Raw genomic sequence first — 69,907 nt, 5'->3', positions numbered from 1 at the left:
ATATTGTGTATATTCTTGGTAAATTTTGGTTCTGGGAATATTGCATTAATACAGCATTTTATTCTTCTAGTGGAAAAGAAATAATGTACAGATAAATGAACAATCATACAACAAGATAACATTTAACAATGTTAGCAGAGGACCCTGCACCAGGCACTATGCTGAGGGGGTTTATATATGTCATTTGATTTACTGTTTCTAATGATGCCATGATACAGTGTTATTCCTGTTTTATAGTTAGATGTACTAATGCACATAGCTCCTAAATACTTCAAGGTAATATAGCTAGAAAGTGGAGAAGATGACTTGAATTCAGTTTGACATGATAGTGTATCGTCTTACCTTCCTGCTCTACTGCTTCTCATGTAAGGAAACCAGTGGATAAAGGTTATGGGAAAAATAATCAAGGCTACTCTGAACATAACTGGGACACTAGGTGCTGATTTAAAGGAGATTGTCTAGAATGGCCTTCCTGAGCCAGGTACAGTGGCACAGGCCTGTAATCTTAACATTGGGAGGGCTGTGAGTTCAAAGCCAACCTGGGTTTTAAGTAACTGAGATTACATGCCTGTACCACCACACCCAGATCGATCTATCCATCCGTCTGTCTGTCTGTCTGTCTATCTATCTATCTATCTATCTATCTATCTATCTATCTATCTATCTATCTATCTATCTATCTATCTATCTATCTAAACAGGGTCTCTCTATGTAGCCCTGGCTATCCTGAAACTCACTATGTAGACCAGGTTAGTCTACAGAGATCTGCCTGCTTCTATCTCCCTAGTGCCGGGATTAAATGCTTTTGCCACCACGCCACACTCCACATCTAGATTTTTTTTTCTGTAGAAGGAGACTGCATGTTCGTTTGCCAGCTGCCCAGACCCAAATAATCACACAGAAACTATATTACTTACAACACCGTTTGGCCAGTGGCTCAGGCATATTTCTAACTAGCTCTTATATCTTAAATTAAATCATTTCTATTAATCAGGTTTCCTGGCTGGCTTCGCTCTGCTAAGCCATTGGCTGAACAACTTTATTCATCAACCAATAAAAGTAACACATATACAGAAGGATATCCAACATCATCTTTCTCTAAAAAATGGTAATATTCTAATTTGTTGGAATACTTTTTTTTTGTTGTTTTTCAAGACAGGGTTTCTCTGTAGCTTTGGAGCCTGTCCTGGAACCAGCTCTTGTAGACCAGGCTGGCCTCGAATTCACAGAGATCCGCCTGTCTCTACCTCCTGAGTGCTGGGATTAAAGGTGGGCACCATTACCACCCTGCTTTGTTGGAAAACTTTTATTAAAAAAAAAAGACACAACTAATATTCTAGTTCCTCTGAGAACAGGTTAATGGTGCAATTTTTCCTTTTATTGGCCAGTTTTTCAACTTAATTAACCAATTATCAATTAATAGTTATTAATCCTTATCATGATAGGTAATTTGAAATCTGGAAGAAAATTATTCTCGGCAGAAGAAGCAGATAGCACAGAGACACTATAGACTGAATTGTGTGCTATGTTCAAGAACAGAGAAGAGGGCTGCAGTGATGGCTCGGCCATTAAGAGCGCCTGCTGATTTTGCAGTGTATCTGAGTTTGATTCCCAGCTCCCATATCTGGTGTCTGGAACTCTAGCTCCAGGGGGATCCAACACTTCTCACATCCAAAGGCACCTAAACTCATGTGTGGCATGCACACACACACAATGAACAATAAATCTTACATAGCAAAGAACAGAGAAGAGCACATTCCTTCCTCATTCCCAGCTATGGTACTTTCTCTCCAGGCCATCCACATACCTTCTGTTCTCCCCACCAGAGCTGCTTCGTATGGCTGGACTATGTTCTGTCCTAATCTGGACATGATGCTACACACAGGGAGTCCCAGGGGAGGGTGCTTCAGGATAGGTTCAACGCAAATCTTAAGGCCATCCTGGGCATCGTAAACCCCATCTCCAAAAAAAAAAAAAATCAATCCATTGCTGCTGGAGAGATGGTTCAGTGGTTATGTGCACAGGCTGCTTTTACAGAGAACCAGAAGTTAAGTCTCAGCACCTACATGGCAGCTCACAACTGTCTGGAACTCAAGTTCCAGAGGATCCCATACTCTCTTCTGATCTCTAGGGCACTAGGTACACATGTGATGCAGACATACAACATACATGAAGACAAGACAGTCATACTTTTTGTTTTGTTTTGGTTTTTTTTTTTTGAGACAGGGTTTCTCTGTAGCTTTGGATCCTGTCCTGGCACTAGCTCTTGTAGACCAGGCTGGCCTTGAACTCACAGAGATCCACCTGTCTCTGCCTCCATGTCTACTTGGTTATTTTGTAAAGAAATTTATTATGGGGCTGGAAGATAGTGGTGCATAGACATATCTGCAGGCAAAACACCCCTACACATCAAATGAAAAAAGGTTAAATAAATCATCAAATCTTTTAAGCCTCCCTAATTATTGATGAAAATGTATGGGTAAGCAAGGCATGGTGGTCCACACCTTTAATCTCAGTATACAGGATGCAGAGTTTCTGTGTGAGTTTCAGGACGGCCAGGGCTGTGTAGAGAGACCTCGTCTGACCCCCCCCCCCAAAAAAAAATCCAGAAAAAGAGGAAAGAAATCATATGGATAATTTTATAATAGTGCTGTTATCAAAATAAGATTCATTTAATGAGGCAAGAGTGGTGGTATGTGCAGGATTCTAGTACTATCATTTGGGGTGTGGGAGTTCAAGGTCATTCTACATAGGGAAGGCAATACTAGCTTGGGCTACTGGGAATTGTGTTCCAATAAGCAAACAAACCTACCTATCTAACAGGTGTGGTGACTCAAAACATAATCCCTGTCTTCTGGAGGCAGAGGCAGGCTGGTTGCTGCAAGTTCCAGACAAGGCTACATAGCAAGAACTCCTCACCAAAATAAAATAAAATAAAAGATACTGTATCTAAGAGTGGTCACATGAACCCATAATCTTTTCTAAAATTTCTTTATTATAGGTATGACTGTTACAGGACAGTGGTGGCACACACCTTTAATCCCAGCAGAGATAGGCAGATCTCTGAGTTGAGTCAGGGTGGTCAACCCGCCTACCAGATCAGCCAGAGCTACATAGTCGGGAGAACCCTGGCTGAAAAACAAACAAAGCCTCTAATAATAGGTCAGCAAGACAAATGAATGAGTTAAGGTGATGGCCCAGGAATGACTGACCGCTCACCAGGCCCTGCCTGGCGGAAGGAGAACTGACTCCCTCAAGTTGTTCTCTGATCCATGCAAATGGTGAGCAGCGCATCTCTCCCAACACAAACAGCAAATAAATGTAACTCTTTAACTAAGCAAACCAAAAACCTCAGTCCCTGCTAAGAGCTGTCTTAGTGCCATCCGAAAACATGCAAAGTCTATGACCCTGACAGGGATCTTAGAAGAAAAGAGCATCTCCCCAGCCTCCCAGTCTGTCCCTTTGACCAGCCTAACTGCGGACTGGGATCCTCTTGCTCAGTGATGTCATGCACTGATGTGAGACTTTTCTAAGCTACTCAGACCCCCCCCCCCCCATGGCCTGATCTCTGACCTCAGTGGGACTACAGTCACCGCACCCCCTACTTCTCCAAATTAAGACATTCTCCCAGGTATACTTGCCTTCACACTCCCCTGCAGCAGCCACTTCAGTGGCACTGCCTCTGGGAGTCCCTCATCTACTGTCCTCTCTTTCTCTTCCTGCTCCTAAAGTCCCAGGTCACTGCTAGAGGGATGAACCAGGCAGGCGAATATGAATTCATGCTGTCCAGTTCCAAGTTGGCCCTCGCAGCTGCTCAGCAACCCTTTATTTGTCTCATCCATTCCCTGGCACTCTCCCGCAGGCCTCTTCAGACCGTCTGTCTTCTTCTGAAACTACAAATTCCTGTCTCACTCCTACTTCAAAAGATTCCCTGCTGGATACTCTGATCAGATTAACTGTTCCATCCACAACAAATTAGTACTATCTGTCTGCCTTCCAGCCCTTCTTTCTCTTACCTATCCAGTTCCCTCCTGGAAAAGCAATCACCATTTCTCTCATATATTCTTCCTTACATAGGACCCTATCAGTAAAAAGACGGAAACAAAGAATGCGTGCTGGTTGTTACACATGATGAGAGAAAGAAATTCCAACAGAGGACTTGTCCTGGGCAAAGGCACAGAGGGAGAGAAGATATATTTAGAAAACAGGAGTTGAGTAGAGTAATCCCCTGAGCAATAATCCCAGCTGCTGCCTCGACTGCAGCTTCTCCTTTTCCAGCTCTGACTTCAACCTCAATGTTCCTTGCCTGGCCTGCTACGCATACCAGCTGTGTGGAAATTGGACACTGCAAGGCCCCTCGCACATTCTACCTTTCCTGGACCTCTGTTACTATTTATTGAGCTTTGACTCCAACCATCTGTTTTAGTCCTGGTAAAGACGTCCCAGTTCCGTCCTGAGTCACTCTTCAAGCCAGTGAGCAGTCTCCCATTTCCTTTGTCACATGGACAGTTTCTCCACACCACTAAAACCAGGATAATGAATATAAAAGATGCTTTTAGCCAGATAATGGTGGTGTATGCATTTAATCACAGCACTTGGGAGATGGATCTCTGTGAGTTCGAGGCTAGCCTGGTCTACAGCATGAGTTCCAGGACAGTCAGGACTGTCAGAGAAACCCTGTCTCAAAAAATTTTTTAAAAAGATGCTTTTATAAAGATGTTAATACAAAGAGGTAAAAAGAACAGGTTAAACTACATAATAGGCATGCAGTCAGTAAAATCCAGGCTTCAAGACTACAAAGAAACAGTCCAAGTTTTTCAGTACAAAACTTAAAAAGAAGATATATGCGATGATACACACCTCTAACCCCAGCACTCAGGAGATGGAGGCAGAGGAGAACAAGTTCAAAGCAACCCTGGGCTAATAGTGAGTTCCACATTAGCCCGAGATACATAGTAAGATTCGTTTTTAATATTTATTTTATGTGTGTGAGCTACCACATGTATGCATATCTGTGTGTCACATACACACAGTCCGCAAGCAGGCTAGCAGAAGACAGATACCCTGGATCTGAAGATATATATATGGTTGTCTACCACTGTGAGTGTGTGCTGAGAATTGAACCTGGGTTCTCTGCAAGAGCAACCTCTGCTCTTAACTGCCGAGCCATCTCTCCAGCCCCAGTAAGATTCTTTTTTTTTAAATACTTATTTATTTATTATATATACAATATTCTGTCTGTGTATATGCCTGAAGGCCAGAAGAGGGCGCCAGACCTCTTTACAGATGGTTGTGAGCCACCATGTGGTTGCTGGGAATTGAACTCAGGACCTTTGGAAGAGCAGGCAATGCTCTTAACCACTGAGCCATCTCTCCAGCTCCCCCCCCCCCCCCCAGTAAGATTCTTAAAACAATTGCAAGAAAGGAAAAAAGGAAGAATGTGAACCTTTACTTTAAGAATGGCATACATGGTCCTGTAAACCTAGTCAAAAGTCTGTGGCTGGGGAGATCTTGGGGCCAGGCCCTAGTAGGGAAGGTAGTTACTACTGTTCTTTTGCAAACTGGGCAAATGCCTTCTAAATAAGTGCGTTTCTGCTCACACAATAATAATGCTGTTGGTTCTGATCAGAGAACTTTTTTGCATTGGTTAGCAGTGACCTCAGAGACTCATAACTAGTCAAAGTGTTAAGAAAAAGTGATTGAGGAGCAATCGCCATAAATGGGACATCTGTATCCCACACTCCAATGCTCAGGGAATTACTGGGGAAGACTGTGGAAAGAGTCAAGAGACGGAGGGAGGACAGACGAATGCTCACCTCCAGACATGGCATGGCTGCTGCACTCCTGGAACTCACAGCAGCCATGATGACTGCACGAGGTTGGGCCTGCTATCATTCTGTCATGGAAGGGAGTGACTTATGGACCTACTCTTCCATGGGGACTTGTTTCCTTGAGACAGGGTCTCATTTTGTAGCTCTGGCTGGCTTGGAACTTACCAGGCTAGCTTCTAACTCATCTGCCTCTTCCTCCCAAGTGCTGGGATACAAGGTGTGCACCACCATGCCTGGCTCCTGAGGATTTGTATACATTTAACAGTTGAAGGGAGAAGGAGAAACATGCTGTTTAGTGATGTAACCTTTGGTAAGGTGCCATCCATGCTCCAGTAAAACAATCCTAATGTAACTTACTACATCACAAAAAAACAAAAACATGAACATAGAAAGGGGGCTGACGGCGAAGAAGGGGATTAGCAGAAGTGGAAGGGGATAAGAAAGTAATAGGTGTGATATGCGAATATGGGCAAGCACATCATATATACATATGGAAATGCCACAATGAATCCCATTACTATGTATAATTCGTATATGATAATACAACATTTAAAAAGAAAAGAGAAAAAGGTGACATATAATACCTGGCCACCAATCAATACTAGAGTCTAACTTTATGTGGATAGTGACTCAAACAAACAAGTTATATTTTTTACATTTGTGAAACTTGTAAATACATATACCAATTTGTATTGGGTGTCATTTATTTTATGTGCTAAATTCTAATGCATTAGAATTGGGATTTTTTACAATTAGGATTTTTATTTTTCGAGATACACACTGAAATTCCTAAGTATGGAATGATACACTGTCTGGGAGTTTCTTCAAAATAATATAGGAAGAAGGAAATGAATGAAAGATACTTGGAACAAGATTACCCTAAAATTTATATTCCTTCTGAGTGCTTGGTAAATGATTAAGCTATTCTGCCTACTTTTATCTTTGCTGTAAATTCTCCACACAAAAAAAGTTTTATAGCGACGTTGTGGAATTCTAAGCATCTGATGAAAGTCTATATATTAGATTGAAAGAGTAGAACAGGAGGAGTGGAATTTAAGATGAGGACGGTCTGAAGAGGCCTGCGGGAGAGTGCCAGGGAATGGATGAGACAAATAAAGGGTTGCTGAGCAGCTGCGAGGGCCAACTTGGAACTGGACAGCATGAATTCATATTCGCCTGCCTGGTTCATCCCTCTAGCAGTGACCTGGGACTTTAGGAGCAGGAAGAGAAAGAGAGGACAGTAGATGAGGGACTCCCAGAGGCAGTGCCACTGAAGTGGCTGCTGCAGGGGAGTGTGAAGGCAAGTATACCTGGGAGAATGTCTTAATTTGGAGAAGTAGGGGGTGCGGTGACTGTAGTCCCACTGAGGTCAGAGATCAGGCCATGGGGGGGGGGGGGGTCTGAGTAGCTTAGAAAAGTCTCACATCAGTGCATGACATCACTGAGCAAGAGGATCCCAGTCCGCAGTTAGGCTGGTCAAAGGGACAGACTGGGAGGCTGGGGAGATGCTCTTTTCTTCTAAGATCCCTGTCAGGGTCATAGACTTTGCATGTTTTCGGATGGCACTAAGACAGCTCTTAGCAGTGACTGAGGTTTCAATTAGTAGCCACGTGTCCTCAAGCAACCCAAACAATCCATTTCTTTCTTGTATCTCTTTTTGTTTGTGTGCTTGTGATTGAATGCATGACCTTGAGCACACTTTAGCACTAAGTTATATTCTCAGCCTACCATTTTTCTTTTTTCTTTCTCCCTCTCTTTTTTGAGAAAGTCTCATAGAGCTCAGATAAGACAATCTTCTTTGTATCCATTCCTGAGTGTTGGCATTATATAGGTTCATGCCAACATGCCAGGTTTATGTGGTGCTTGGGATCGAACCTATGATCTCACATGCTAGACAAGTATTTTACCAATTGAGCCACATCTCCCACCCCATTTCCTTGGTTTCTTCATCTCTAAGAAGTTGAGAAATAGTGTGGTGATAAACACGTGTAATTCTAGTGCTCAGGCTGGATAGGAGGGTCACAAGTTCAAGGTCAGCCTACAGTGCATGGGGAGTTGTTAGCCAGAATGGGCTATTATATAGTGAGATCAAAAAAATTAAACAATAAAAAAACAGGTGACTAATCCCTCCATCAGAACAGTTGTAAGAACTCCGTAAAGGAACGTTGGTGGAAGTGTGTAGCATTGTGGACGGGCAGATGACAGCCCTCCCTCATCTTCAAACTGATGCAAATCTTTAGTGAAAATGTCATCACCTCAAAGAACAGCAAAACCCCACTGTCAAGAAATCGAACCTTTTTTTCCCTTAGCTTTTTTTCCCCTTCGGTGTTTTGAGACAGAGTCTCAGTATGTAGCCGTGGCTAACTTGGAACTTGCTATGTAGACCAGGCTGACCCCAAACTCAAAAGAGGTTCACCTACCTCTGTCTTCCTAGTTCTGGTAATTAAGGAGATGTCCCATCATGCCTGGCTCCCTGGACTTTTTAAAAAGGATCTCATCTCATATAGGCCAGGCTAGTCTCAAACTGGCTCTGTCAATGAAAATGATCTTGACTTTCTAATCCTCCTGCCTCCACTTTGTACACATTGGGTGTCGTATGGAGCAGCGGGCTATGTTCCCACCCGGATCACACACGGCTAGCTTAGCCCCGGAAATAACAACACACAAATTGTATTATTATTATTTTTTTTTTTTTGGATTTTTCAAGACAGAGTTTCTCCGTAGCTTTTGGTTCCTGTCCTGGAGCTAGCTCTTGTAGATCAGGCTGGCCTCAAACTCACAGAGATCCGCCTGCCTCTGCCTCCCGAGTGCTGGGATTAAAGGCGTGCGCCACCACTGCTTGGCTCACAAATTGCATTCTTTTAAACACTGCCTGGCCCATTATTTCCAGCCTCTTATTGGCTAATTTTTACATCTCGATTAACCCATTTTTAATAATCTGTGTAGTACCATGAGATGGTGTCTTACCAGGAAGGATTCTAGCCTACATCTGTCTGGGGTCGGAGAATCATGGCGACTGCCTAACTCGGCTTCTTTCTCCCAGCATTCTGTTCTGTCTACTCCGCCTATCTAAGCTGCTGTCCTATCAAAAGGGCCAAGGCAGTTTCTTTATTAACCAATAGACATATGACCCTCCTCCATCAACTGGGATTACATTATTATGCCTAACCAAAAATCTTTTTTTGGGGGTGGGGGAGTTCAAGACAGGGTTTCTTTGTGGCTTTGGTGCCTGTCCTGGAACTAGCTCTTATGGACCAGGCCTTGAACTCACAGAGATCCGCCCGCCTCTGCCTCCCCTGCCAAGTGCTGGGATTAAAGGCGTGCGCCACCATCGCCTGGCTCCCTCCAATTTCTTAACAGGCTGAAATAAAGAATATAATAAAAGGCTGGGATGGTGGTGCGTATCTGTAATCCCAGCACTTGGAAGGAGGTTTCAAATCTGAAGCCAGCTTAGATAGTATAATAAGACCATGTCTCACTAAATATCAGAAAAAAATCTTAGTGAATACAATGGATAGATTAGGACAGGCAGTGGTGGCGCACACCTTTAATTCCCACAGAGGCAGAGGCAGGTGGATCTCTGTGAGTTCAAGGCCAGCCTGGTCTATAAGAGCTAGTTCCAGGACAGGCTCCAAAGCTACAGAGAAACCCTGTCTCTGAAGAAAAAAAAAAAACCCAAAGGACAGATTAGTAAGAATAATAGTAAATATTTACATGACAATTATTAAATCTGGACCAAAAAAGAAGACCCAGAGATAAAAAGGTGAGCAAATGCCCTACATGAAGTGTTTGAAGTCATGGGTAAACTGGGTGTCTGGAAGAGGAGTCACATAAGAGAAAGGCTAGGATTGAACAGCCAAGTAGAAAAAGAGAAACTGTGAACAGGAGTGGCTGGAGTGGTAGGAAGACACAGGCCTGGGAAGCCTGTGTATAAAAGGGGTTTAAGGAAGAAACAAGCTTGAGTGTCACATATTGCTTCACAGGTCAAGGAGGATGAGAACTAAACGTATCCATTAGATTTATTGATTTGGTGGCCAATTATGACCTTAATATAAAACTGAGGTTTGGAGGTCAGATTAGAATGTACAGAACAAGCAGTCAGGCACTTGGTAGGTTGATGGAGGAAGGTCATTGGCTAATAAAGGCACTGCCCTGGCCCATTTTATTGGTTAGAGGATAGGTGGGAGGAGTAAACAGAACAAAATGCTGGGAGGAAGAGGAAGTGAGCTCAGAGACTCGACCGCTTTCCTCTCGGGGGCAGACGCCTGAGAGAGACGCCATGCTCCTGGCTCCTGGGCAGACGCACGCTAAGAAGCTCGGACCCAGGATGGACATAGGCTAGAATCTTCCCGGTAAGCGCACCTAGGGGCGCAACACAGATGATTAGAAATGGGCTAAATTAATATGTGAGAATTAGCCTAGAAGAGGTTAGATAGAAATGGGCCAAGCGGTGTTTAAAAGAATACAGTGTCCGTGTAATTATTTCAGGGCATAAGCTAGCCGGGCAGGCGGCTGGGGTGTTGGGGACGCAGCCCCGCCGCTGCCCTTATTACTTCAGTAGGTGGACGCAGGAGGACCTGAGGTTCAAGGTCTACTTTGCCTCAGCTACATCTATGGGAATTTTAAGGCCAACCTGAGCTACATGAGACCCTTTCTCAAAGAAAAAGTACAAAAACCAAAGAAAGACAAGAAAGAAGAGGGAAGGAGAGGGCTGAGAATATAGCTCCTTGGTAGCCACACATAGCCCTAGCATGATCCCCAGCACAACAAAAGAAAGGGAAATAAAAAGAGAATACAGTTACTTCCAGAAGAAAGGGAAGGGAGATAAGTAGTAGCTAGAGAGGCTATGATGCCAAGAGACACTGTTTTGAAGACTGGAGAGACTTGATCATGTTTACACATCCCAACAAGATGGGAAGGCTGACTAAACAGGAGGAGAAAAAGATAGTACCATAAGGCTTCTAGAAAGGTGTAAGGGGATTAGATCAGATACAAAGTATAATGGATAGAAAGAAATGTAAGGCCTAGGCATGTAACTTGGCAGTAAAGTACTTACTTAGCATATGCAAGGCCCAGGGTTCAGTTTACACACTGCCCAAAATAAAAAACTATAGCAAAGACTTTATTCATATAAAGAAGTGTAAAAGGAGGTAGGGAGAGGATTTGTGTTACTATAAGCAAATATAGACCTCAGAGTAGGAGATAAGGGATTGAGATGATGCACTTAGCATGAAGCCTGGCATGTTACCTTGTATGTATCAGAAATTTTACCTATGGATGTCATACTGTCAGGAGATGCAAAGCAGTAGATGGGCCTATTTGGAGCAAGGAGACCGGCTCATATCCCTTATTTATCTCTGCCTCTGGGCTGCCAGGAGGTGAGCCTCTTTTCTGTCGTAGCCTCCCTTTTCTTGATGCTCTCCTTCCACACATGGAGAAGCAATAGAGTAACTATTGGAAGGAACTAGGAGCAAAAAACATTTTCTTTTTAAAAAATAAAGAAATAAGGCTGAGACATGGCTAGGTTGGTGAAGTGTCTGTTGTACAAGTATGAGGACCTAAGTTTTGATCCTCAGTACTCACATAAAAGCTGGGCATAGTGGTGCATGTGTTTAACCCCAATGCTTGGGAGGCTGAGGCAGGGGGATCTCTGTGAGTTCAAGGCCAGCCTGGTCTACTTTGCAAATTCTGGACATTCAGACTTTGTCTCAAAAGAATAATCAAAAGCCATCCCAGCACTAGAAAGGCAGAAAGAAGGGGATCTCCGAAGTTCACTGGCCAGTCAGACTAGCCAAATGAATAATGAACTATAGGTTCAGTGAGAGAATGTCTTTAAAAATTAAGGTGGAAAACAACTGAGGAAGGTATTGACCCCTGGCTCCACACACACGCTCACACAACATGCATATGCACGTGTACACACACACACACACAGTAGTTATTTGACTATTGCCACTATACAGATCGCATATTGGATATACAGATCATATTGGAAATTTCTTTCTTTTTTTTTTCTTTTTTTGGTTTTTCGAGACAGGGTTTTTCTGTGGCTTTGCAGCCTGTCCTGGAACTAGCTCTTGTAGACCAGGCTGGTCTCGAACTCACAGAGATCCGCCTGCCTCTGCCTCCCGAGTGCTGGGATTAAAGGCGTGCGCCACCATCGCCCAGCTGGAAATTTCTTATATTTTAGACTGTGGCTTTATAAAATGAACTAGTACCATACTTTGTTAACACTAAACATTTGGCATTATATATATAAACCTTATATATAAGAATTATCTGAATTTTTTGAACCCTTACCTTCTTTCTCTTCAGGATTTCGGGACAGTTGCTGTTATCCTGATTTTGATAGAAAAAGTTACAGTTAAGATTAATGCATATTATGTATCTTTCTCTAGTCATTTTACCTCAAACTTTGAAAGACTCCCTATGAAACCAACACTAGCCTTGAACTTTTTACATACCCCAGGGTGGCCTCAAAGTTGCCATGTACTTCAGTTTGGCCATGAACTCATGATCCCTGCCACAACACCCAAGTACTGAGATTACAGATAGGTATGCACTACCACACCTGGCTTAGGGGGAATCATTTTTCTTCTGATTTTTGAGGTAGGGTCCTGGCTGTCCTGAAACTCTCTATGTAGACCAGGCTGGCCTTGTACTCAGAGATCTGTCTGCTTCTGCCTCTAGAAATTAAAGGCATAAGATACCACATCTAGCTCATACCTGACTGTTTTACCTCTAACTTTGTTTTTGATTTTGAGATAGGTTCTTGCCTATACTAATATTGAATTCATATTGATCCTCCTGCCTCAGCCTCCTGTGTTGCCATGCCTGGCTGACAGTGCTAACTTCTCAGAGGGTAAAGGCACTAGCTCCCAAGCCTGACAATGGACTTCAATGCCTGCAATCTACATGGTAGAAGAAGAGAACTGATTGGCACAAGTTTTCCTCCAACCTCCACACCATATATACCACTCCACCCTGTGCATGTCTATAAAAATAAATTAAAATGTAATAAATTTTTTTAGTTTTGTTTTTTTTTTGAGATAGGGTCTTACTATGTAGCTCTCATTGGCTTAGAACTTGCTCTGTAGACCAGGCTGGCCTCCAACTCAAGAGATTCCCCTGCCTCTGCCTCCTAATTCTAGGATTAAAGGTGTGTGGTGCCATATACATCTAAAGAAACAAATGGAATAAAGAGTAAAGAGTAAACTGCTTCCAAGTTTGGAGAGCATTCTTGGCTGAAGATAGTGGCACAAACCTTTTGAATCCCAGCATTCAGGAGGCAGTCAGTGGACCTCTGATTTAGGTCAGCCTGGTTCACATTTTCAATTTCAGTGTCAGTTCGGTGGAGCTGAAAACCTGTCCCAGAAAAAGAAGGAAAGAAGGGGGAGGGAGGGAGGGAGGGAGGGAGGGAGGGAGGGAGGGAGTAAGAGGAGACGAAAGGAAGACAGGACTCTTGAGGCTTTAGTTCAAAGGAGAAAATTTATTTGCCCCACGAATCCAGAATGAGAGCAGTGAGATATTATGTATCCTATATAGCCAGGAAGTCTCTTTACCTCTGATGAAACTCCCCTGTGGGTGGAACTCACATCCTCGGAGATATTCCCTGCCATTGCCTAATGTTCCCTCAGCCTCCAAATCCTCATGTACACTACTGTCCACATTTGTTCCAGTTCATTTCACTCCTGGATCCCAATCACATACTAGTTATCTTCAATCTGATCCAAAAAGACACCAAATGAAGAGCTTGATGTGGGTGTGCTGGCAGGAGTAGCTCTACAAGTTCAAGGCTCACCTGGTCCACATATTGGGTTCCAGGTCAGCCAGGGCTACATGATACCCTAAAGAAACGAGGAAGAGAGGGAGGTGGAGACAGATGGAGGAAAGAGAGAGGATGGGCAGTGGACTTAAGAGAAATAAAGAACTTGAGATTGCCTGAGGTTTGAAGAGCTTCCTTGCTGGGTATTTCTTGGAAATTTATTATTATTGTGTGTCACACCATGTATGTATGGTGGCCTATTCCTGTTGCCCCAATATTCAGAAAGCTAGGTAGGAGGATTGTTCCAAGTTTGAGGCCAACCTGAGCTATATCTAATGAGTTCCAAAGCATCCTGTGGGCACCCACATGTGTGGCAATCAGAGAACAACTTTCATGAATTGGTTCTCTATCATGGATTCCAGGGACTGAAAGCCACAAGCCGTGTGTAGCAACTGTCTTTACCCCCTGAGCCATCTTTCTAGTACTGTTTCTTAGAATTTGATTTTCTCAGATTATTGATGATTCTGCTGAGGGAGACTAAAAATAAACAAGTCTACATTTCAGCTGGGTATGGTGGCCTATTCCTGTTGCCCCAATATTCAGAAAGCTAGGTAGGAGGATTGTTCCAAGTTTGAGGCGAACCTGAGCTATATCTAATGAGTTCCAAAGCATCCTGGGCAACAGTGTGAGAGCCTCAATCACAAAACAAAAAATAACAACAATAAAATGAAAATAACAGAAAGGTCTATGCAGTCATTCTGTGTAATATCAGCAGGAGGGAGGTCCATCCAGGAACCTCCTGCTTGCACCAAGCTTGGAAGATACTTAAAATTCTTTATATGAAAAGGCATTATAGCTAAGCGGTGGTGGCACATGCTTTTAATCTTAGCATTTAGGAGGTAGAGTCAGGTAGATCTCCGAGTTCTAGGCCAGCCTGGTCTAGAGTGAGTTCCAAGACATCCAGGGCTACTCAGAGAAACCCTGTCTCTGAAGAAAAGGCATAGTATTTGCATATAACGAACAGATTTAGTGCAAATTTTTCTTTATATCTTCAACTCACAATCATTGAATCCATCCATGAACACAAAATCTGCAGACACAGTGAGCTAACCATAATGTCTTTTATTTACTTTTGAGGATTTTTTTGTAATTTTTTTCCATCACTCAGTTGTGTAGTTGTTTTTAAGAGTTTAAAAATGCCATGTGGCGGGCTGGAGAGATGGCTCAGCGGTTAAGAGCATTGCCTGCTCTTCCAGAGGTCCTGAGTTCAACTCCCAGCATCCACATGGTGGCTCACAACCATCTGTAATGAGGTCTGGTGCCCTCTTCTGGCCTGCAGGCATACATGCAGACAGAATACTTTAATCCCAGCACTAGGGAGGCAGAACCAGGCGGATTTCTTTGAGGCCAGCCTGGTCTACAAAGCGAGTTCCAGGACAGCCAGGACTGTTAAACAGAGAAACTCTGCCTTGAAGAACCCCCCCAAAAATTATGTGTGTGTTTGTGTGTGGGTATGTGCATGTGAGTGAAGGTGCCCAGAGGCCACAGGAGTTGGATCCCCTGGATCTGAAGTTACAGGTGGTAGGGAGACACATGATGTGGGCAATAGGAATCAAGCTCAGCTCCTCTGGAAAAGCAGTACACACTGTGAGCCGTTGAGACATCTCTCAAGCCCCCATATTGTCTTTTAAGTTCACTTTAGCAGGAGCTGTGTCTTAGTGGTAGAATGTCTGCACAGCATGTGGTAGGCCCTGGGTTAGAGTATCCCCAGTACCATGAACAAAAATACCCCACACTTTTTGGGTCTGAGCATGGGGACTTGCATCTGTAATTCAGCAGTGAACAGGCTGAGGCAAGAAGATTCTGGGTCATATAGCAAGACTATAAAAATAATGACCTACAATTTTAGGATTTTTTTCAATCTAGCCACACCCTACTAACTTTTGTGTTTTCTGTTTGCACATACACTCCGATATGTAGTAATCTATAGCAAAAGCACCAGGGTCACCAAGAACACCATCCAGGCATCTGGACTTTCTACGTGGCCTAGGTTGATCTTATACTACAATCCTCCTGCTTCAGCCTCCTGCTTACTAGAATTGTAGGAACAAACCACTACAACTAGCTTTTTTACTTTTTAGCTCAAACTAGACCAGGCTGGCCTTAAAATCATGGCAGTCCTTCTAATTCAGCTTTGCCATAGCTGGGATTCGAGGTGTTGGAGCCATCAGACCCAGCTTAGAATGTCATTTCTTTTTTTGTTTGTTTGTACCTTTTATTCAGAGGGAAAGTTGTAGGACAAGGTTTCATATAGCCCAGGCTAGCTTCCAATTCAGTATGTAGGTGAGGATGACCAAGAACTCCTGACCCTAAGTAGTAGGATTACAGGCATGTACCACCATGCCCAGCCCAGGTCTTTCTCTTGAGAGAAATGAGTGAGGCTGATTCTCAGCTTTCTGTAAACCATCTAACATGGAACTGGACATCCAGGAAGTGTTCATACGCTCCTGGTGGCTGCAAGGAGCAGAATGCATATGCATGTGCTTGTTTTCACATGTGTGCCAAACATACAGCCAAGTGGGGGCGGGGCGGGACTGAATCCACTCTTCCATGATGAGGTGAGAGATGACGCTTATGTGAAACTGCAGAATATAAGGTTTATTTAGGGGAGTAGCAGCACAGTTTGTTCTCTCCTCCTCCAGCCTCCTGCTGCTCAGTGACACCACACAGTCAACCATATCCTAGTCTCTGAGGTCACCGAGAGCCTACCTAGAAACTCAACTGGCTGCTGTTACTATTCCCCCATAGCTTCTTCCTCTTCTTCCTCCTCCTCTGTCCAGCTCAGGTCATCATCTGAATCCTCAGATTCTTCCTCATCCATCTCTAACAAAACCCCTGCCCTCGCCTTCTCAGCTAGTGAATCGGGGTGCTCCAGCTGGGCCCAGGATCCTGGGTCAGCCTTGACCAGGGAGATTTCCACCCGTGATGGCATCAAGGAGACAGAACTCTGCTCCACGTTTATGACCTAAGGAGGAGGGAGAGACAGAAAGAATGAAGAAATCACAGACTTGGGCTTAGAGTGTTGATGAATAAGAACAGAACAGAAAAAGAAAGGGAAAGACAGAAGAACGCAATGGGGAAGAATAGAAGGAAGAGGAGACAAAGGAGGGAAAAACCAAAGCAGTTAGAGAAAAATGCTCTATTCCCCACAGCCTACCCTCTACCGACTCAGTTTGGCCCCCCTCTTACCTGTCTAACAGACATGCCCCCCCATGCCTCTGCCTACTTCTCTTCACTTACCCCCCAGAGCTTCATTTGGGCTTGGAACACGCGGTTACCATCAAAGGCAATGTGGACATGAAGCTGAGAGGAAAGAATTAGAAGGGTAGTATCAAATCCAGAAGGTCAGAAAAAGTCATTACTTCAGAACCAGGTAAGAGGCAAGATTCACAGGCCCGCCAGCCAACCCTGCTGTAATAACTTTCCATTCCTCTTGGGGGACACTGGAACCTAAAGAGTGACAGCATACGATGGGTAGTGGTGGCACACGCCTTTAATCCCAGCACTTGGGAGGCAGAAGCAGGCGGATCTCTGTGAGTTCAAGACCAACCTGGTCTACAGAGTACATCCCAGGACAGCCAGGGATACACAGAGAAATGCTGCCTTGGAAAACCAAAACAAATAAAAAAGAGTGACAGCATACAGCATGTGTCCCCATAAGACTGTACGACCACCGGAGTTCACTCGCCCCCATCCTGCCCCAGATCATCACTCACCTCAGTTTGACTGGCTTTCACCCAGTTAAATGCAGGAAGTGGAATCTGGCCATATACAGTCAGCACTACCAAGGAATCTGTTTGGTGCCAATCATGGCGGCAAGAAGCTGGCAGCTAAAGAGATGTGAAAAGAAGATGGGAAAATTCAACTCTTAAACCAGGAGGAGCCTCATGGGGAATAAAGACACAAAAAAAAACTCAAAAAGATTAACTATTTCATATAGCCAAGACTCCGGGCTATAGAGAGATAAAAAACAAAATTTTATTTGACTTGTATTAAAGGAAAATTTTAGGGATGTCAGCCAGGAGGTATGAGGAGAGCTTATCTCTGTAACTGGGGCCTAACCAACTGTTTAAGAAGTGGGGGGACTTACCTGCTTTGCCCAGTCATGTCTACCAACTCTGCATCCTGGTTGTGCCAGGAATGCCCCAAAATCCAGAGTCTGGATACCACAACAGCTCCAAGACTTCATTCTGAGGGAGGAAGATCATTTATATGAATTCCACTCCAAGCCCTTACTCTCATTCATATTGGAAGAAACCTACTCAGTACCCTTCTTACCCCTCATGAAACCGAGGTGCCCCTGGGTGGTAGGTACACGGAGCAGAGTCACTCTCAGGACCTTGGTAAACCTGAGGCCAAAAGAGAAACAGTTCATTCAAATTCATGCCTATCCCCAGGTTATCACTCAGGTATCACTCAGCCACATGCTTGAGTCCCCCCCAAAACTCTCACTCACAGCATCACATCCTGGGTTCTGGCAGCTGGAACCAGTCCAGATCAGACTACTGTCAAGTCCTGGCAAAGGAAACAGGAACTTTTCTATTTGCCCCATCCTACTGCCGTTTACATGAAATTCCAGTCTTTGAGATTTGGCCTATTAAAGGCCCACTTACCTGCTCCAGGTTCCTGGTCTAGTTCCTTCTGTTCCAATGCCACTCCCAGGGCTTGAGATATAATAAGTGGCAGCAGTTTTGGAGGCATCTCTGCCCTATAGGTTATAAGCAGGCATTTAGATCTGATCCATTCATCAGAATAACCTAGCACCCCTACCCACACTGTTAGAATCAAGTAAGTCTGGTGAAAGTATATCAGGGTCAGAGAAATCAGGGGACAACTCTACTGGCAATTTTCACCTCTGTGGACATTCAAATCCATAGCCCTGGAGAAGGCTCAGGGCTTCCTTTGCAGTTGGTTGCTTCTACTCTTCCCACATTTCTCTGCAGAACTACATCACTTCCTCTTCCTGTTTGATGTGAACCTAATGCCTTCTTGCTTATAATATTCTCTGCAACCTCCTGCCTTCCCAATACTACTAATACCCTATGATGTAAGATAGCCTTTTGTTTTTTTTGTTTTTTTTTTTTTTTTCGAGAGATTTCTCTGTGTAGCCCTAGCTGTTCTGGAACTCATTCTGTAGACCAGGCTGGCCTGGAACTCAAGAGATCCACCCGCCCGTTTCCTGAGTGCTGGGATTAAAGGCATGCGCCACCACACCTACAAGATGTAGCTTTTTTTTTTTTTTCCGACACAGGGTTTCTCTGTGGTTTTGGAGCCTGTCCTGGAACTAGCCCTTGTAGACCAGGCTGGTCTCGAACTCACAGAGATGCTGTGCTGGGATTAAAGGTGTGCACCACCACCGCCCAGGAAGATGTAGTTTTTTAAGGGGCTGGAGAGAATATGCAGCCTGAAGCGGGGGAACCTTACTATTCCTGCAGAAGACCTGAGATTCAGTCCCCAGCACCTACACCAGGCAGCCACAATCACCTGTAGCCACACACACATATAAATAAAAATGATAGGGTTACCTTGTTTCAGAAAGAAATTCAAATAAAATATTGAGCTTTTGTTATGAATTTTTGTTTATTATTACTAGCATAGTGTCGGGACTGTATACTATAGCACACGTGTGGAGGTCAGAGGACAACTTAGTAGTGTTACTTCTTGGTTTGCATCTTTATGTAGACTTCTGGGACCAAACCCAGCTAGTATTAAGGAGGAACCACCTTTTCTTGTTTTGAGACAAGATGTCCCTCAGTAACCATAACTGACCTGTAATTCACTGTACAGAATGGACTAGCCTCAGACCTCTAGTGATCCTGCCACCTAAGCTTTGCAATCTACGGGCACAGAGCAACATGTACAGCAATTTAAGATTTACTTTTTATTTTCTGTATCCCAGGCCAGTCCAATATCCAGAGCAATCTTGCTGACCAAGCATTTTAAGTATTGGGAGTACAGGAATGAGCCAACAAAACACGTAAGATTAAGTTCTTCCAAAACCAAAGAGATCAATAGAGGTGTGTTGGGGGGTAGGCATGAGCAAGGTACAATGATACATATATGAAAATTTGATGAAACCCATTCCTTTCTATACTAACTAAAAATTATTAAAAACTGAAAATGCACAACAAAAATATCACTTCATTTTCAAGCAGGTGTGGTTGTGTACACCTGTAAAAATGTCGGTCTTCAGGAAGTTAAGGTAAGAGGATCAATTTCAAGACTGGGCCCCACAGCCTAGCTCAACAAAATCAAAGCACAGGTTATCTAGTCGCTACTCTGCTATATACCATGTATTTGAGAAGTTACCTAGTCCCTAGAATAATCCATCATCCTTACACCATCTTATAGCAACAGACATTTCTTGACACAAATTTCCCCTCTGACAAAAGATGCATCATGCAAGCTGCCAACACACGACCCTCCTCACATCTCTAACCCCTTGTTTCCAATCCCCAGTGAGCCATTAATCCCTGCATCCGTAGAGAAAAAAGCCTTGGGTCTCTTTACTTAGGCCTTTCTCGGAGCAAGGTCTCTGCTGACTTTGGAATTGTATTCAGAGGTTTTTGCTCCTGAAGCGAACTCGTGGCAGGGCCCTCAGGAAGCTTCTCAGCACAGTGTGGTCCCACAGTACAGCCCTAGTAGATAAGGAGATAAGGATTAGAAGAGTTCTTCCATAGGAACTAGAATCCAAGGAAGTAAAGGCTTTACCTTGATATTTAAGAACTCAGAGAAATCTACAGTTCGCTTTCGGCAGCAGGACCAACCCTGACAACAAGAGACCCTGATCAGCTTAGATTTCCTGGGTATATTTCCTTGGGGAAAATGCTCCTGCTAGGCCCCCATCACCTATTCCTCACCTTAAGTGCATCATGGAAGATTGGGACCCCAGGGTGATAGTGACAGGAATCTGTAGATACCAGAAAGCAGGAAAGAACTATGTCAAATAGCATCCCTCCTATTTTCTTCAGGTTCGTGTTCATGGTTCTTCATACAATGTGGAAAGTAAACCAGCAGACTGAAGATCACCCAAATCATGCCCAATTTTTGTTCTTCCTGTTCCCAATAGCCAGCCCACAGCCGAACAACTAACACCTACTCAGAGCCCAAGGTCCATATTTACTCACCAGGGAGATTGATATTAGGGTCAAAGTGTTGCCCACAGCCTTTGTTATGGCAGAGCAGAGACATGGAAGCGCTGGTTGAGCTAACTCAAAGGGTATTTCAAGGAGTCTGGCTGCAGAGTAGGGAACACCTCTTAAGTCTGAAGGCTTTTAGCTGCCTAGAAGGGCCAGCTGTTTCTATCTTTAGTTCAGGAGGCGTCCACCTCCAAACATGGGCAAGGGAACTTCAGTTGGTTTCCCAGCCAATAGGAAAGTGCTCCAGAGTATTTTAGCTCTGAGGCTCAGAAAGAGCCCTTGGAACTTGGGTGAGGTCAGTAACTACAGCAGTTTTAGATGTTGCCAATTCCAAGCCTCTGACATACCAGCAGCTGCTAAGAAACAAAATACTAATTAAGATCCTCCCTCCCTGTGGTATGGATACAACCCCTCCATTTTCTGCCATTTGGAGTAGCTTGTCTGCCACTACCATTACCCAGCATTGATCCTAGCCACTCTATCTTGCATCTCACCCTCCCCTGCCCATGTTTGCCTAATGTTTAGTATTTCAAAAGGTGACAGAGATCACCATTATGCAGTCTACTGTATGCATCTCCCAAGACAGAATTTCTTCCCTTCCCCTTCAAAAAACAGCACAGAAAATTAAAAGGCTTCAGATGTATTTTAATAAGGTGATGCTGCATTACTGCTCCATTTCTCAGAAAAATTTCAAATTGAAGGTATCAGGAACAAATCAAACATAGTACACCAATAAAAAATGCACAGCGTAACTACCTAAGATAGGCAAGGCTAAGAGCTACTGTCAGACCTTCAACACACAGCAACCCTGTTCCCAAGATTGTACTAGGCCTATCAAGAAAAGCTGTGAACAGCAATATCAGACAGAAAAGGGCATTCATTCTTGAGCAGTCCTTACCCAAGAAAAACATGGAGGCAAGTTAATACAAGACTTTTTCTTTTTTTAAAGATATACTAAAATGAAAACCTCTAAGAGAAAATGTCTTCCTTAGGACATGAAGGGGTTATATATGAGATATAACAGAACCGTATGTATGTTGTAACCTCTGCGGACACTTGTCTGAATTCTCACCTCGGAGTGAATGGAGGAATTGGGCTAGGTCATTGGAGGATGTTTAGGTTTTGTGGTATATATGTGGCAGTGTCTCTGGGGTTGGGGGAATAAAGATGAAAAAGTAATTAAAACATGATGAATGAAGGAGGGAGGGATGGAAGAAGAAAGCAAGGAAGGAAAGAAGGAAACAGGAATGATCAAGATTAATGGAGCTCTCTGAGTTCACTTTGCTATGGTTCAAGGCCCTCAATAATCAACACATTTCAGGAATGCACCAGACAGACTTGAGAAAGCAATATACCACAGACTTTGATTTGTTAAATAACACTCCTCCCTTGCCCTCTGCCTCCAAGCATACTCCCTAGAGTATTACAGGCAGGGAAGACCTATCTATTGGGAAAAACCCCTAACACTTTTCCAGGGTAGAATTCTGGCTAGTCCAAAAAGAACCTTTCTTTTAAGGGTTGCGGGAAACTAGACACTGCAACTTTTATTTAGTATCGGCGGCGTTTATTTGGAGCAAATTCAGCTCCAGGAGCTGGACGGTTGAAAGCAGGAGGATTTCCACCAATTGCTCCAATTCCTTCCATTGTAGCAGCTTGGCCAAAACGTTCAGTTGTTGGTGGGGTCTTAAAAGAGAAAGAGAACAAACAATTTTAAATACAGTCTCTGTCCTCAGCTTCTCGCTCATTTATGGTCTTGCATTGTAAACCATTTCTACTTAACTAGTCAAGATTCCTGATTGCTAGGGGCAAGGTAACTAAGTCTGCTTAGAGTTCTCGTGGACCTGAAAGGAACAGAAGGCTGTACTTCTTTAGTTTTTTATCCATATTTTATATACAACTGAAATTTCTATTTGGATAGGTTCTATCCAAGTCCTTTTTCCAAACCAGGAAGAACAGGGTATCATTTCTCTAGAAACCTTAATTCTATCAAGTTTTGGCCATTTTGACAATTGAACAACTTTGACTTTATGAACCACAAGGCCCTTGAATGAACATTCATTATATGTCATTCATTATATCTAAGCTTTCTTGACTTGCCCCCTAAGAGCAACCTACCGGCCAGGCAATGTGGTGCATGCATTTGGAAGATAGAGGCAGGAGCATTTCTGTGAGTTTGATGCCAGCCTAGTCTACTTAGCAAGCTCCAGGGCAGCCAGAACTAGAGACCCTATCTCAAAAACTCCAAAATCAACAAAACAAAAAGCAATTTGTTTACTGAGGACAATGATTACAGACAGCCAGCCAGATAAAGGCCATTGTTTAAACTCCAATGTTAAAATAGCATATGGTATTGAATTTTCACAAGATTACAAATAAAATACCAAGGACACGGAATAGTGAGACAACTGTTGCCTAACATCTATCAATCAGATCCTAGGTTTAATTATCCTTACCATCCCCTAAACATCTTAAGGTTACATTTTATGTATACCAATAATCCTAAAAATCAGTACCTGTAACAAAAAACAAAGTAAACTCAGGTAGTAGATGCTGGGCAGATAGCTTAGTTGGGTAAAGTACCTGTCCTGCAAGCTTGAGAGTTCAAGTTTAATTTCCCAGCATCCAATGTTCAAGACCAGTCAACCTAGCCTAATGGCAAGTTTCAGTCACAGATGAACCCCGAGGAACAACACACAATTCACACTTACATGTACACACATGTGCACACACGCACACACACACACATTCATAAAAATTAGACTCCAGAGGTTGAGAAGCTCCTCCTATCACTATTTACAATTATTATGAAGCCCTGTAGTTTATTACCAATCCCAAAGTTCCATCTGGCATCATAGTGGCAGGTCCTGGAGGAGCTGGGGTCCCAGTTGGCACAGGAGCAGGGGGCATGGCACCTCTATTGTTTATGCCCATAGCACCTAAAGCAGAGTAGTATGATTAGTATAGGAGAAAGAGTTTCTTTCCCTACCAAGAAACAATTCAGTAGGATCTGTAGACAAGATATATCAACAGCCTCCCATTCCTAGCCCTAATGTTTCTGGAAATGTCAAGTTAAATGTGGACTAGGTAGGTAGAAGCTCCATAACTCAGAGATCAGGTTTTCTTTAAAAAAAAAAGAAAAAGAAAGAAAGAAAGAAAAGAAATTAGGCTCGTCAGATCTGAGTTTAAATTAAATGGGAAAAAAAAAGCCAGGCATGGCATCCCAGCACTTGGGAGGGAGAAGACAGGTTCCATGAGTTCAAGACCAGCCTGGTCTACACATTGACTTCTAGGACAGCCAACAGCCAGATGTACATACTAAGACCCTGTCTAGAGAGAGAAAAAAAGAGCCAGGCAGGATTGTGTGAGGCAGAGACAGGCAGATCATAGTAACTGGCCAGCCAACTTAGGGGGAAAAAGGTAGGCAGTTCTTTGGTTATTGGATACCTGCTGTTCTTTTCCTTCTTTCTTTTCTTCTGATGTTACCATGTTTATATTTTCCCATTTCACAGCACCTAGTCTGGTTGATGGGCTAATGGAGTGGCATCAAATGACCCATTATTGGCTTTATTTCCTGCTGTTCTTTTCTGTAACTATCCTTTTCACCCTAAAAGTCACCAAAGCTATTTAACTTACCTCCCATAGCCATTTGGCCCATCCGTATCTCTTGTTCTCTCTGAAAAACAATACATACTCACAGTCCAAGACAACAATAAGGAAGTAAACAGTGACGACATACTAATGCCCTCTTGCTATTTGTGCAGTGACTTCAGGTAACAAATTAGAATTTTCTATTAGGAATAAAAAGAGGCAACGGGAGAAGAAAGTACTAATTTCTTCTTGGGGCTGCAAACCATCTAACTACATGGATAGCAGTGAATTAGTCAAATTCGGCTACAGGGCTTGATTTACCTCTTATTGTCACTGGGCATGAACAGTGGTACTGGCTTTTTATCCTAAATTTGCAATAAAGCAAGAGCTCTTTTTCAAACCTTACCTCACCTCCCTATCAACATCTTTTTTCTCCTAAAAGGAATTTTATAGCATTGAAAAACTGGTCATAAGCTGGTATCCTAACAGATATTTTATGGTAGTTTTGTCTTATCACCACTGGCCTGGCATATCATGGGCACATGGGAGATATACCGCATCAGGGAAGGTTCCCTTGAATCCTTCCTGCTGTCGCCGCATCATTTCTTCCTGTTGCCGCCGCATTTCTTCCTCACGGCGCCTGCGTTCCTCCTCCTGCCTATAGAGCCACCAAGTTATTTTAATATAAAGGCATTCCAGAGCATGAGCAGACCACTTGGAACAGGAAGAAGGTTGAGGCAAAGAGACAACCTGCATAGCTTGCCAAGTACCAGGGCAACAACCAAAGAGATCCAGGGACAAGCACTCATCTCTTTCCCTTTACTGAAGCCCTAAGGCAATCCATAGAACCCAAATGCAGCTAAAATATCTACCCAAAGGGAGAACCTGAGAGGCAGCAGGAATATTTGCCAGTATTTACAATGTATCAAAGAGAATGGTGGGGAGAAGAAAAAAAAATTATTACTCTTGGAGAAAAAATGTTAAAGAAAAGAAGTTACAAGGCTGGAGAGACAGCTCAGTGGAGAAAGGTGCTTACTGATGACCAGTTTATCCCTAGGACTACACAGGTATAGGAGGAGGGAATTGCTTCTGAAAGTTGTCCTATGGCCTCCACACACCGTAACATGCGCCCAGGCCCCAAACAAACAAAAGTACCTGAGCTCTAGCTGCTTTCGTTTCTGAACCTCTTGGTTATGCAGCTCCTCCATTCTCCGAAGCTCTTCTTGACGCCTCATCAAATCTAGCAACAGATTGAGACTTTTGATTTTCTTTTCATATACAACAATTTCCCACAAATATCTAGAAAGCAAAGATGTTGACTAGGCACAAGCTATAGTCATTTTGGAAGAGGGAACCTCAATTGAGATTGGTTGGTGGACAAGCCTACGGTGCATTTTCTTGAATGATGTGGCATAGCCCAACTCATGGTGGGTAAACCAGGCATAGTGGTACATGCCTTTCATGCCAACACACAGGAGGCATAGGCGGTGGGTCTCTGAGTTCAAGGCCATCCTAGTCTACAGAACAAGTTCCAGGACAGCCAGGGCTTCAGAGAAACCATTCCTCAAACAAGCAAACAAAATCCCCAAAACAAAAAGAAAGCAGGGTGGACAAGCCATGAGGAGCAACCTAATAAAATTCTCCATCAGTTCCTTTCTGCAAGTCTCTGCCCTAGCTTCCCTCAATGATAGACTGTTATCTGTAATTCTAAGACAAAATAAACCTTTTCCCTCCTCAAATTGCTTTTGACCACGGTGTTTCATCACAGCACTAGAAACCTTAACTAAGACAGTATATAATCCCAGAATCACTATCCAAATGAACTCAAACCTTACTATTTGCTTCTTCATAGAATCTATCTAATATTCAATATTCCAAACCCACCCCCATCAAAATCAACTAAGTTATTTCAGGGAACAAAAGCAGAAATTTGTTTTATTCTATCGAAGGACAAAGAAATTATTGAACAAAAAATGACATTTGATATTTATTGTACTTTTACAACCATGGGCCTATACTCACCCTGCCTCATTAGCATAACCTGGTGCTCATGGCGTGCTGCCTCCATCTCCATCTCCAGCTTCTCACGAGCCTCCTTGATGTTGCGGTCCACTTGATCCTGCTGTTGCTTCTCCATCTCAATGAGTGCCTTCCAGCGCATGGCATACTCATATTCAAAGGACCCTGGCTGTGCAAATCTGGGTGGCTGTTCTCGCTCCCTATAGACAATAAATATTATATATGTACTTAGTCCAGAACTTCTTAGAATCATTCTTTTCTAAGAGCCAAGCGAACACACACATCTATGTATAAATACAAAGATATGCACAATGTACACACAGACATGACTCTTAAACATCCCTTTAAATTTCAAGAACGGGAAAATAACTAGGGGATGGAAGTGTAGTCAAACAGGTTATGGTCCTGTGTTCAACCGCCAACACCACACATATAAACACACACCCCACCACCACCATCTGGACCACATACTTGTGAAATTGCTGGTTTTTTATAACCAGCTTCTCTGGAAGTCCCTCCTCATCATCTAACTGGTCCATAGGTTCCACAGTCACAGGCCGAGGAAATCTGGGTAAAGGAAGGAGTTAGTGTAAATGAAGCCATACCCCAAGAAGCATGTTCCCTATGCTTGACACTGGCATGATGAACTAATTAGGGATCAGAACTTCAGAACTGGACAACTACAACATTTTTGCCAGGAATGGGAATTTGGCAACGATTCAAACTGTAAGCTGGGTTGGTCTCAAGTTAATGGAGTTAACTCCTCTTTTTTAGTCTCTCAAGTGCTGAGATTATAGATGTGAATTCCCACATCTAAACATATTTCTGACAAGATTTTTATACTCCAAATAACCAAGTCCTTCTTACTGGCATTAAGGATAATTTGGAGTTAACAGCCCAGGTTTCAGATCTCTCAAAAAAGTAAGTCAGTATGTTGAAAGAGTACTTATCTAATATTTGGTAACTCTAGAAAATGAAGGAGAGAAAATGATGAGACATTACATTTCCAGAATTCTAAAATGGGAAAATGTGCTATGATTATTCCACATGTATGTTTTTTTCCTGTATTTATGTTGATGTACCACATACACCTGGTTCCTGCTGAGGTTGGCATCAGATCCTGAAGTTACAGATGGCTTTTCTGTTTGTTTTTGTTCTGTTTAACAGCTCAGGAACTCGCTTTGTAGACCAGGATGGCCTCAAACTTAAGAAATCTACCTGCCTCTGGAATGCTGGGATTAAAGACATGTGCCACCTGCCCAGTGTTACAGTTGATTCTGAGTCAACAGGTGGGTGCTGGGAATCAAGCTCAGGTCCTCTGCAAGAGCAGACAATGCTCTTAACCACAGAGGCATCTCTCCATCTTGACAGTTCAATGGATAAAGGCACTTGTTCATGCAAACTAGGCAACCTGAGCTTGGTCCTGAAGCCCATGAAAACTGGCTTCCCAAGTGTGCACTATGGCATTTACATGCACATATATACGTAACTATTTAAGATTACACTGAAAATCGTTATTAGAAAAGCTGAGTTAATGTTAAGTCTTTAAATAAATAAAAATAGGAACAGGATTACAAGACGTTAATGCTCCATACCAAAGAAAGATTAAGGAATCCAAAAAACATTGTCTGAAAACTCCACTTACGTGGTTAGCAAGAAGGAGCCTTCACTGCATCTGTCCAGAGCTTTCCGAGCAGCTGGCTTCCCTGAGAACTCAACAATGCCTTTCCCTGAGGGCCTTCCTCGGTCATCCACAATGACCACAGCCCTCTCCACCTGGCCAAACACAGAAAAGGCTTCTTCCAGCAGTTCGTTGGACACATACTGAGGAAGGTTGCGGACTGTAAGGGATGCACTATGACAGGCAAAGCGCACACGTAGCTGCTTTCCACGGAGTGGCATATTATCCAACTCCACTTTGGCAATTTCCGCTAGGGTTCGTGTTTCCTGGGAAAAACAAGAAAATTAGAATTTAACAGAGATGAAATGGTGGGTATGGTGGCACATGCCTTTAATTCTGGCCCTCAGGAGGTAGAGGTAGGCAGCTGGTCTAGACTACATATTGAGTTCTAGATGAGGGTCACAGATGCATACTTAACAATTCAGAATATTTTAATTTACACTATTATACCAGAATTACTTCTGTTCTAATAACTACTTTATGCGTATGAATGTTTTAACTGTATATAGATTTATGCACAATGTGTGTACTTGGTGCCTTTGGTGGTCATTAGAGGGCATCAGATTGCCTGACCAAGAAGCTTATTTAGGTCAGGTAGTGGTAGCACACACTTTTAATCCTATCACTCAGGAGGCAGAGGCAGGCGGATGTCTGCAAGACCTAGTACCAGAACAGCCAGAAGATACATAGTCAAGTCCTTGTCTTGAAAAAAACAAAACAAAAGCTTCTTTCTTATATACTACTCCTAAATCAAATGAGATTTTTGTTTTTTGAGACAGCATTTTCTCTGTCATGGACCTCACTGCACATCACATTGGCCTCGAACTCAGAGATCCTCCTGCCTTTGCCCCCTGAGTGCAGGAATTAAAGGCATGCACCACCACTGACTACCCGGGTTAACTCAAACCAGATTTAAACATAAAATCTGCATAAAACATTGGCAGAACTGAGAGCACCACTGAGCAGTAGCACACTTATCCAATATCAGAGTCTGCATTTGATTCTCAACTGTCTCCCTCAGAAAGAAAATGCATATTCACTTGACTAATAGTATTAAAAGATTTTGAACCCCTCAGGGTTTTTAAGAGTAAGACAATACATGTCTTACAAGGATTTTGTGAATAATATAAACAAACTTCATTTTCACTTAACCCAAGCATGGTGGTGCAAGCACGTGTGTCATCCAGCACTTGGGAAGTAGACATAGGAACCCTGTGAGTTCAAGGAAACCCTGGGGTTACATAATGAGATCTGCAACCAAAAATAACCCCCATACTTTAGTCTTTGTGTACAAGGCAAATAAACCTACATTGGCCTTTAAGCCTAAGGGAAAATAATCTTACCAAGCGAATAAAGCCAAAGCCTTTATCCTTATGAATGAAAACCTCGCCTGCTTTCCCATATTTCTCAAAAAGTTTCCTCATTTCCTCCTCAGTGATGTCAGGAGGAAGATTGCCCACAAAGAGACGGCTTCGTTGGGTGAAAGTCTTCTCTCCTGGTTTCCTAAAGTTCTTCAGGTCAATGGTTAAACCTTCATCTGGAAGACAGTCAATCAAAAGATTAGGAAAAGAATTAGTCATATCGTCAGCATTGCTTTTGTGATGAAGACAAACACCTCTTGCAAATGCATCCTATCCAATCCATCAGTAAATGGCATTTTAGCACGTGAAAGCAGCAGCAGTTGTGATACATGCCTTCGATCCCAGCACTCAGGAGGCAGATTTCTGAGAGTTTGAGGCCTAGCCTGGTATACAGAGCGAATTCCAGGACAGGAAGGGCTGTTAACACAGAAAAACCCTGTCTCAAAAAAAAACCAAACCAAAACAAACAACAGAAGTGTATTTATGTCTGCCTGGATGAGTTTATATGCAGATCCCTGGAACTCAAGTTAGTTACAGGTGGTTGTGACCCACCTGATGAGTACCCAGAATGGAACCTGGATCTTTTCTAAGAGTAGTACAGGCTCAGCTCTTAATTAACTACTGAGCCACCTCTTCAGCCTCTACTTCTATTGCCTTTCAAAAAATTACTTTATGTGTGTGTGACTATGTTCCATGTGTGTATGGGCCCCCATGAAGTCAGAAAAGGATGCTGGATTTCCTGGGAGTTACAGTTGGTACTAAGATACCTTATGCAGGTGCCAGGAACCTAACTCAAGGCCTCTGAAAGAGCAAAATTAATCATTTCTCTAGTCACCCCCATACTATTGGGTCTCTCTCTCTCTCTCTCTCTCTTGGTTTTTCGAGACAGGGTTTCTCTGTGGCTTTGGAGCCTGTCCTGGAACTAGATCTGTAGACCAGGCTGGTATCGAACTCACAGAGATCCGCCTGCCTCTGCCTCCCGAGTGCTGGGATTAAAGGCATGTGCCACCATTGCCCGGCTTGGGTTTCTATTCTTTTCTTTTCTTTTGGTTTTTTTTCAGACAGTTTCTCTGTAGCTTTGGAGCCTGTCCTGAAACTAGCTCTTATAGACCAGGCTGGCCTTGAACTCACAGAGATCCACCTGCCTCTGCCTCCCGAGTGCTGGGATTAAAGGCATGCGCCAACACCGCCTTCCAGAGGACACAGGTTTGATTCCCAGCAAAGTGGCAGCTGACAACCACCTTAAAAAAAAAAAACTCGGAAGATCCAATGCTCTCTTTTGACCTCCATGAGCACTAGATACAAATAACAAAACATTCATACACATAAATTAAATCTTATTTTAAAAACAAAAACAGGAAGCTGGAGAGATGGCTCAGTGCTTAAGAGAAGCCAGTTTCAATTCCCAGCACCCATATGGCAGCTCACAACTTGTTGTAACTCCAGTTTCAGGGGATCGGACACCCTCACACAACATCAATACACATAAAATAGAAATAATTTTTAAAATGTTGTTTAAAAAACATACACAGAACAAAATAGAACAGGACACATTCCCATATCCCGGAGGGATGCAGAGGCAAATTCTAAGCCAGCAGTCAAGGGCTGCATGATGAGACCCTACCTGGGAAAAAAAAGCCAGGCAGTGGTGGTGACTGCCTTAATCCCGGGACTCAGGAAGGCAGAGGCCAGCCTGGTCTACAGAGTTAGTTCCAGGACTGCCAGAGCTGTTAGAGAAAGTATGTCTTGATAAAATCGGGAAAAAAGTAAAAAGTATGCCACTAAAGCCCTATTCACCTAATATCCTAAAAACCATGATGAAACTGTTTTTGATGGAACCTATTTATGTTCCATCACTCACAATTTACTTACTCTGGCTGCTGGCCTGCTGTCCATTTGCAGGTATTGGTGGGGGTGGTTGCTGCTGCTGCTGCTGCTGCTGATGGTGCTGCTGGTGGTGATGTTGATGGTGCTTCCTTGGAGTATGGTTCTGCTTCTCCAAGTTAAAGGTTTTATTGCTCTGCATGTTTGCACCCTACAGAAAAAAGTGGAATGTCAAATATCCAGCATTTAGGATTTAGTCAGTTACTGACAATTTACATTTCATTAAAATTTATCTTGGTATTCCATCATTTGTGTTTTACAACTGGTTTCTCTGAATAACAAGGCACAATTTAAGACAGCCTAAAATATTTAAGACTGTATTTTAGCTGGGCAGTGGTGGAGCATGCCTTTAATCCCAGCACTTGGGAGGCAAAGACAGGCAGAACTGAGTTCAAGACCAGCCTAGGCTACAAGAGCTAGAGCTAGTTCCAGGACAGAACTCTGAGTTCAAGGCCAGACTAGGCTACAAGAGCTAGTTCCAGGACAAGCTCCAAAGCTATAGAGAAACTCTGTCTCAAAAAAACAAAAAAGACTATATTTTAAACTAAAACAAACAAACAAACAAACAAACAAAAAAAACCCTTTCCTCCAAACCAGCCCTATTGTGTATGAAAGCACATTTTAAGAACATTCCTCCCAAGGTCTGTGAGGCAGAGGCAGAGAGATCGCTGAGTTCAAGTGTAGACTGGTCTACAGTGCAAGTTCCAGGACAGCCAGGGCTACACAGAGAAACTAAAGCTTGAAAAACTAAAAACAACAAAACAAAACCAAAGGGTCAGGCCTGATGGAGCTCACCTTTAATCCTAGCACTCAGGAAGCAGACAGAGGCAGATCTCTGAGTGTGAGGTCAACCTGGTCTACATAGTTAAGTTTCAGACTAGCCAAATGCTGCCCAATGAGATCATGCCTCAAAACAAAGGAGAACAAAAAACCACAGAGGGCCGGACATGGGGTGTGGCACTGGTATATGCCATTACTCCCAACACTTTCTAAATTTTTTCCAATCTATTTATTTAAAATACATCTAGTACTGGGTGGTGGTGGCTTTAATTGTAGACTTGAGAGACAGAAGAAGGTGGAGTTCTGTGAGCTCGAGGCTAGCCTGGTCTACAGAGTAAGTACAAGGACAGTCAGGGTTACACCAAAAAACCCTATCTCAAAAATACATAAATAAATAAAAAGATGCATCTAACTCCAGCTCCATATAATTAAATGCTATCTTCTGGCCTCCATGGGCACCTGCCCGCACTCAAACATACGCAAACAAAACAATCTTTACAAGTTTTTTTTTTTTTTTTTGGTTTTTTCGAGACAGGGTTTCTCTGTGGTTTTGGAGCCTGTCCTGGAACTAGCTCTTGTAGACCAGGCTGGTCTCGAACTCACAGAGATCCGCCTGCCTCTGCCTCCCGAGTGCTGGGATTAAAGGCGTGCGCCACCACCGCCGGCTCTTTACAAGTTTTAAATTAAAAAAAAAAAAAAAGCACCCACTCAGTGTGCACCTGTTGTAGTGGCACATGCCTTTTATCCTAGTACCTGGGAGGCTGAGACAACCAGGGTTACAGAGTAAGTAAGCAGCGGTCTCCAAAAAACAAACCACAGCCTGAGATGAAGAGGCTGTCTCAAAAAAAAAAAAAATCACAAAAGATACAAAGTAAACAAAACTACCATAAAAAGTTCAGAAGTCTTGATCACCGCTATCACCTAAAGCAAAGTTCACTGTAGATACTTCCAAATTAAGTGAGGGAAGTATGGACTGCAGGGTTAAAGACTTAGGTTTGAATTATAGTCCTAATACTATGCACTCACTACAATGAAATCTGCCTCATTTCTTATAATGCTGTTATAAACAGGCATCCAAAAATACCTGCTCCTTGATATGGCTATAAGGATTAGAAAATAACTCGCTACTGGCATATACTAAGCACTCACTAGTTTTTTTTTTTTGTTTTTGTTTTTTTTTTTCGAGACAGAGTTTCTCTGTAGCTTTGGAGTCTGTCCTGGAACTAGCTCTTGTAGACCAGGCTGGTCTCGAACTCACAGAAATCGGCCTGCCTCTGCCTCCCGAGTGCTGGGATTAAAGGCGTGCGCCACCATCGCCCGGCTTGGGTTTCTATTCTTTTCTTTTTCTTTTGGTTTTTTGAGACAGTTTCTCTGTAGCTTTGGAGCCTGTCCTGAAACTAGCTCTTGTAGACCAGGCTGGCCTTGAACTCACAGAGATCCGCCTGCCTCTGCCTCCCGTAAAGGCGTGAGCCACCACCTCCCGGCTAGTTTTTTTTTTTTTAAGATTTATTTACGTGGCCAGTGTGGGGGTAGGCACCTTTAGTGCCAGCATTCGGAGGCAGGCAGATTTCTACAAAACAAGTTCCAGGAGACCTGGGGCTGTTACACAGAGAAACATTGTATTGCAAGAAACAAAACCTTACCCCTCTCTGAGGAGCAGATAGGGTAAGGGGAAGGTGGGGGAGGGGGAACGGGAGGAAAGGAAGAAGGGGGTTACTGGGATTGGCACGTAAAAAATAAATTTAAAAAGACATTTAAGTGCATGGGTGTTTTATCTGCATGTCGATGTACCAAGTGTATTATGCGCCTTATGTCCTCTGATGCTAGAAGATGGCTCTGGTACTGGAGTTACTGTTATAAGCTGCTATCTGGATGCCGGAAATCAAGCCCAGGTACTCTAGAATAGCAACAAGTACTCTTAATGGCTGAGCCATCTTTCCAGACTCTATAGTAATTCTTAATCACGATAGTAAGATATAAGGTTTGAGAACAGGTTGTGACTGAGCCTAAGAGTGAACTCAATTTGTAGCAAAGCAAAAGAAAAGCAAATACAAAAAGACAAAAATGTTCCCTTCTGTCATTTGAAAACTAAGAAAAGACAAGAGTCAGCCTTACAGTAAGGGCTCTTGTCTCTAAACCTGATAATCCGAGTTCAATCCCTGGGCTCCACATAGTAGGAGAGAACCGCGAACTTATGAATTCCTGCAATTTGTTCTTTGATTACACATACACACAAATAAATGTAATAAAGACTAAATCTCTGTATGTAGCCAAGGCTGGTCTTGAACTCTGATCCTCCTACTTTCAGTTCTCAATGGCCTGTTTTATAAGCATGTCCAACCATGTCTAGCTAAAAAGCTGACAGTCTTTAAAAAACGGAGGATCATCATCCTCATCCAAAAACTCATGACTCATGCAGTGAATGAAGATTCCCCAGTCAGAATTCAGTTGAAGCAAAGTTGTCAATAAAAGGAGCAGAAAGGCCAGGTGGTGGTGGCGCAAGCCTTTAATTCCTTGGGAGGCAGAGGCAGGCAGGTCTGAGTTCAAGGCTAATCTGGTCTACAGAGTGAGTTCCAGGACAGGCTCCAAAGCTACAGAAACTCTGCTCCAAAAGCTAAAGAGAAACCCTGTTTCAAAAAACCAGAAAAAAAAAATAATAAAAGTGCAGAAGGTTTTTCCACATATTGTTAACACAGGATGCCTTTAATAAAAATTATGTCCCAAATTGTGATAAATTTTTGACCAACTGTTGGTTTTAGTTAAGTACATACAAAAGTTTTTCTCTTCTTTATTTTATATCTGAAGGCTATTTCAGAAGGCAGAAAGTGTGTCAGAGTCAGATCAGTGGGTAAAGGCACTTGTTAAAAAGCCAGTCCTGAGTTTGATCCCAGAAACCACATGATGGAAGGGGGAACCAACCCCATGAAGTGGTTCCATGATTCTCTACATGCATATCATGGTATACGCAAACCTATACTTAATATTTTTTTTTTAATTTTAAAACAGCACACAAAACAAGAGCCATCAGGATGTTCATACCTTTTCAATTCAGGAATAAGAATCATACTCCTAGACTTAACCTAAAAAAAAAATTTAAATGCCAGAAAACTAAAAGCCCAAACAAAAACTCCAATTGAGGCAGTACACCAGAAGGTGGAAGCGAAAGATGATGTTTCAGGCCAACACAGGGTCTAAAACCTTAACTCAAAAACCAAACAGCAGGGGACTGGAGAGCTGGAAAGACAGGCCAGCAGTTATGAGCTCTCTCGCAGAGGACATGAGTTCAGTTCCTAACATCAATGTCAGGTGACTTCACGACTGGGTCTCTCTCTCTCTCTCTCTCTCTCTCTCTCTCTCTGTGTGTGTGTGTGTGTGTGTGTGTGTGTGTGTGTGTGTGTGTGTGTGTATTTGAAGAGAGAAACAGTGTGGAGCTGGGTGGGTAGATCTAGGAGTTGGGAGAGGGGAAAGTATGATCAAACTATACTGGATGAAATTTTCTTTCTTTTTTTTGGTTTTTCGAGACAGGGTTTCTTTGTGGTTTTGGAGCCTGTCCTGGAACTAGCTCTTATAGACCAGGCTGGCCTCGAACTCAAAAAGATCCGCCTGCCTCTGCCTCCCGAGTGCTGGGATTAAAGGCGTGCGCCACCACCGCCCGGCCCTGTGTATCTTTTTTAAAATAGAAAATTTCATCCAGCCAGGCTGTGGTGGCGCACGCCTTTAATCCCAGCACTCGGGAGGCAGAGGCAAGTGGATCTCTGTGAGTTCGAGGCCAGCCTGGTCTAGAAGAGCTAGTTCCAGGACAGGAAGCAAAAAGCTACGGAGAAACCCTGTCTCAAAAAATCCAAAAAAAAAAAAAAAAGATACGAAGGCAAACACCCCCCCACACACACACAAAGGCACAAAATAATTAAGTATTTTTTTAAAGTACAAAACAGCCAAAAAAATGAAAATATTCACTATGATGGCCTTTATGGAGATGAACAATAAAAATGACTGAATTACCAAAGATTAAAGGAATAGGTCATGCTAAATTTTTGAAACAACTCTGAAGGGAATCACATGGCACTGAAAATTATGAGGGTTATATTGTCTGTGTGTGAGAGGGAGAGAAAAAACTTTGTTCAAGAGATAAGTGAACAATATACAGACCAAAAAACACGTATCTGTACTACTGATAATCTTTCATTTCACCAATTCATTTAACAAATATTGGATGCCTACTATTTGCTAGGTGATATTCTAGATGGACATATCACATTTTGGCTTTCAGAGCCTACTTTTCTGTGAAAGCAAAAATAGACATAATAAATTACACAGGACTTAAGAGGTTAGTGCCAATTAAATACAAAAACTGGGAGAGATGAGACAAATGGGCTATTTGGGTGCCAATGTGATTTTGAATTGCCTGACTGAAAAGCTGACATTTCGGAATAGACATGAATTGTCAACATTTCTTCTCCGTCTGTGTCTTTTTCGTTTTCAAGACAGGATTCTCTGTATAGCACTGGCTGTCCTGGAACTTGCTCTGTCTCCCACAGGGATTAAAGGTGTGTGCCACCATACCTCGCTGCAATGTTACAAAGCCCCAGTTAATAAGGCCCTCACTAACACTCTGTGCTGCACCCCTAGGACCCTACAGCTAAAGGAGAACTGACTCCCACAGTCCTTTGACCTCACTTACACACACACACTGAACTTAAAAATGGTCCTTGAGACAAAATTTCTCTATGTACTCCTGGCTACACTGTAGCTTACTGTGCAGACCAGGCTAGCCTTGAACCCAAAGACTCACCTGCCTCCCAGAGTGCTGAGATTAAGGCATGTACCTCTATGCTACGATGGGACAAAACCCACACCTGGTATGTGAATCAAAAAAAGTAAATAAAGGGCTGGAGAGATGGCTCAGTGGTTAAGAGCAATGCCTGCTCTTCCAAAGGTCCTGAGTTCAATTCCCAGCAACCACATGGTGGCTCACAACCATCTGTAATGAGATCTGGTGCCCTCTTCTGGCCTGCAGACATACACACAGACAGAATATTGTATACATAACAAATAAATACTTAAAAAAAGTAAATAAAATAAATAAAACCTAAAACAACCAAACAACAAACCCAAAACAGCTACGGTGTGCCTATAATTTCAGCACTCTGAGAGCCTGAGGCAGGAAATGAGTTTGGGGGCAACCAGGGCTATACAGACCAGGAGGGAAGGAGAAAAAGGAAAAAAAAAAAGAAACAAGCAAGCCTGGTCCCAACACCCATACTGAACAATTCACAAATGCCTGTAACTCCTGCACTAGGAAATCAGACACCTAAGGCCCTCTTGAACACCATATGCACATACCCACATACAGATATACATCAAAAACAATAAATTATTATCATTATAGTACACCCTTTGTTATGGCTATTCTTGGTTGTCAACTTGACTATATATGGAATTAATTAAAAACTAAGAGGCTAGGTACTCCTGTGAGGGATTTTTCTAAATGAAGTCACCCGAAATGTGAAGATCCACCTTATGGGCCACACCTTCTGTTGGCAGCAAAAATAAAGGACATGGAAAAAAGAAGCTTGCTTTCTTTGCCTGCTTGCCCTCAATCTCAATGACAAGTCCATGCCTTCACGGGCACTTTAAGATTCCAGTGCATACTTTAGACCAACTGAGACATCCAGCCTCATGGACAGAACTGAGTTCTTGAACTTTCCATTAGTAAACAGCCATTGTTGGATTAGCTGGACCACAGCCAACCAGTCACTCCAATGAACCCCCTTTATATCTATCTATAAACAAATACAGATAGATCTATCAGTTCTAGAGAATCCTAACACACCCTTCTAGTCATTAACATAGATTTTTTAAAAAAATAATTTTATTTTCATTATGTGTATGCAAGTACAATGTCTGATGAGGACATGACAGCCCCTGGAGCTGGACTTTTCAGGGAGCTGTGAAGCCTCCTGAGATGGTTGTTGGGAACTAAACTCAGGTCCTCTGCAAGAGCAATGGATATTCTTAACAGCTGAGCCATCTCTCCAGCCCCATCTGTGTCTATCTGAAGTTGCACATTAAGGCAAACAGTTTGTAGGAGGCTAAAGACATAGTTTAGAGGTTAAGAACACAGGTCTACACAGAAAAACCCTGTCTCAAAAAATAAACCAAAACCAAGTATTTGTTGTTCTTGAAGAGGACCCACAGTACTTCACAACCATCTACAGTGTAACTCAGTTCTTCTGACCTTCATGGACACACAAGGTGTAGACATACACACTGATGAAACACCCACATGAAATAAAAAATAAATAAATCTAATTTAAAATATGCCAGTCAGAGGGGGTAGAATTCACCTTTAATTTCAGCACTGGGTAGTCAGAGACAAGTGAATCTCTGTGAGGTCTACAGAGCTAATTCCAGGACATCCAGCTACACAACCAAACCATTTCCAAAAGCAAACAAAACAAAAAGAAAACACCAGAAAAAAACAGTTTGTAACCTTTCTTATGATATACAATAATCCATTATGTAATTAAATCGTTAACATGGCTGGACATGATGGGGCACACTTTTAATTCCATCATTAAGAAGGCAGAGGCAAGCCGGGCGGTGGTGGCGCGTGTCTTTAATCCCAGCACTCGGGAGGCAGAGGCAGGCAGATCTCTGTGAGTTCGAGGCCAGCCTGCTCTACAAGAGCTAGTTCCAGGACAGGCTCCAAAGCTACAGAGAAACCCTGTCTCGAAAAACCAAAAAAAAAAAAAAAAAAAAAAAAAAAAAAGTAGGCAGAGGCGGATCTCTGGTCTACATAAGTTCCAGGGTTGCCAGAGCTACATAGAGAAATCTTGTCTTCTCCCTGCCACCTCTCCAAATATAAAGCCTAACTGAATGGACAACATCCACCTGTCAAGGTTGTTTCTACTATTTACGATTAGAATCAATGCACAGATGTCTCTATGCACATGTGCATTTAAATATTTCTTTCACCTCTTCCTTTTCATCTCCTTTTATTTACTTTTCCTGAGACATTACTGTTTTAGTTTAAACACCAATGTACCATTTGATGTTTAGCTTTCCCTCATTTTAGTAATGTCAACTAATTTTAATGAATCCTGGATACACAATTTATTAAACTTCCGTAATTTAGGTGCTTTCAGTTTTTTTTCTATTACAGCACTGTAGTGCTTTTTTAGTTTTGTTTACTTATTAGGAAACAATCTTAGCTTTGTGACTCTTGCTAATGTAGTTTTCCTGAAAAGCTATAATTCTAAATTTTATTAACAGGTATAGTGATTTAATGGCAAATAAAACATCATATTTTTTTCAAAAATGCTGTCCTGGAACTTCCTCTGTAGATCAGACTGATCTGACCTCAAACTCACAGACATCCACCTGTCTCTGCCTCTCCCAGTGCTGGTATTAAAGGCGTGCACCTCCAAGCAATGATTTAAAAATAAACTGGGTACTGGGTAAAGCGATTTTGTTCTATAATCCTAGCCTTTGCTGTTTGAGGTCAGCCTGGGCTATGGCATAAACCTGTCTCAAAAAGAAAAACAAGATGCAAGATGTGATGGTGCATGCCTGTGATTCCACCTTTGTGTAGGCTGAGATAAAATAGTTTCAAAAAAGCCTTGGCTATGTGTCAACATCTCCCCATCCTCTAAAAAAAAGACAAAGAAATGAAATCCCACCCCAGAAACAGTTGAAGATGGGGAAAGAAAGGTATTAGAATCCAATCTTTTTTCTATTTTAAGTGCAGGTATTAAATGTTCCCCTTCCTCTACTTCCAAAGCAGTCAGTGGCAGATTTTTTTAATCAACTTCACAGCCATTTGTCCCACTAAATCTTACCTTTTCTCAGCTCGGAATCCAGGAAACATTTTTTCCTCCAGCCTTTAATTAGAGTGACACTCTAAAGGCCGAGATAGGATGATTCCCAGCTTTCCTGCCCGCATGGGCTACACAGTTCCTGGACAACCTGGGCTATATTAGTGAGGCCCTGTCTCCAAAAACAAACCAAAAACTGGGCATTCTAGGCCACTCCTTTAGTCCCAGCACTGAGGAGGCAGAAGCTGGTGGATTTGAGTTCCAGACCTGAGTTTTCCAGGTCAGCTATACCTACACAGTGTAATTCTGTCTTTAAAAAAAAGTAAAAATATTCTAAACCATTTATTTCAAAGGAGGTTGTATTTTGGCTTTGGAAAGTATATTCTGGAAAAATAAGTTTATTGTGGGGCTGACGGAGATGGGAGAGAATAAAGAGGATGAAGGGGAAGAGTAGCCATCTTTATGCATCATAAACATGTATGAAATTGTCAAAGACAATTGTTTTTAAAAAGTACACTCTGCAAATTAAGGTAACGTATTTAGTGCTCATTAGAATCCAGGCAACAAGATGAATGAGAATGGGATGCTGCACACCTTCATTCCCAGGGCTCACTCAGGAGGCATCTTAGCCCACTCCTTTAGTCCCAGCACTGAGGAGACAGAAGTAGATGGATCTCTGTGAGAGAGGCCAACCTTGTCTACATGGTGAGTTCTAGGCTAGGCCATTTAGAAATTGAGACCCTGTTTCAAAAAAAAAAAAAATCCAGGCAATGTTCTACACGTACATTATTTTATTAGTGCCCCAGCTGTTATTATTTTGAATGAAAACAGAACCTAAAAAATACTTTACTCACACAAGGCCACACCAGTGTAAGGAATGAAACCCAGATCTGTTGACCTCTAAAAACTCAAAACACAGCAAAGCCTTAACTTCAATTTAAACTCCAACAAACTCACTGGCTACATCACCTAACTTGTGCAACCTGTTAGGATGGCGATAATGGGGGTGAACAGCAGTTAGTGACCTTAAAGGAGTGGTTAACTTTAAGGCCTAAGTGAAATACCACTACACAGCATTTAGCTGTCATTCTGGAAGACAAAGCACTTGTTCCTGCAGGAAACTACCATTTCTAGTTCCACTTACGGAACAGGAATGTTAAACAAATGTCATCTCAGGAGGCAGAGGCACTCTGTAGACCAGAGATTGGCCTGCTTCTGCCATCACACCTGGCCATGAATGACTTCTAATAACCAAACTGCCCACCTTTATGTTTTGAATAAAGATCCCCACAATCTGTCCCTTTCTTGTAATCTTTTCCCAAAGTTTGCATTTGCCAATGAAGGTAAGGTAGTACTGTCTAAAGCACCTGAGCTACCACGGTATACACAGTTGAGTACCAGGAGCTCAAGACATACTTCCTAACACCAACTGCAACAATGTAATTTCACTAGATACACAGAAACAAACTTACGAACTCCTAACTATTGGCCTTCAGAAAGAGATCAGCAGCAAGGATTTCTGTCCACTTATGTGTCCTAAGATTACCCATGATGAAAAGGACTGTTCAGAGTGTATGTGTTGTTGATTAGAAAGACTGTGTGCTATACAACTTCACACGTGTTTAGGTACAGGACCACGTTAGTACAGGCATCTGAGAGCTACGTCAAAGATCAAGAATCCCTTAGTATTTAGAAGAGTCAAATCACTAAGTGGAAAACGCTGGAGAAATACAATGTGAATTCACCAGGCTGAAATGGCCGCCTGGTGGGCCACCGTGAAAGCTGTAAATTACAAACATGGCAAAGGCTGCTACTGAGTTTTTTTTTTTTTTTTAGGACTTTTCATTTAATAACAACGAAGTTGTACAAACATAAATTTAAGCACTATCCCCAACTAGAGCAGCCAGATTTTGGGGGGAAAAAAACCCACACAGCTCAGTTTCATTTTAATTTAAGATTTAAAAAATATTTCGCTTTAATAACATGAGAAGTCCACCGAAATTAATTTGTTGTCAAATTGAAGTCCGTATTCAACTGAGCATCCTACACTTTACCTGGTAACCCTAACTCCTACACCTACCTTGACTTCGATTTGAGCACAGCAAAGTGTCTGTCTCCCAATCCTAACCCCGACTTCTGTTAAAAACACAAAGAAAGGTGTCAGCTTACAGTAAGACTTCCACAAAGTGAAAAAGACTCGATAGTAAAGCCATAAATGTAAGTTTAACTTAGAAAAGCGATACCTACAAATGGCTAGGAAAAGCTTAAGCAGCAAGAGGTTTGGGAAAAAAGGCGCGCGAGCTCTAGAGCGCGAGGGTGGGGTGGAGGTGTTTCATGAACTTAGCTCCAAAATGCCAAGGGGGTCTGAACTAGCAAACTTCAAACTTAAAAGTTGTTTTCACAAAGAAACATAGCTCCAGGGGCCCCACTGGCCCTCTCGGAATTAATGGCCTCGCGGGGCTGAGGAGGAAGAGGAGCGTCCGACAAAGCAAAGCGCCACCATCTCCAACCACGACTTCAGGGCTTTCGCATAATAGACCCCACACCCTCCGGCCCAGGGCGGCTCAGAAGCCGGTCGCTAAGACTTGGGAATGAGTAGTACAAAAGAGCCGGGCAGGAAAGCAAGAAAAGCATGGGCTGAAGCACCCGCGCGTGGAGCGGCGAGTGTGCTGGACCCCACGGGTGGGCTGCGAAGGCCGTACGCGGAGGGGGAAAGGCCTCACGGGGCCTTCGAACCCACATCCTCTGTCCAAACTCAGCCTCGCCCTAGCCCCTTCCTTTGCGGATCGTTGCAGGAAACGCCACTGCCCTCCCAAACAAGCACCGAGCCGTCCCTAAACTCACCCTCTGCCCACAGTTCTTTGCTCAGAGTAACGGCGACGCTGCACAGCCTCCACCGTCCCGAGAAAAGAGCGCGCGACCGCCGGAAACGAGCCGACGGAGCTCGGTGCCTCCCAAGGGGGTCAATATTGGGTTCTCGATTGGCTATGTGAACTGCCAATCAAAGTTTATCTCCAGAGGAAGACTCATTTATCCGCCATTTCTTAGATTCTATTGGCTACCAACTGTCAAAGCCTTGGGTTCGTGTGAACGACAGATGGGGGACAAAGAGCGAGGCTTTGTACCTTCTGCGCATGCACTAAAGGCACAGCGTGAGAGACGGAAAAGGAAGGGGGATGGGAGGTAGCCTTGGACAGTAGGAGGTCGGAAGGAAAGACTAACCGGCCCACGAAAGGACTGAAAGACCTAGTGGTGGGAGGAGGAAAGGAGAGAACTAGTGAGAGAGGAAAAGTGGAGAGAAAAGGGAGAAAATGCTCGTGTAGGCGTGCGCTGAGAGTTTATGCACTGCGCCTGTGCAAAAATCAAGAGTAACAATGTCATTGTATTCGGTGTGGCAGAGCTAGCCGTTTGCTACTGGGAAAAAAACAGCGCCCCGCCATATTTCTATTTTCACACTTCCTCAAAGCTTGCACCCTAACACTCTCCCATTTTAGTTTCCTTTCCCAGTGCTGAGTATATTTGGGAAGTGCAACTGAAACGGTATTGATTATAGAAAGGGGCAGGAGGCGAAGCGATTTTGACACTTTAATCTCTGTGCGATTACCCAGAAACTGTAGCCAGCACTATTTCCATGGTAACCAGAGAACCGGATGGGCCAGACATCACTAAGGTTCCCATCGCGGAGAGATTCAACAGGTTGGTCGGCGGTGCTGGAGCCAGTATGTTGGAGGTCTTCACATCAGACCTCCACTATATCCCATAGAAAGCCGACCCGGTAATAATAACCTTCGTTGTTCCCTAATGCCTAACTCACCCAGGCGGTTAACCAAGGATTACAAGCTTCAATTGATAGGCACCAGCAGTTAATTCCTACTAATTAATTCGTACTCTGGATGGCAGATTGTCCAAGCAGGTACTACCTACCTTACATGGGAACGATGATCCAGACCTGGGTTGTCTAACAAGACTTCTTCCAATGCTGGAAAGGTTCTGCAGCACCGTTCAATACGGTAGAGATTAGCCATATTCTATACCACCCCGCTGTGTGTGTGTGTGTGTCAACATATGGCTACTAGCTACTATATATTGGGTATATTTAGCCCAGTGGTTCCCAAACTCTGAGAGAAAAAATAACACATGTATTATGAAAAAAGAAAATGAATTCCTACTCGTGTGGGGGGAAAAAAGTCAAACAATGCTCCACAGTACAAAAAGAAGTCTCACCCTTTCTACTACTCTCCTATACCCACTACCCAATTCTGACAGCTGCCTTCTGTGTATGACTGTTCCAGTCAAAGGGAAATTAGTATGCCTTTAATACCTGCACTCAGGAAGCTGGGAAAGGAGGATCACCCAGGAAGTGACCCGGTCTACATAGTGAGGATCAGGCCATCCAGTGCAGAAGACAAGACTCTGTCTCGACACACAGTCACACAAAACTACATACACATGTATATGTATGTATAATTTAAAAGATGGATATACTTTTCTAAGCTGAGACTTTCTGTTTTTAAAAAAGATTTATTGGGGTCTGGAGAAATGGCTCAGCAGTTAAGAATACTGGCTACCCTTCCAGAGGACTAGAGTACCTATTCCAGCACGCATTGGTGGCTGCCAACTGTCTGTATCTGACGCCCTCTTCTGGCTTCTGTGGGCACTGCATGCATATAGTTGTTGCACAGCCATATACATAAAATGAGAGAAGTCATACGTAAAGTGAAAGAATAAACAACAAAAGGTTTATTTCTATTTTGTGTGTGTGTGTGTGTGTGTGTGTGTGTGTTTTGCCGGCATGTATGTAAGTTCGCCATCTCTATGCAGTGCCCAAGGAGGACAGAAGACAGTGGATCCCCTAGAACTGGAGTTACAGATAGTTGTGAGCCACCATGTAGGTCAAGGAACCCAACCCAGGTCCTCTAAAGAGCAGACAGTGCTCTTAACCTCTGAGCCATCCTTGAAGTGCCAGATTTTCCTTTTTTATTAGTTTATTGTTTTTAATTGATCTATACCTCCCCCCTCCTTCTTTCCTCCGAAGTGCCAATTTTCTAAACCACGATTTTTTTTTGTGTGTGTGGAAAAAACATAACACAGGGGCTGGAAAGATGGCTTCAGAGTGAAGAGCACTGACTGCTCTTGCAGATAACCTGGTTCCCTTCCGTGCACACACATGGCAGCTCACAACTATTTGTGACTCCAGTTCCAGGAGATCTAACATCTTTTCTGACTTCTTCGGGCTCCTGCACGCTTGTGATGAACAACATACATACACTCAGGCATAGCTCATCATGTAGGTGGGGTGGCCCACACCTTTGATCCCTGCACTTGGGAGGCAGTGCTGGGATCAAGGGTGTGATCCCATTTTCTGTGAGTTTGAGGCCAGCCTTGTCTACAGAGCAAGTTTAAAGATAGCCAGGGCTACACAAAGAAACCCTGTCTCATCAACAAACAAATAAAAAACTCAGGTGAAAACACACACAAACAAAACTTAATAAAAAAAACAGATATTTAAAAAATACTTTAACAGTGTTGCATGCCTTTAATCTTAGCACTCAGGAGGAAGAGGAAGAGGCAGGTAGAATTGTGAGTTCAGAACCAGCCTGGTCTACAGAGTGAGTTGCAGGACAGCCAGGGCTACACAGAGAAATCCAGGCTTAGAAACAAAATCAACGTTAGCAAAGCCAGGCATGCTAGTAGTGCTCACCTGTAATCTTAGCACTTCAGTGTGAGGCTAGATCAGGCTACAGAATGAAACTGGATTTCTTTGGTTTGTTTTTTTTTTTGTTTTGATTTTTTTTAAAAAAGCTGGGTTTGGTGGCTCATGTCTTTAATTTGAGTTTTTATTCAGGAGGCAGAGGCAGGAGGATCTCTGTGAGTTTGAGGCCAGTCTGGTCTACAGAGTCAATTCCAGGCCAGGCAGGGCTACATAGCAAGGCATTCTCAAAACAACAACAACAACAACAAAACAAAAAGTCAGGGCCAGTAAGATAACTTCGCAGGTAAAGGCACTCTACTATCCTGACAACTTGAGTTCAATCCCACGACCCACAAGGTGGAATGGGAGAACCAACTTCTTCACGTTGTCCTCTGACCTCCACACATGTGCTGTGGCATGTGCACACCCACATATATAAATACATATATACATCAAATACATAAATAATAGAAAAATTACTTATTGTATGTGGTCTATGCCACATGGAATTATAGGTAGTTGTAAGCTGCCCCATTTGGATGTTGGGAACCAAACTTGGGTCCTACAGGAGAACAGGAAATTCTCTTCACCATTGAGCCATCCTCTAGTCACAGAAAATTTCTTCAGAAAAGCCAGGCAGTGGTGGCGCACACCTTTAATCCCAGCACTCGGGAGGCAGTGGCGGGCGGATCTCTGTGAGTTCGAGGCCAACCTAGTTCCAGGGCAGGATCCAAAGCTACAGAGAAACCCTATCTCGAAAAAAAAGAAAAGAAAAAGAAAAGAAAGAAAGAAAAAGAAAAAAGAAAAGACAGTCTATGTTGCATATGCTAGACTCTAGCCCTTCTTGCCTCAGCCTCCTGAGTACCTGAGACTACAGGCCTATGTTAACTGGCTTATTTAGCTGTCTTGCCATATAGGAAGTGATCTACTAGAACTTTTCTCTTTGGAGAGTAGGGGTAAGACACAGTCTCACTATGTAGCCCAGTCTGGCATCATACTCTCCATCCTCCTGGCTTGGCCTGCACCACCACATCCAATTTCTAGTTCATTTTAATGAAGTTAATTTTAGTCCCATATTGCTAGTATATCATTCCATACGCCTATAATCCCAGAACTAGAGATGCTAAGGCAGTAGGATGGAGAGTTTGAGACCATGGTTGTCAAGGTGACTCAGTGAGTCAAGGTGTCTGCTGTCAAGCCTTTTAACCTGAGTTTGATCCCTAGAACTGAGAAGAAATGAGAACAGATTCCCACAGGTTGTCCTCTATTCACAGTGGCACATGAATGTCCCCCACATACACACATAAATTAATATTGCAAATGGAGACATAGCTCAGTGGGTAAGACATAGCACTGATTGTTCTTGAAGAGGACCTGGATTTGAGTCCCAGCACTCAGTTATGGTTCACAACCACCTACAACTCCAGTTCCAAGGGTATATGGTGCCCCCTTATGGTCTCTGCAGGTACTGCATGAAGGTAGCATTCTACAGGCAACTGATGAGTTTGAGGCCACCTGATTTACAGAGTGAGTTCCAGGACAGCCAGAGTGACACTGAGAAACCCTGTCTCAAAAAATCAAAACAGGGGGCTGGAGAGATGGCTCGGAGGTTAAGAGAAATGTCCCAACAACAAGAGCCTCTGGTAACTCATTGCAGAGCAAGTGCTTCCCAGATAAAAAGTCTCTAGGTTTGATACCCAGTGTCAAAAGTGCAAATAGGCCGAGCAGTGGTGGTGCACACCTTTAATCCCAGCACCTGGGAGGCAGAGGCAGGAGGATCCCTAAGAGTTTGAGGACAGCCTGGTCTACTAAAAAAAAAAGTGAACCAAAAAAAAAAGTGAAATAGGGGGCTGGAGAGATGGCTCAGTGGTTAAGAGCATTGCCTGCTCTTCCAAAGGTCCTGAGTTCAATTCCCGGCAACCACATGGTGGCTCACAACCATCTGTAAAGAGGTCTGGCGCCCTCTTCTGGCCTTCAGGCATACAGACAGAATATTGTATACATAATAAATAAATGAGAATAAATAAAAAAAAGTGAAATAAAAGAATTACCATATTCTTTGTAGCTTTTTACTTTTGTGTGGGCAAGCATGGTATGGATGTGGAGATCAAAGGACAATTGTCTGAAGTCAATTTTCTCCTTCTACCATGTGAGTTCCAGGGATCAAATTTAGGTCATCAGGGTTGGCAGCACGTACCTTTACTTGCTGAGTCATATTGCTGGCTCTGTTTGTTTGTTTGTTTTTGTTTTAAGATTTATTTATTTATTGTGTATATAGTGATATGCCTGCATATATGCCTGCAGACTAGAAGAGGGCACCAGATCTCATTTAGATGGTTGTGAGCACCATGTGGGTGCTGGGAATTGAACTCAGGACCTCTGGAAGAGCAGCAAGTGCTCTTAACCTCTGGGCCATCTATCCAACCCTTGTTTTTTCTGGGCCATCTCTCCAAAGCTTGTTTTTTTTTAAAGGATTTTATTTATTTATTATGTATATACAGTGTTCTGTCTGCCTGTCTGCCTGAAGGCCAGAAGAGGGCAGCAGATCCCATTACAGAGGGGTGTGAGCCACCATGTGGTTGCTGGGAATTGAACTCAGGACCTCTGGAAGAGCAGCCAGTGCTCTTAACCTCTAAGCCATCTCTCCAGCCCCTGGTTTGTTTTGTTTTGTTTGTTTGTTTGTTTTCAAGATGGGGTCTCTCTGTGAAGCCTTGGCTGACTTCAAACTCATTCTGTAGATCAGACTGGCCTTAAACTTGAAGATTCACCTGTCTCTGCCTTCTAAATACTGAGATTAAAGCTGTGTGCCACCTCGCTGTTTTTTTTTTTTTTCTTTTGAGACAGGGGTTCTCTCTGTAGCCCTGACTATACTGGAACTTATTATGGAGACCAGGGTGGCCTCAAACCTGGAGATCGACCTGCCTCTGCCTCCCAAGTGCTGGCATTAAAGGCACACACCACCACCATCTGGCTCACTTATTCCTTCCTTCCTACTTTCCTTCCTTCCTTCCTCTCTCTCTCCCTCCCTCCCTCCCTCCCTCCCTTCCTTCCTTCTTTCCTTCCTTTCCTTTCCTTTCCTTTTTTCTAAGATAAGGTTTCTCTGTGTAACATTCCTGACTTTCCTGAAAACTCACTTTGTAGACCTGGTTGACCTCAAACTCACTGAGATCCACCTGCCTCTGCCTCCTGAGTGCTGGGATTAAAGACACGTGCCACCGCTGCCCGGCTCTCTTTCTTTTTTTTTTTTAATAAAATATGGAACGCTTCACGAATTTGCGTGTCATCCTTGCGCAGGGGCCATGCTAATATTCTCTGTATCGTTCCAATTTTAGTATATGTGCTGCCGAAGCGAGCACCCGGCTCTCTTTCTTAAAGCTTTCTGTGCTTGCCAAAATCTTTAGAGTGAAGGAGTGAACATTTATAGATTAGATAGATAGATAGATAGATAGATAGATAGATAGATAGATAGATAGATAGATAGATAGGTGAGATGTGGTTTTATTTATTTATTGCAGCACTGAGGAGATTGTGTGTGTGTGTGTGTGTGTGTGTGTGTGTGTGTGTGTGTGTGTGCATGTGTGCTTTTGTGGCTTATGAGGCAGTATCTCTACATAGTTATGGATGTCATGGAACTCACTTTCTACCAAGCTGGCCTGGAACTCAGGGATTTGCCTGCCTCTTCCTCCAAGTGCTATGAGTATCATGAGCTACAACTCCTAGCAGAATGCAAGGCAAGTGCTCTACAATTCTATCCCCAAATCCTCTTTTTTATCTTTTATTCTGAAAGCTGGGCAGTGGTGGCACACGCCTTTAATCCCAGCACTCAGGAGGCAGAGGCAGGCGGATCTCTGTGAGTTCGAGGCCAACCTGATCTACAAGAGCTAGTTCCAGGACAGGCACCAAAGCTACAGAGAAACCTTGTCTCAAAAAACAAAAAACAAACAAAAAACCAAAAAAAAAAAACCCGTGTATATCTTTCATTCTGAAACAGTACCCATCTCTTTGAGAAAGGATATCACTTTGTAGCACAGACAGATCTGGAACTCAGTATGTAGACTATCCAGGTCTTGAACTCACAGAGATCTACCTTTACCCCCAACCCAAGTGCTGGGATTAAAGGCGTGTACCACCAGCCTTGAATTTTACTTTGCAGCCCAGACAGGCCTGTCTCAATCTCCTGAGTAGCCTAGTTTATCATCTGCACTAAGAGGCCTGGCTGAGAAATGCTGGGGTTTTTTTGTTTGTTTTGTTTTGAGACAGGGTTTCTCTGTAGCTTTGGAGCCTGTCCTGGAACTTGTTCTATAGACCAGGCTGGCCTTGAACTCACAGAGATCCGCCTGCCTCTGCCTCCCGAGTGCTGGGATTAAAAGTGCGCACCACCACTACCAGGTCTGAGAAATGCTCTTAATAGGTAATAGGTTGACCTTGAACACGGTTGTCTCCTATTAGCCTCCTGAGTACTGAAATTAAAGACCTGTGTTTCCATGACTGACCTATTTATACCTATGCAATCAGAAAAATATATAAAACGAAGAGGGTGCCGTTCAGTTATATAGCACTTAGCGTGTGTAAGCCTCGGGTTTAAGTCCCAGCACTGTAAAAACTGAAATAAAATCTTCCTGCTGTGTGGTGGTGGCACACGCCTTTAATCCCAGCACTTGGGAGGCAGAGGTAGGTGGATCTCTGTGAGTTGAAGAACTACAAGAGCTAGTTCCAGGACAGGCTCCTAAGCTACAGAAAAACCCTGTCTTGAAAAACCAAACCAAAACAAAACAAAAAGAAACAAATAACAACAACAACAACAACAAAAAACCTTCTGGGCTAGGGCTGTAACTCAGCTGAGGTAGAAATTGAGGTCAAATATCTGCCCAGTATTCACAAAACTCTGGGATTGACCCCCAGCATAGCATAAAACAGGCATTGTGACACACATGTAATCCTAGGTAAAGACAAGAAGATCAAAAGTTAAAAGTCATCTTTGGATACAAACGGAGTTCTAGGCCAGCCTGAGTTACATAGCAAATTCAAAAACTACCAGACTAGGGCAATAAGACCCTTACCCAAAGCAGAAAAAAAAAACAAACAAAAACAAAATCTCACTCAAAACCAAAGATTTGCGGGGAGGGGGCTAGAGTTTTAGTTTCATAGTAAAATTTGCAGAACACAGCTTTCTTGTATAGCTGGTGTCCCTGCACACACGGCCTTTCCAACTGTCAACATCCAGGGCAAGACAGGTACATTTGTTGCAATCCATCAATAGACAGGGATGCCTATCAGCACTAGCCAAAGTCCATGGTTTACATTAGCACTTACTCTTAGTATTTTACATTACAGTTGAATAATGGATGTTGACCTGTATGTACCATTAGAACATCACGGGGAGTGATGGTAGTTGTAGAACCCCGTGTTCCTTGTCATTAGTTTTCAAAACTGTATTGATTTTGTGCGCCTGTGTGTGTGCATATGTGCTGCACCACAGGTGTGAAGGTCGGAGGACAACTTGCAGGCCTAGGTTCTCTGCTATTATCTGGTCCCGTAGGCTTCACAGCAAGAGCCTTTGCCCGCTAAGCCATCTCACGACGACCCCAGTTGTCCTGTAGTAGGACTGCAGTTCCAGGCTGGCTTCGAACTACATGGAGTCCTCCTGCCTCAGGTTCCCTGTGTGTGCTACCACACCCAGGTTTTGTTTTTTGTTTTGTTTTGGTTTTTGGTTTTTTTGTTTGTTTGGTTTTGGTTTTTCGAGACAGGGTTTCTCTGTAGCTTTGGAGCCTGTCCTGGAACTAGCTCTTGTAGACCAGGCTGGCCTCGAACTCACAGAGATCCCCTTGCCTCTGCCTTCTGAGTGCTGGGATTAAAGGCATGCACCATCACTGCCCGGTCAGCCTTTGTTTTTGTTTTGAGACAGGGTCTCACTGTGTAGCCCAAGGTATTCTCAAGTTCATAATTCTCCTGACAGCCTCCTAAATCCTGGAATCCCAGACCACTATGGCAGATGAGAACTCACCCCTCCCTCTCAGATGGTCTGACAATTAGTGATGAAGCATTCTACCACTACAGTAGCCGAGGAGCCAGGCCCACCGGTGTTGAGGGGGGCAGACAAAAAGGAACTGGGTGGCCCAACAGAAAATACAAAGGCAGTACAAAGAGAAATAAGCAGAAAGTGGGAGACAGGTGCACAGGCTACCGATTAAGATAAAGCTGGGTTTAGGCAACCTACACTGAAAAAAATTACATTTATCTCCGATAGAGGAGAGAGTAAAGACAATCTCAAGTCTGATAGGGGAAGCTAGGAAAAACAAGGTTTCTGTGAAAACGTGGGTAAAACTCCCAGAGACTAGGCTTGGGAAGGCTTTATGTGGGAAGGAGGAAAGGCCAGAGGCAGGCTAGAGGGGCAAGGGGCAACACTGGACTCTTTTCTCGGCCGAGTTTCTAATATATTTAAGCTAGTCAGTGCTGTGCAGCCCTTAGGAACTATCGTGGGACTGGGGGAGAGGGGTTGTAAAGGGCCCTAGCATGAGGCCTGAGAATGAACACTGGCACTTACTCTTTTCTAAATCAGAAGACCTAAGGTAAGTGGTCCCTACCCCTACCCTTCTTCTCGCCCTAGCCGTAGCCACGCCCACCATCAAGTAGGATCCCTGGAGCCCGTGTTTGCCTGAGTGCTCTAGAGGCAGAGACGGGGAGACAGTGAGGAACAGGGACAGACAAGAACCGAAAAAGAGGGTAAAGGGAAGGAAGGACAGTGTGCGTCCGTGTGTGTGTGTGTGTGTGTGTGTGTGTGTGTGTGTGTGTGTGTGAGAGCACGCACGCGTGAGCTCGCGAGCTTGTGGGGGGGGCGCACGCGTGAGCGCGCGAGCGCGCGAGCGTGTGTGTGTGTGTGTGTGTGTGTGTGTGTGTGTGTGTGTGTGTGTGTGTTGGGGGGGTGGAAGCGTCTGGTGAGGAAAACTATTCAAGAGATAATTCAAGCTCCTACAGTAAGATTCAGTGAAATGATCCCAGAACTTACCCAAAGGCCATGGAGGGAAAAAGGGGTGTAGCCTTGCAGAACCTGCTTTGGGGGTCATCAGGCAGTAACCGTTACTGCATAGGCGTTGTCAAGAAGCCAGAGCCATTTAACTGGCAAGGGTGGTTGGAAGCAAGCTTAAGACACCCCATAACTACGACTCTTAGACAGGTTGGAGGGGGGCTGAGGCTTGCAGACAAGGGGAGGAGGGGCACTTGAGGGTTGGGTCTTTGCCTCCCCCCCCCCCATTCTCTGCTGTCACTCACTACCCCAACAGTCGCCCGGGGGGCGGGCCCCGGAGAGGTGGGGATGGGGGAGGGTAATCTTGGCAAGCGTCTGCTGCATGGCGTAGGTAGGGACTGCTGAGGGGGGATGCGTGGGGGGGGGCGTTGAACACGAGTGGGAAGCGAAGAGGGACACGGAGAGGGGGAGGGGACCAGGGACCATTTGAATGAGAGGAGGGGATCACGGGTACAGTGGGCTCTGGAGGTAAGGCGGGCACGGGTGTGACGGGGCCAGACTCTTGAGCCAGGTAAGGAAAGCAGGTGCGTAGATCTGGGTTTTTCCTCCGTTTTTGTGTCTTTAATGTACTAGGCCCTTCGGTAGAAAGGGGGCGCCGCCTTCCCCGGGGGCGGGCTTCAAAGCTCCAGAGGCTCAACTAACGGGGCCCCGGGCGGGGGCTCAGACTCCATCCCCAGTGGCTATACTCCAGTCCGCAATTTCCAGGCGGCCACTGGGCTGGGAGTCTCGCGCCGGGGGCCGGCGCTGTCTCGCGAGCCCCCTCCTCCAGCCAGCCAATGGGATTGGTTGCTGGCACCGCCCGCCTGCCTGGTGCAGAGCGCTCAGCGCTGCAAGCGGCGCTGCCATTTAAAGGGGCCGCGACCCCTGTCCCGGCTGCTAGGGAGGGAGGTGGAGAAGGAGTGCGGGGCCGTCGCTGTCTGCAGTTCTAGGCTTGTAGCGGTTACTCTAACCCTGCCTCAGGTAGGGGTCGGGACTGATTAAGCCGAACCGAACCTGCAGGCGGGATCTCGCAGTAGCCGGGAGGGGGGTCTAAGGAGAAATCGTAGCTCCAAAATGTCTTCCTGTAAATGCCTGAGGTGGGGGGTGGGCAACAGGAGAAGGGAAAGACTAGGGGAGCAGTAGGGAAGAGGGACGGGGCTGAGGAAGTGGTCCACCCTGAAAGGTAACCGAGGGGGGAATGGTTAGGAAGGGCAGTTTGTGGGGGCGGGGAAGGGCTGAGGGAGGACGGGGCTCTGCGGGTAGGGGCAGCGGGGCTGGACAGGATGGGTAGAGACTGGAAACCTGGGGGGCTCTTGGAGAGTAAGGGGGGACCGGGGGACTGAGATCGCTGGAGCGGGAAAGGCTTCTGGCTGCGGCGGCCAGAAGAGACTCTGAGGGGGCGTTCAGCCTGAGGTGGGGGGTGTGTGAGAGGTAGGGAGGAAGGAGCTACGAGTCTCGGTGGGGGGTGTCGAGCGGGTTAGAGACCAACTGCCTGGCGAGTGTGGGCACCCGGCCAGGGCGGGGAACGCCACTCCCCGCAGAGGGCGCTGTATGGGGGGGGGAGTGGACATTGGGACTGAAGCCTGTGGAAATGCCCATCGGTTGTTGGGGGGGGCTGCAGCTAATGAGAAATCCAAGTGCATGACGGGGTGTGTCTCAGCCTACATAAGAAATTCAGGCTAAGACCACCTCTATTGCCCCCTCTTCCGATCTGCAGCCCATACCCAGCCATGGATCCCAGTGATTTCCCCAGTCCATTTGACCCATTGACCCTGCCAGAGAAGCCCCTGGCTGGAGACCTTCCAGTAGACATGGAATTTGGAGAGGATCTGCTGGAATCTCAGACTGCTCCCACTCGAGGATGGGCCCCCCCCAGGTCCGTCTCCATCCTCTGGAGCCCTGGACCTGCTTGATACCCCTTCTGGCCTGGAAAAAGACCCTGGAGTAGTCCTGGATGGAGCCACTGAGCTACTGGGGCTGGGGGGGCTGCTTTATAAAGCCCCCTCTCCCCCAGAGGTGGACCATGATTCTGAGGGGACCCTTGCATGGGATTCGGGAGAGCAGACCCTAGAGCCTGGACCAGGGTGCCAGACCCCTGAGGTGATGCCACCTGATCCAGGGGCTGGGGCTAGTCCCCCTTTACCTGAGGGGCTACTAGAACCTTTGGCTCCGGATTCTCCAATAATCCTGGAGTCTCCTCATATTGAAGAGGAGGAGATACCCCCCATAGCTACAAGGAGAAGGGGCTCCCCTGGGCAGGAGGAGGAGGAGGAGCATACCCAAGGGCAGCCACAGAACCTAAATGCAGCCCCTAGCCCTTCAGTGGGAGAGACTCTGGGGGATGGCTTCAACAGTTCTCAGAGCAAACCTGGGTTCTCTATCCCTGCTACACATCCTTCTTTGCCAGGTAGGTTGCCTAATCATTTGGAGGGGGCTGGGGAAAGGGTGGTGGTAAGGAGGGCTGGCTATGTGCTTTGGGAACTGAAGGAGGGGGGTAGGAGGGGGGAAAGATTAGAGTAGGGATCCGTGTGGGGAAGGAGTTGGGGTTTTGGAAGGAAGAGTGGGGTGTGGTAAAGATTATGGAAAATAGAGGTGGGAGGAGTGGGGGGGGCTGCGCAGGATGAATGGGGTAGTATGAGGGGCTGAATTTGATGGCATAGGTTCCCTTTATCACATCCCAGTGGGCTTTCAGTCCCAGGGTCCTTCCTTCAGAATTTGAAGAAAAATAGCAGGCTTCTAGGCGCTAAAATTTTTCCAGCTGTTTGGTTCTAAAAGGGAGTGGAGTTTCTGGGTTTGGTGAATGGTAACTCCTCTCCGAAGTCCCTAAGAGCATACTGATTTCAGGGGGATGGTAGAGAGGCAGGATCTAGGATGCATCTCTGGTAGGGGAGGGGCCATCTAGACCTGAGACTCTAGTTTCTCCCTTAATCTACCTAGTGATATCCCTCCTAGGCTGTGATAAGGGTCTGCAGATATATAATCTTAAATACCACCAAAGCCCAGAGGAATCTACCCATAACATTTGTTTTTGTTGGTACAATATAAATTCTTCACGACCAGTGGGACAGAAATGAGTGGGAGGGTAGGATAATGCATTTATTTAACGGAGAAGAGCCGCACACATACCTTCCCCACTTCCACCCTAGTACAGAGTCTGAGGTAACCCTGGAAGGGTTAGAAGCCAGACACTTGAGTTTTCCCTTTCAGTTTTGAGTAAATTCTTCCTCAGGAGGGGAGGTGGGGTTTGGGCCTGGGCGGGCTCAAGATTTAGGTTACTTTCTTGCTTCCTTTGCAGGAGATGGTCTGACTGGGAAGGAGATTGAGAAGCCGCCTGAGAGGGTGAGGGGGAGGGAATCGGAAAGAATCTGGGTCCCCCATAGCCCTGAGAAGGACAGACGCTTCATTTTCCTTCCTAGATGGTGGGGGGGGGATGCTGTCAGATTCAGAGAAGGGAGGAGCTCTTGTGTCTACTGATTCTTAAGAATGAAGTCCAGCTCCCATTTCTCCTTTCTCTTCAGTGATGGGCCAAGGGTCCCAACCCTGACACCCCACCTTCCATCTCCTATTCCTTCCCCAACCTTGGGCTCCGGTTAGCTGTTAGCTTCAGCTTTCCTCCCTGCCCCTCTTTCCAAGGTGCAGAAGAGAAGCGAGCGCGTTAGAAGAGCAGAACCTCCAAAGCCTGAGGTTGTGGATTCCACTGAGAGCAGTAAGTAGGATTTGAGGAAGTGTGTCCTGGGAATTCCTGGTGTAGAGAAGAGCTGAAGGTGGGATTATGACAGGGCACGGATCTTCTGGCTCCTGTAGTTCCTCTCTGCAGAAAGAGAAGTGCCTGTCTCTGCTGTGGGTTGGCATGGGAACCAAGAGGTAGTGGGGGAAAATTGAAAACAAGAACAATAAGAATAGAAAGTTTTACGTTTCAACTATACTGTCCCTGTCCATAGACTTCTTTCTTGGAAGCCCCCTCCTGAATATTGTATAATAAACATGAGTAGCTTAAGATACCAATGTAAAGGGAGAGGAAGTATAACAGCCAGAACAAGAGGAGTCCCAGAGATCCCAGGATCAGTTTTGAACTTACTATTAGTCTGGTCATCTAATGGCTGGAGATCTGTTCTGGCGGTCTTTTCTCACTGCCCCGCCTACTCCCACAGTTCCAGTGTCAGATGAGGATTCTGATGCCATGGTAGATGACCCCAATGATGAGGACTTTGTGCCATTCCGGCCCCGGCGCTCTCCTCGCATGTCCCTGCGCTCAAGTATGGCACAAAGGGCTGGGCGCTCTTCAATGGGCACCAAGATGTCTTGTGCACATTGCCGGACACCACTGCAGAAGGGGCAGACGGCCTATCAGCGCAAGGGGCTGCCTCAGCTCTTCTGTTCTTCATCTTGTCTCACTACTTTCTCCAAGAAGCCTTTGGGCAGAAAGACCTGTACCTTCTGCAAGAAGTGCGTGGAGATCCTAGGGTGGGAGGGGGCAGGGACCAGGGGTGGGAGTTCTGGGTAAGAGAGATTGTGTTGGCAAAACCAAGCAGGATGGAGATGATAGGGTTAATTTAGGGAAGTGGTTAGAGTATTTGATTCTATGGTCCTCAATCCAAATCCTAGGGAGTACAGGGGTTACTGCTGGGATAAGAGGGTGGTCCTGGGAATGCTCAAACCTGTTCCCACCTCCAGGGAGATCTGGAACACCAAGGACTCAGTTGTGGTACAGACTGGTTCAGGAGGCTCCTTCCAGGAATTCTGCACATCTGTCTGTCTGTCTCTGTATGAGGCCCAGCAGCAGCGTCCAATCCCCCAGTCTGGGGATCCTGCCGATGCCACTCGCTGCAGCATATGCCAGAAGACTGGAGAGGTGAGGCTGCTCACCACAGGCCAATTGACAGAGCCTGCTGGCTCTGACCTGCCCCCCTGGTTCCAGAGCTGCAGGGGCCAAGCCCCAGGGGGGAAAGGGATTTGGGTGGAAAAGGTAGCCATTCTGAGGGAGCAAATTCAAGGATAGAGCTTCTCCAGGATGTATGCAGCTGACCTTCCTTACCTCCCAGGATCTCGCCATCAAGTCTACAGCCTGACGCACAGGTTGGGGGGGTCCTAGGCCCACTGTCTGCTGTGAAGGTCTAGGGTGAGGTGGGAGTTCTGTCCTTGCATTGATTGGGGTGGGCGGTGGTGGCCTGGCCTCAGCTCAGGGTGTGTATATGTATGTGTGGCAGGTCCTACATGAGGTCAGCAATGGCAGCGTGGTGCATCGACTCTGCAGCGATTCTTGCTTCTCCAAATTCCGAGCCAACAAGGGACTGAAAACCAACTGTTGTGACCAGTGTGGGGCTTACATCTACGCCAGGCCTGGGAGCCTTGGCCCAGAGCTCCTCTTCCATGATGGTCAACAAAAGCGGTTTTGCAACACAACGTGCTTGGGGGCGTACAAGAAGGTGGGGCCGAGGGAGTAGTGCATTAGAGGGCTTTGGAAGGGGGTGTGGTTCTTGGGTGATAAATAAAGGTGCCTGAAGGGTCGAGGGCTGGGAAAAATAAAACAAATAAAGGGGGTTTCAATTGTATCTGTTATGTTTTATTTTTGAAGCTGGCTGGTGGACACACAGGTCTTTGTTATATCATCATCTATACTTTTTTTTGTATGCCTGAAAAATTTCATGTTTAAAAAATTTTAAAAATAAAAGTGAAGGGACAAATCCAGCCTCAGCCTCTCCTTCCCCATCCTCACAGAAAAACACACGTGTGTACCCCTGTGTCTGGTGCAAGACCCTGTGTAAGAACTTTGAGATGCTATCACATGTGGATCGTAATGGCAAGACCAGCTTGTTCTGTTCCCTGTGCTGTACCACTTCTTACAAAGTGAAGCAGGCAGGGCTCACTGGTAGGTGCAAAGCCCTCTTCTCTGAGATCCCTGCTGGCCTTCCTTCTACTTCCCACATTCCCCTCTTTTAGAGTAATTTCTGCTGCTCAACCTCAGCCCCAACCACATCTTCCCGTGGATTTTCTATTCCACTTCTGCCCTGCCTTACACCTTCTATGTGCTCTCTCTTCCTCTTTCTCTTTCTTTCTCTCTTTCTTTCTATGCCCCAGGCCCTCCCCGACCCTGCAGCTTCTGCCGCCGCAGCCTCTCTGACCCTTGTTACTACAACAAAGTTGATCGCACAGTCTACCAGTTCTGCAGCCCCAGCTGCTGGACCAAGTTCCAGGTACTCCAGACCCTAGACCAGGGGATACAGGGTGTGGCCATAGGGAAAGGGTAGGAGAACTGGGGTAGGTAGGTCTGGGTAGGGCAAAGAGAAAGCCTGACCTCCCATCCCCTCCAGCACTGCACACATCTTGCCCCTACCCCTTATTTGTCTTCCTTCCCTCCAGCGTACTAGCCCTGAGGGGGGCATTCACCTGAGCTGTCACTACTGCCATAGCCTCTTCAGTGGCAAGCCTGAGGTCTTGGAGTGGCAGGTAAGATCCCCCCACCCACCTCTTGCCACATGTTTGAAGAAGTCTTTTCGAGCTGTGCCTTTCAGGTGCAGATGTCCTAGCTGTGTCCTTCCTGTCCTGTATTTCCATCTCAGGACCAGGTCTTCCAGTTCTGCTGCCGTGATTGCTGTGAGGACTTCAAGCGGCTTCGGGGTGTGGTATCCCAGTGTGAGCACTGCCGGCAGGAGAAACTCCTGCATGAGAAACTTCGGTTCAGTGGGGTGGAGAAAAGCTTCTGCAGTGAAGGTAAGGAAGTGAGGTAGGGACTGAGGCCCTGTCTCTTGTGACCAGGGAGGATGGCAGAGAAAGAAGCAAGGCTTAGAAAGCAGTGTGTAAGGTAGGGCCTTGTCAGAACGCTCCACTCCACTTACGCTAAGGCTTTAGGCGGACGAGGTTTCAGATGCAGTACTTTGAAAAGACTGGGTCTTATACCTGTGAATAACTCTGTCTCCAGGCTCTCTTTCCTGTTCTCCCCTTTCTAGGCTGTGTGCTACTGTACAAACAAGACTTCACTAAGAAACTGGGCTTATGCTGTATCACTTGTACTTACTGCTCCCAAACCTGCCAGCGTGGAGTTGCTGAGCAACTGGATGGCAGCACCTGGGACTTTTGCAGCGAGGACTGTAAGACCAAGTACCTGTTATGGTACTGCAAGGTAAGGAGAGTCAACATGTCAGAAAGAAGGCGACAGGGGCATGAACTGTTGTACTGGTACCAGCACCAGATCTCCAGTCTCTAGGGTGCTCTCCAAAGAGACAAACATGGCTTATCATAGAAGAGAGGGCCTGGCATATTTCTAAGAGGCAGGTCTGACCATTCTGTCAATGCCCTCAGGCTGCCCGGTGCCATGCCTGTAAGCGCCAGGGGAAGCTGCTGGAAACCATCCACTGGCGTGGGCAAATCCGTCATTTCTGCAACCAACAGTGTCTGCTGCGCTTCTACAGCCAGCAGAACCAACCCAACTTGGATACCCAGAGTGGGCCAGAAAGCCTCCTGAACAGTGAGTCTGGGACAGTGGGACTTTTCTAGAACTGGCCTAGGCTTTTTCAATGTCAGGTCAAGCCCCTTCTTCCTCTTCCTTGCATTTGCCTGTTCCCTTGCCAGATTACCACTACCTGCTCTTTTATCTTTTGGACTCTTTGGGTATTCTTCTTTAAATTCTGCAGTGAGTGCTGGTTCTCTGCAAGGATGTGTAGTTGAAGGTGTACTCAGGTAGGGTAGGACTTGTGGTGGTTATGGTTAGTTTTCAGAGAAAGGGAAGTATCAGCAGAAGCTTTACCTTCAGTGACACTGAAAACTGGTACCATTTCTAGAACATTAGCCTGGTGCTTCAGTCACTAGGAATGTTTCATTCTTCTTGGTAGCTAGAAGCAAAGAATCTTCTTGGCTACTGTTTCTGAAGCCTAGAGAAGACCAGACTTGGGTAGGAAGGAAGAAAAATCCTAGACTTTCTATTTCTAGAGAGTGCTCTTTCATAAAGCTCTCCTAGAAAAATGGTGCGGAAAATAAGAGCATTTCCTTGTTTGATTTTACAGGTCAGTCTTCTGAGTCAAAGCCCCAGACACCCTCTCAAACCAAAGTGGAAAACAACAACACAGTGAGGATCCCAGAGGAGAATGGGAATTTGGGCAAGGTCAGAACAAAAATCAAGAGGGAGGACTGTTTCAGAGGAGGGTACTATAATTGGCAGAACTTACATTCCTTTGATGCTACAGATTCCTGTGAAGACTCGATCAGTTCCAAGTGTGCCCACTCCTTCACTCCCACCACCCCCAGCAACACCCCGTAAAAACAAAGCTGCCATGTGTAAGCCGCTGATGCAGAACCGGGGAGTCTCCTGTAAGATGGAAATGAAGTCCAAAGGAAGTCAAACAGGTGAGTGCCATGATACCTCCATTCCATGGACAGTGTTCCTAAGTTGTCAGCTTCCAGCTTCATGTCCAGGAACCTAGGTAGCGCTCTCTTTAAGGCAGTTTTGTGACATTGAACACATGTTTAGAGTTTTGGGGGATGACAGATGAGTATCAGGTCCTAGATCAGATATCATTAATCTAGAAGGGGGTGCTGAAAAGAGTTTTCTTGTCTGCAGAAGAGTGGAAGCCACAGGTGATTGTGTTGCCCATCCCAGTGCCCATATTTGTGCCAGTGCCTATGCATCTATACTGCCAGAAAGTCCCGGTGCCTTTCTCAATGCCTATCCCGGTAAGTGGACTTGCCCTTCCTGACCAGTCCTCCTTTATCCTGACCAGTAGTTCTTTTTTTATTTTATTTTTTATTTTATTTTTTATTTTTTGGTTTTTCGAGACAGGGTTTCTCTGTGGCTTTGGAGCCTGTCCTGGAACTTGCTCTGTAGACCAGGCTGGTCTCGAACTCACAGAGATCCTCCTGCCTCTGCCTCCGGAGTGCTGGGATTAAAGGCGTGCACCACCATCGCCTGGCTCATTCTTTATCTAGGATTCAGGCCCACTCTCTCTGGTTTTCTCATAAGTTGGTACCCTTATCCACTGGTGTGATTCTTGACATTTTATTGGGATTTGTGTCTCTAGGTTCCTGTGCCCATGTTCTTGCCCACTACCTTGGAGAGCACAGAGAAGATTGTGGAGACCATTGAGGAGCTGAAGGTGAAGATCCCTTCCAACCCCTTGGAGGCTGACATCCTGGCCATGGCGGAAATGATTGCAGAGGCTGAAGAGTTAGACAAGGCCTCTTCTGATCTTTGTGGTATGCAGTAGATAGCAATGATGGCGGAAATATGCTACCAGTTTGCCTGCCTGTAAGGGTGGGAGGTGTGGTCTTGGTGCTAAGTGGGATGGGAAGGGATGGCTGTGACCAGCCCCAGAAGCCTGTTGTGGGTGTTGGACAAGAGACTACAGTGACTGAGCTGACTTCTTTGCCTCTCAGATCTTGTGAGCAACCAGAGTGCAGAGGGACTTCTGGAAGACTGTGACCTGTTTGGCACAGCTCGAGATGATGTCCTGGCCATGGCTGTTAAGATGGCTAATGTCTTAGATGAGCCTGGGCAAGACTTGGAGGCAGATTTCCCCAAGAGTAAGTAGGATTTAAGGCATGCCCACTGAATATCGTAGCGTTGTGCTATTAGGAAAGGAGTGTTTCTTGTGATCCTGAGCATGACTCTAAAGAATGTTTATTAAGACAGGACAGGGGAGCCGGGCAGTGGTGGCGCACGCCTTTAATCCCAGCACTCGGGAGGCAGAGGCAGGCGGATCTCTGTGAGTTCGAGACCAGCCTGGTCTACAAGAGCTAGTTCCAGGACAGGCTCCAAAACCACAGAGAAACCCTGTCTTGAAAAACCAAAAAAAAAAAAAAAAAAAAAAAAAAAGACAGGAGTTAGATGGTGGTGGCACACGCCTTTAATCCCAGTACTCAGGAGGCAGAGGCAGGGAGATCTCTGAGTTTGAGGCCAGCCTGGTCTACAGAGAATTCCAGGACAGCTAGGACTACATAGAGAAACCCTGTCTTAAAAAAAAATCAACCAACCAAACAAACAAACAAACAAAAAACAAAAATAGACAGGACAGGGTACTGTTTGGTTTTGGTTTTTGTTTTTTGAGATAGAGTCTCAATTAACCCAGCTCAGACTGTCCTTGAATTCACTCTGTAGCTAAGGATAAATTTCTGAACCTTCTGCCTGGATTATAGGTGTGTACCACCACTCCTAGCTTATATGGTACTGGGGATTGAACCCAGGGCTTCATGTATACTGGGTATATGTCTACTAGGCTACATCCCCTACCCTTTGTTTTTTATTTTTAGTTGTATGTAAGTGTGTGTGTGTGTATGGGTATGTATGAATGTTCATGAGTATACAAGTCCATGTTCAGGCCAGAGGAAACCTTGGGTATCATTCATTAAGCACTGCCCACCTCCTTTTTGAGATGAGGTCTCTTTCACTGCCCTGGCACTTGCCAAGTAGGCTACGCTGGCTGATCAGCAAGCCTCGGGGATCCACTTGTTCTTGCCGCTCCAGTGCTGGGATTATAAGTACATACTGCCACTCCTGGCTTCTCATGTGTGTGTTAGGGAATCAAACTCAGGTCCTCATGCTGGCATGGCAAGCACTTTATCAACTGAACCATCTCCCCTGTCCCCATTGTCACCATTTTATGTGTACAGTTCGGTCATGTTAAGTATATTCATGTTGCTTTGAATTTGTGAATATTTGTGTTCAATGTGGTTGATTGTGGGAATTCAATCCAAGGTCCTGTGTATGTTAGGCAAGCTCAACTACTGAGCTACCCCCAGCCCTATTTTTTGCTTTTTATTTTGAGAGAGGGTCTTTTGAGTTGTCTAGGTTGGCTTTGAATGCATTCTGTAGCCTAGAAGGTCTTTTGCCACATGCATAGCCTGTGTCTGGTGTTTGTGTACCTCTGACTGCCTTTCATATATTGCATTCAATGAAGCTGACGAAGTGCTTCTTCCTGAGTTGAATGATCAAGTAACAAGGATGAGATGAGAGGACTTTAGAGTTGAGGCCTAAAGAAATTGATTTCTTCTTTCTTTCCCTTCTATTAGATCCTTTGGACATTAACCCAAGTGTAGACTTCCTCTTTGATTGTGGCCTTGTAGGGCCTGAGGATGTATCTACTGAACAGGACCTTCCTCGAGCCATGAGGAAGGTGAGGACTGGGGTTACTGTATCCACAAAAAGAAAATGGACATCTGAAGGAGTGGGGCTGCTCTCATAGACACACAAGAAAGCTTCCCTGGTCTTCTTTCTCCAACACTAGAAGTACTGAGATCTGCTCAAACTTTGCTTTTCCCCTTGTTCACAAGATTATTAAAACTATTCTTGGGCTTTCTGCCATGGTAGCTTTCTGTGTTCTTACATCAGTGCTCCCATCCCCAACGGTGAACACTGTCCTGCATGGTGCCCTCGTGTTGTTGCCTTTGTTACCATCCTCCTATTGTCTTCCTTTCCAGGGTCAAAAGAGGCTGATGCTTTCTGAAAGCTGTTCCCGGGACTCTTTGAGCAGCCAGCCTAGTTGTACTGGTCTCAACTATTCATATGGTGTTAATGCTTGGAAGTGCTGGGTCCAGTCAAAATATGCCAATGGAGAAACCAGCAAGGGTGATGAGCTACACTTTGGTCGTAAGTACTAGGGAGGAAAAAAGGCACAGAGAGGGAAAGAGAAAGGGGCTATATTAACCTACTAACAGCTGAAGATGTCTAGGAGTGGTAAGGGTGTGATCACTTATGGGTTCCCCATCCAGTAAAGACAGTGAACAGTTATAGATTAAAGGGAGAACCTGTCTAGGTTCAAGGTTGAGGACTTCTTTCATAATTGATGGGTTTTTTCAGGAGCTAGTTGTGACGAAAGGGTTAATGGTGGAGCTATGTAAAATTCTCCACATGGAGTTTTCTTAATCCTATTTACCTCTACTACATATCACTTCAGCCAAACCCATGCGTATCAAAGAGGATATTCTCGCCTGTTCGGCTGCTGAGCTCAACTACGGTCTGGCCCAGTTTGTGAGAGAAATTACTCGACCCAATGGTGAACGATATGAACCCGACAGTATCTACTATCTGTGTCTTGGCATCCAGCAGGTACCTCTTGCACACCATCTTGTTTTCTATCACTTTCAACATAGCATACACAATTCTACTGAACTGCTTCTAGCCCACTCCTTTTTGTCACTTGTCTCTTCCCCTGAATAGGCAGCTTGTCTAAATTTCCTGTGACAAATATATATCAATGGCCTCCTAAAATCAGTGCTCCCTTCCAGGACTGTTGGTTAAGCACCAGTCTCCATTGCTCTCTGGATCCTCTAGATCACCCTTGAGTCTTGAGGAAGGATGTGAGGGCTGAGTTCCTTGAGTAGTTGGGTAATGTTTAGTTCTCACTTGGTGAAGTTAGCAGCTAGGACCTGCTAAGGGTATCTGAGCTTGTGAGGGCTGTCTGTCTCCAAGCTCCACCTCTTTCAGCAAAGCCTTAGTCCACTAGCAGTCATACCTGAGGGAAAGTGCGCTCGGTTATCTACTCAAGCGGTTGTCTCCCATCCTCTCTAATTACCGCGGACCATGACTGCAGCTTTCATCATCATTCTCTTTCCTGTAGATCCTAGTCTGGCTTTATGTATTTCTGTTTTTCTTTCTCTAGTATTTGCTGGAAAATAACCGAATGGTGAACATTTTCACGGACCTTTACTACTTGACTTTCGTTCAAGAACTCAACAAGTCTCTGAGTACCTGGCAGCCCACACTCCTTCCCAACAGTAAGGGACAGGAACTTAGCAAGCCCTTCTTCCTCTCTTCCCTTCTTCCAACACACCACTATAAGAGTCCTGTACTGTCTGGCCTGTCTCTAAGGGTTCAAGGGTAGGAGTATATACCTGGTTGCCCCAGGGTTTCAAGCTAATGGAGCCAGAGTCCCTGTCCTTGAACATGAGGAGGAGAGCCACTTGGGGTGATGCATGCCTATAATCCCAGCATCAGGGAGGCTGAGGCAAAATTGTAAGTTCTGGACCACCCTGGACTATAGAGTGAGACACTTTTAAAAAAAAGAACATGAGTTAAGCATGGTGGTATATGCATTTAATCCCAGTGTTAAGAGAGTTCAAGGTCTTAATAGTGAGTTCTGGACCAGCCAGCCCTACATAGTGAAACCCTGGTTTTTGTTTTTTGGTTTTTTGGGTTTTTTTTTTTTTAATTTAAATGGAAACACTAAAAGAGGAACATGAGGAATAGGGCAAGACTTAGTCTGATCTAGGGGCAATGATATGGGCCTATAGTTCAGGCTTCTTGGGAGACTGAGACAAGATCTCAAGTTTAAGGCTAGTCTGAGTTACAGAGGGGAACCCTTTTCTTAAAAAGGAAAAAGAAAAAAGACTCAGGTCTGTAGACTTATCTCTGGTACCAGAAAAAAAGACAGTCCAGGTTTGGGTGATTAGTTAAGATAAAAACCAAGATGTGGGAATCCTAAGCATTAGGTCTACCTGCATATAACTTGGAGATGGTCAGAGAAGTGTTACATGCAGATGAATAGTATATAAAAAATGCCCAATTCCAGGATAGGCTAGGCTACACAGAGAAACCCTGTTTCAACACCACCACCTACCCCAAATTGCCCAGCTCTACTGTGTAGTTCAGATGTCAGGGTTTATATGCAGTAAGAAGCCTACAGTGAATTTATGTATGTGTAGGAACTCAGGTGGGTTTGGGAAGCCGATCCCCTTTGTTTTTCTCTTTGTCCATCACAGATACTGTATTCTCCCGTGTGGAGGAAGAACACCTCTGGGAGTGCAAGCAGCTGGGGGTCTATTCTCCCTTTGTCCTTCTCAACACCCTCATGTTCTTCAACACTAAGTTTTTTGGACTGCAGACAGCTGAGGAACACATGCAGCTCTCTTTCACTAATGTGGTACGGCAGTCTCGCAAGTGTACCACTCCTCGGGGCACCACAAAGGTGGTGAGCATCCGCTACTATGCCCCAGTCCGACAGAGGAAAGGGCGAGGTATGAGGCTCTCCCCTCCTTTGCTTCTGCCCTTTATGTTCTTTTCCTGGCATTCCCACCATACCCGCCAGGTTGGTCCTCTGCTTTGCCCCCAGCTTCCCTCTGTGTTTGCAGAAAAGATGAAAACAGTCCTGATAGACAGCGGCTGGCTGTTTCATAATAGGAGGGCAGTTAACACCTGTTTCTCACCTTCATCATTTCTAGGCAGTTTATTTGCTTGCTGTATTTTGAAAGAATGAGAGTGGACAGATAGTAAGCTGTTACGTATGTCTGACTATCAGGGAGAGTTGAAAGTGAATAACAAATTTTGAATGAATCAAAAACTGCGTACTGAAGACTGGAGAGATGGCTCAGTTGATAAAACACCCATGCAAGCCACGTAATATGAGGTCCTGAGTTTGCATCCCTAGCACCCATGTAAACCTAGGCATGGTGGCCTATGTCTATAACCTAGAGTTGGAGCAAGCAGGGGTAGAGACAGGTAGTTTGCCCAGAGTTCATTGTTCAGCTAGTCCTGCTAGTCGGTGAGCTCCAGGCTCAGTAACAGACTCTGTCTCAACATAATATAGACAGGAGAGAGGAAGGTACCCAGTGTCAACCTCTGGCCTCCACATACGCACATATGCACCTGCTCTCTCATGCCCATGCCCAACAAAAGTGTGCACTCACACATACACACAAGTACAACAGTAAAATCAAGACTGTACAGAGGGAGGAAAAGAAACTATTGGTTTCCATTCTCTGTGGCCCTGGAATTCTGTCTTGTCTGAGTGTGATTCTTCAGGTCCCTTCTTTGTGCCTCTACATAAATGAATGGGCAAAGGTTGTGGCCGTCATTTTTAATCTGACCTAGAAGGAAGCCTAACCTTCCAACAAACTGTTTTCCAGTTGTTTTGTATGACTTGTGAGATCACCTCCTTAAGAAGTCAACTCGGGAAGGATTATATACACTTTGTCAGAGTAGTACACATATAGGATGTTTGGTTAGTGTGGAGACTAACAAACCTTCTGCTTTCCTTCCTTCCCTCCCTCCCTCCTTTCTTTCTCTTTTTTGTGGTAATAGAAATAGAACCCAGAGCCTTGTATGTGCTAGGCGAGCACTTTTCTACCTGGCTACACTCCTAGCCTTCCTTTATTCACCATTTTATTTCTTTATGAAGCTGTATTTTTTGATCCTGTGGCTTTATCTCTGTGCCCTTGATTGTGCTCTGGGAGGTGGCTCATTGGGCCTGTGTTCTAATGCGTCTGGGTCATTTCCCTCCACTATAGACACAGGTCCTGGGAAACGGAAAAGGGAAGATGAAACTATCTTAGAGCAACGTGAGAATCGCATGAATCCTCTCCGCTGCCCTGTCAAGTTCTATGAGTTCTATCTCTCAAAATGGTGAGTTAGTGAGTTCCTAGGAATGGTTTCCCATGTGGACCTAAGAGGCCTGCTCTGCCTTGGTATACTACTAATGTCTATCTTCCACCCTCATCCCCACTATTGTAGTCCTGAAAGCCTCAGGACTCGAAATGATGTGTTCTACCTGCAACCTGAGCGCTCCTGCATTGCGGAGTCACCTCTCTGGTATTCTGTGATTCCCATGGACCGAAGCATGTTGGAGAGCATGCTTAATCGCATTCTGGCTGTGCGTGAGATTTATGAGGAACTTGGTCGTCCTGGGGAAGAAGACCTAGACTAAACCCATGTGGTACCTTGTATCCATCTTTCACATCAGTGTCTGTCCTGTGGGGCAACTGGCCCAGGAACCATGTTATCCATTCTGAAGGCCCCTGGCTGCCTCTTTCTATTTTCTCATTCCCTGCCTTTCCCAGGAATCCCTGGCTTTAACCTTCCATACCACTTGTAACCCTGGGGCCCCAATCTTCTGTACTCATGGGCTAGTCCCCCTGTGATGGACATGAACCAGGTAGCCCATTTTCTTTATGCTTCACAGTGAACCCTTTCTGCTGGGGCCTGACTCTGATGGAGTGATAATAGCTCTGGTGATCCTGTTGGCTTTGGGTTTCCTGACCTATGTCTATGTAGGTGAAGCCCTGTGTTCCTAGGTCTGACCTAGGGAAGAACCCAGCTGCCTTCTCTGCCCTGTGTCCTCTCTCTCTCTTTCCTCTTCCCCAGTACCATGTAAAAGGGTCTTGTCTGAGAGATAAGAAATAAATGAGGGGACCATTTCCCTAAAGCACAGAGCTCAGACACTTTTATCCCTCCTGAAATCAAGTGATTGTTAGCACCCTTCCCCACCATGTCCCTTACCTGCCCTTTGAGCACCGCTGGTGTTGTAGTTTCTCAAGGGTTTCAAATGCTTTCTTTTCCTCGAAGGCAGAGAATGACTCAGTATGGGGAGCAGACTCCTATTGTGCATATTCCTGTCCCCTTGGTTTATGTGTTTGTCTCTCCTGCTATCTTAGGGCGGCATGAGCCATGGTGTCAACATGCTTACCCCTAACTGCCTCCCTTTAGTTTCACGAACAGAGCGCTCAAAGCAAAAATGACCTTCTGACTCGGATTGGGGCTGGGTTCCCCAATGTTGTTCTCCCCCTATCATCAAAGCCAGGCCCACTGTATGGGGGCCTAGGCCATACAGGATGGGGTTTGTGCTCAAAAGAGAGGTGAGGAACTGTGGGTAAGGGTCCTGCTCCTACTACCTACATCTTCTCTTTTCCCCATCTTACATTTGTGGACCCAGAAAATGTAGTGTTTGGTAGAGGGAGTGCCCAGTTCTTTCCCTGTTGGCTTTGCTGCTCCCCAGTCTTCTTTCTGTGTCTTTATAACTGTCACCAGTTTAGCCACTGTTTCAATTGTATATATTGTACTGAGGTGCCTGGCCTGTCCCTTCAGTGAGCCATGCCCACCCTTGTGTTGTAGTGAGAAACTATTGTCACAACTAACCTTCTGTCTCTGGAATTGTTTGTTTCAAATAAAGAGTTAAAATTGTCCTTTGCTTTCTCTGGGGGAGGGAGAGCTGGCTTTGAAGGAGTGGGAGATAAAGAGGAAAAACACTGGCTGAGGATCCTTGAGAATTATTCTTACCTCATCCAACAAATATCAGAAATTTGGTCCTTTTGTCATATATTTTCAGAAACATCAGGAAAAAAATCTATTTTTCAACAGTCATTTATTGAGCTGGGGTGGCTCATGTCTGTAATCCCAGAAGTTGGGAGGCATAGGCAGGAAGATTAGGAATTCACAGTCATCCTTGACTACACGGTGAGTTCAAGGCCAACCTGGGCTTTATGAAACCCTGTCTCAAAAAGGGGATAGGGGGGCTGGAGAGATGGCTCAGAGGTTAAGAGCATTGCCTGCTCTTCCAAAGGTCCTGAGTTCAGTTCCCAGCAACCACAT

The 69,907-nt window shown here is 44.8% G+C and overlaps 3 protein-coding genes and 1 non-coding gene across 8 annotated transcripts; 1 reads left to right on the top strand and 3 right to left on the bottom strand.

The window, feature by feature from the left end:
- Nucleotides 1–16,239: 16,239 nt before the first annotated feature.
- LOC121444964 (integrin beta-1-binding protein 2) lies at nucleotides 16,240–20,941 on the bottom strand. 4 transcript variants are annotated; one of them, XM_041646926.1, is made up of 11 exons: nucleotides 20,784–20,941; nucleotides 20,517–20,566; nucleotides 20,368–20,424; nucleotides 20,167–20,294; nucleotides 18,270–18,364; nucleotides 18,113–18,171; nucleotides 17,935–18,005; nucleotides 17,747–17,846; nucleotides 17,373–17,486; nucleotides 16,897–16,959; nucleotides 16,240–16,621 (listed from the first exon to the last, which is right to left on the bottom strand). In XM_041646926.1, the coding sequence occupies exons 1-11, from the start codon at nucleotides 20,845–20,847 to the stop codon at nucleotides 16,391–16,393; spliced, it is 1,032 nt and encodes a 343-aa protein (XP_041502860.1). In that variant the 5' UTR covers nucleotides 20,848–20,941; the 3' UTR covers nucleotides 16,240–16,390. The 4 variants fall into 4 exon arrangements, with proteins under 4 accessions (XP_041502860.1, XP_041502861.1, XP_041502862.1 ...); XM_041646927.1 differs by lacking the exon at nucleotides 20,368–20,424; XM_041646928.1 differs by lacking the exons at nucleotides 20,167–20,294; nucleotides 20,368–20,424 and having other exon boundaries at nucleotides 20,784–20,940.
- A 478-nt stretch (nucleotides 20,942–21,419) lies between these two features.
- Nucleotides 21,420–42,866, bottom strand: LOC121444966 (non-POU domain-containing octamer-binding protein-like). Of its 2 annotated transcripts, XM_041646932.1 has the most exons (12): nucleotides 42,770–42,866; nucleotides 42,006–42,061; nucleotides 31,317–31,479; nucleotides 29,427–29,620; nucleotides 28,048–28,349; nucleotides 26,874–26,969; nucleotides 26,406–26,602; nucleotides 25,539–25,623; nucleotides 24,939–25,041; nucleotides 24,429–24,468; nucleotides 23,622–23,731; nucleotides 21,420–22,478 (listed from the first exon to the last, which is right to left on the bottom strand). In XM_041646932.1, exons 3-12 carry the CDS (start codon nucleotides 31,468–31,470, stop codon nucleotides 22,344–22,346), a joined length of 1,416 nt encoding a protein of 471 aa, XP_041502866.1. In that variant the 5' UTR covers nucleotides 31,471–31,479; nucleotides 42,006–42,061; nucleotides 42,770–42,866; the 3' UTR covers nucleotides 21,420–22,343. The 2 variants fall into 2 exon arrangements, with proteins under 2 accessions (XP_041502866.1, XP_041502867.1); XM_041646933.1 differs by lacking the exon at nucleotides 42,006–42,061 and having other exon boundaries at nucleotides 42,770–42,841.
- A 6,000-nt stretch (nucleotides 42,867–48,866) lies between these two features.
- On the bottom strand, nucleotides 48,867–48,973 carry LOC121444971. Its single transcript, XR_005973845.1, has one exon. It is a non-coding gene; the product is annotated as a U6 spliceosomal RNA (small nuclear RNA).
- A 5,014-nt stretch (nucleotides 48,974–53,987) lies between these two features.
- Nucleotides 53,988–69,495, top strand: LOC121444956 (zinc finger MYM-type protein 3-like). The gene is given in 26 exon segments (XM_041646913.1): nucleotides 53,988–54,051; nucleotides 54,338–54,488; nucleotides 54,490–55,027; nucleotides 55,916–55,959; nucleotides 56,254–56,326; nucleotides 56,772–57,066; nucleotides 57,295–57,472; nucleotides 57,828–58,046; nucleotides 58,339–58,489; nucleotides 58,699–58,814; nucleotides 58,981–59,067; nucleotides 59,181–59,331; nucleotides 59,568–59,740; nucleotides 59,920–60,085; nucleotides 60,621–60,718; nucleotides 60,801–60,960; nucleotides 61,175–61,287; nucleotides 61,632–61,806; nucleotides 61,987–62,133; nucleotides 63,619–63,722; nucleotides 64,027–64,195; nucleotides 64,503–64,654; nucleotides 65,208–65,322; nucleotides 66,307–66,561; nucleotides 67,831–67,945; nucleotides 68,054–69,495. Coding segments are annotated over 25 exon segments (4,125 nt in total). The 5' UTR covers nucleotides 53,988–54,051; nucleotides 54,338–54,350; the 3' UTR covers nucleotides 68,247–69,495.
- Nucleotides 69,496–69,907: the final 412 nt, after the last annotated feature.

The sequence above is a fragment of the Microtus oregoni genome, unplaced genomic scaffold, assembly GCF_018167655.1.
Source record: "Microtus oregoni isolate MIOR12 unplaced genomic scaffold, Mior012 000150F_ref0000365, whole genome shotgun sequence".
NCBI classification, from domain to species: Eukaryota; Metazoa; Chordata; class Mammalia; order Rodentia; family Cricetidae; genus Microtus; species Microtus oregoni.
Note: the sequence above shows the minus strand (reverse complement) of the source record. Positions and strands in the feature narration are given on the sequence as shown.

What these genes read in the sequence shown, in the direction of transcription:
- LOC121444964 (XM_041646926.1), bottom strand. Translation starts at nt 20,847, where the DNA reads ATGTCTCTGCTCTGCCATAACAAAGGCTGTGGGCAACACTTTGACCCT. An exon ending in TCTTCCATGATGCACTTAAG is followed by an intron (nt 20,425 to 20,516) that starts GTGAGGAATAGG and finishes TCTTGTTGTCAG; the next exon opens with GGTTGGTCCTGCTGCCGAAA. An exon ending in TGAAAGCCAGTCAAACTGAG is followed by an intron (nt 16,960 to 17,372) that starts GTGAGTGATGAT and finishes CTTTCCTCTCAG; the next exon opens with CTTCATGTCCACATTGCCTT.
- LOC121444966 (XM_041646932.1), bottom strand. Translation starts at nt 31,470, where the DNA reads ATGCAGAGCAATAAAACCTTTAACTTGGAGAAGCAGAACCATACTCCA. An exon ending in CGAAAGCAGCTAGAGCTCAG is followed by an intron (nt 25,042 to 25,538) that starts GTACTTTTGTTT and finishes GTGGCTCTATAG; the next exon opens with GCAGGAGGAGGAACGCAGGC. An exon ending in CAGATGGAACTTTGGGATTG is followed by an intron (nt 22,479 to 23,621) that starts GTAATAAACTAC and finishes TTCTCTTTTAAG; the next exon opens with ACCCCACCAACAACTGAACG.